Source organism: Asterias amurensis, chromosome 13, assembly GCF_032118995.1.
Source record: "Asterias amurensis chromosome 13, ASM3211899v1".
NCBI lineage: Eukaryota > Metazoa > Echinodermata > Asteroidea > Forcipulatida > Asteriidae > Asterias > Asterias amurensis.
In genome coordinates, this window is record NC_092660.1 from 5,929,855 (window position 1) to 5,981,477 (window position 51,623).

Genomic DNA, 51,623 nt, shown 5'->3' on the forward strand with positions numbered 1-51,623 from the left:
CTTTTTCTCTTTATCAACTCTTTCAATTTATTCATCAACTCTTCCAAGTTATTTATCAACTCGTCCAAGTAGTTTTATCAGCTCTTCAAAGTCTTTTTCTCTTTATCAACTCTTCCAATTTATTCATCAACTCTTCCAAGTTATTTATCAACTCGTCCAAGTTGTTTATCACTTCTTTTGAGTTTTCCTTCAAACCTAACAAGTCTTCCCAGTTTTGTTATCAGCTCTTCAAAGTTGTTTTCCCTACCTCAACTCTTCAAAGTTCTGAATCAACTCTTTTTGAAGTTATTTACCAGTTCTTCCATGCATTTTTATGAGCTCTTCAAAGTCTTTTTCTCTTCATCAATTTTTCCAATTTAATCATTAACTCTTCCAAGTTATTTATCACTTCTTTGGAGTTTCCTTCAAACTTATCAAGTCTTCCCAGTTTTGTTATCAGCGTTTTAAAATTATTTTCCCTACCTTCCAAGTTCTTTATCAGCTCTTAAAAGATGTTTTCTCAAATCTGTCAACTCTTCAGTGTTTTTGTTATTAAGCTCTCCCAAGTTGTTTTCCCTACCTCAGCTATTTAAAGTCTTTTTCTCTTCATCAACTTTTCCAATTTATTCATTAACTCTTCCAAGTTATTTTTTCTTTATCAACTCTTCGAAGTTGTTTATCACTTCTTTGGAGTTTCCTTCAAATCTATCAAGTCTTCCCAGTTTTATTATCGACATTTCAAAATTGTTTTCCCTACCTTCCAAGTTATTTATCAACTCTTCTGATTTTTTTGTCTCAACTCTCCCAAGTTCTTTTCTTTATTCTTCCAAGTAATATAGGTCAACTCTTTGAGTTTTTTCCTTCAAATCTATTAACTCTAACAAATATTTGTTATCAGCTATTCAAAGTCTTTATCAACTTTATCAACTATTCCAAGTAATTAATCAACTCCTCCAAAGTTATTCATCAGCTCTTTGGGGTTTCCTTCAAATCTATCAACTCTTCAAAGTTTTTGTTATAAGGTCTCCCAAGTCGTTTCTCTACCTCAGCTGTTCAAAGCCTTTTTCTCTTCATCAACTCTTCCAAGTTATTCATCAACTCTTTGGGGTTTCCTTCAAATCTATCAACTCTTCCAAGTTCTTGTTATAAGCTCTTCAAAGTTGTTTTCCCTACCTCAACTCTTTCTACCTCAAAGTCTGTTTCTCTTCATCAACTCTTCCAAGTTTATTGATCAACTCTTTTGGGTTTTCCTTCAAATCTATCACTATCAGCTCTTCAAAGTTATTTTTTCTCAAAGTTGTTCTCTCATCTCTTCCCAGTTACTCTTTTCCAAGTTGTTCGAAGCTATGAACTTGCTAATTATTTACTTATTTTTTTCGAAATGCTAATTAGTTTCCTTTGTCTTTTCGATAAGCTAATAAGTTTCAGTAGTCTCTTTCGATATGCAACTAAGTTTCCATTGTTTGTTCCGTTTTGCGTATTAGTTTCCTTTGTCTTTTCGATATGTTAATTAGTTTCCTTTGTTCGTTCCGCTATGCTTACTAGTTTCAATTGTTTGTTCCGATATGCTAATTAGTTTCCGTTGTCTTTTTCGCTATGCTAGTTAGTTTCCTTTGTCTTTTTCGCTATGCTAATTAGTTTCCTTTGTTTGTTCCGATATATTTATCAATTTCCTTTGTCTTTTTCGATATGCTAATTAGTTGCATTAGTCTTTTTTGATATGCAAATTAGTTTCCTTTGTCTGTTTCGATATGCCAATTAGTTCCCATTGTTTATTCCGATGTACTAATTAGTTTCATTTGTCTTTTCGATATGCTAGTTAGTTTCAATTGTTTGTTCCGATATACTTATTAGTTTCCTTTGTCTTTTCGATAAGCTAATTTAGTTTCCTTTGTCTTTTTCGATATGCTTTGTTTGTTCCGATATGCTAATAAGTTTCAGTAGTCTCTTTCGATATGCAACTTAGTTTCCTTTGTCTTTTCGATATGCTAATTAGTTTCCTTTGTTCGTTCCGCTATGCTTACTAGTTTCCATTGTTTGTTCCGATATGCTAATTAGTTTCTGTTGTCTTTTCGATATGCTAATTTAGTTTCCTTTGTCTTTTTCGCTATGCTAGTTAGTTTCCTTTGTTTGTTCCGATATATTTATCAATTTCCTTTGTCTTTTCGATATGCTAATTAGTTTCAATTGTTCGTTCCGATATGCTTATTAGTTTCCTTTGTTTTTTTCGATATGCAAATTAGTTGCATTTGTTTGTTCGATATGCTGATTAGTTCAATTAGTCTTTTTCGATATGCTTACTAGTTTCCTTCCGTATGCAAATTAGTTTCCTTTGTCGTTTTCGATATTCTACTTAGTTTCCTTTGTCGTTTTCGATATGCTAATTAGTTTCCTTTGTCGTTTTCGATATGCAAATTAGTTTCCTGTGTTGTTTTTGATATTCTTATTAGTTTCCTTTGTCTTTCGATGTGCAAATTAGTTTCCTTTGTCGTTTTCTATATGCTAATTAGTTTTCTTTGTCGTTTTCGTTATGCAAATTAGTTTCCTTTGTCGTTTTCGATATGCTTATCAGTTGCCTTTGTCTTATTCGCTATGCAAATTAGTTTCCTTTGTCTTTTTCGATATGCAAATTAGTTTCTTTTGTCGTTTTCGATATGCAAATTAGTTTCTTTTGTCTATTTCGATATGCAAATTAGTTTCTTTTGTCTATTTCGATATGCTAATTAGTTTCTTTTGTCGTTTTCGATATTCTAATTAGTTTCCTTTGTCGTTTTCGATATGCAAATTAGTTTCTTTTGTCTATTTCGATATGCAAATTAGTTCTTTTTTCCGTTTTCGATATGCTTATAAGTTTCCTTTGTCTATTTCGATATGCAAATTAGTTTTCTTTGTCGTTTTCAATATGCACATTAGTTTCTTTTGTGTATTTCGATATGCAAATTAGTTCTTTTTTCCGTTTTCGATATGCTTATAAGTTTCCTTTGTCGTTTTTGATATGCTAATAAGTTGCCTTTGTCTTTTTCGCTATGCAAATTAGTTTCTTTTGTCTATTTCGATATGCAAATAAGTTTCTTTTGTCGTTTTTGATATGCAAATTAGTTTCCTTTGTCGTTTTCGATATGCTTATAAGTTTCCTTTGTCGTTTTCGATATTCTAATTAGTTTCCTTTGTCTTTTTCGATATGCAAATTAGTTTCTTTTGTCGTTTTCGATGTTCTAATTAGTTTCCTTTGTCGTTTTCGATATGCAAATGAGTTTCTTTTGTCGTTTTCGATATGCAAATTAGTTTCCTTTGTCGTTTTCGATATGCAAATTAGTTTCTTTTGTCTATTTCGATATGCAAATTAGTTTCCTTTGTCGTTTTCGATATGCAAATTAGTTTCCTTTGTCGTTTTCGATATGCAAATTAGTTTCCTTTGTCGTTTTCGATATGCAAATTAGTTTCTTTTGTCGTTTTCGATTTTCTAATTAGTTTCCTTTGTCTTTTTCGATATGCAAATTAGTTTCCTTTGTCGTTTTCGATATGCAAATTAGTTTCCTTTGTCGTTTTCGATATGCAAATGAGTTTCCTTTGTCGTTTTCGATATGCAAATTAGTTTCCTTTGTCGTTTTCGATATGCAAATTAGTTTCTTTTGTCTATTTAATTAGAAAATCGAAAACGACAAAGGAAACTAATTTGCATATCGAAAACGACAAAGGAAACTAATTTGCATATCGAAAAAGACAAAGGAAACTAATTTGCATATCGAAAAAGACAAAGGCAACTCATTAGCGTATAAAAAACGACAAAATAAATTAATTTGCATATCGTTTTCGATATGCAAATTAGTTTCCTTTGTCGTTTTCGATATGCTTATAAGTTTCCTTTGTCGTTTTCTATATTCTAATTAGTTTCCTTTGTCTTTTTCGATATGCAAATTAGATTCCTTTGTCGTTTTCGATATGGTAATTAGTTTCCTTTGTCGTTTTCGATTTTCTAATTAGTTTCCTTTGTCTTTTTCGATATGCAAATTAGTTTCCTTTGTCGTTTTCGATATGCTAATTAGTTTCCTTTGTCGTTTTCGATATGCAAATTAGTTTCTTTTGTATATTTTAGTATGCAAATCAGCTTCTTTTGTCTTTTTTCGTATGCACATTAGCTTCTTTTGTCTCTATTCTTTGCTAATTAGCGTTTTCTGACTATTCAATTACCTTCTTTTGTCTCTATTCTTTGCTAATTCGCTTTTGCATACCGAAAAAAGACAAAGGAAACTTTTTTGCATACCGAAAAAGACAAGGGAAACTAATCAGTATATCGAAAAGACAATGGAAACTAATTTGCATATCGGAATAAACAATGGAAACTAATAAGCATATCGGGACAAACAATGGAAACTAATTTGCATATCGGAATAAACAATGGAAACTAATAAGCATATCGGAACAAACAATGGAAATTAATTAGCATATAAAAAAGACAAAGGAATCTAATTTGCATATCGGAAACTAATAAGCATATCGGGACAAACAATGGAAACTAATTTGCATATCGGGACAAACAATGGAAACTAATTTGCATATCGGAATAAACAATGGAAACTAATTTGCTTATCGAAACAAACAATGGAAACTAATTCGGGAGAAACAATGGAAACTAATTTGCGTATCAAAAAGACAAAGGAAACTAATAAGCATATCGGAATAAACAAAAGAAACTAATTTGCATATCGGAACAAACAATGGAAATTAATTAGCATATAAAAAAGACAAAGGAATCTAATTAGCATATTGGAACAGACAAAAGAAACTAATTTGCATACCGAAAAAGACAAAGGAAACTAATTAGTATATCGAAAAGACAAAGGAAACTAATAAGCATATCGGGACAAACAATGGAAACTAATTTGCATATCGGAATAAACAATGGAAACTAATAAGCATATCGGGACAAACAATGGAAACTAATTTGCATATCGGAATAAACAATGGAAACTAATAAGCATATCGGAACAAACAATGGAAATTAATTAGCATATAAAAAAGACAAAGGAATCTAATTTGCATATCGGAAACTAATAAGCATATCGGGACAAACAATGGAAACTAATTTGCATATCGGAATAAACAATGGAAACTAATTTGCATATCGGGACAAACAATGGAAACTAATTTGCATATCGGAATAAACAATGGAAACTAATTTGCATATCGAAACAAACAATGGAAACTAATTTGCATATCAAAAAGACAAAGGAAACTAATAAGCATATCGGAATAAACAATGGAAACTAATTTGCATATCGGAAGAAACAATGGAAACTAGTTTGCATACCGAAGAAAGACAAAGGAAACTAATTAGTATATCGAAAAGACAAGGGGATCTAATAAGCATATCGGGACAAACAATGGAAACTAATTTGCATATCGGAACAAACAATGGAAATTAATTAGCATATAAAAAAGACAAAGGAATCTAATTAGCATATTGGAACAGACAAAAGAAACTAATTTGCATACCGAAAAAGACAAAGGAAACTAATTAGTATATCGAAAAGACAAAGGAAACTAATTTGCATATCGGGACAAACAATGAAAACTAATTTGCATATCGGAAGAAACAATGGGAACTAATTTGCATATCGGAATAAACAATGGAAACTAATTTGCATATCGGAATAAACAATGGGAACTAATTTGCATACCAAAAAAGACAAAGGAAACTAATTTACATATCGAAAAAGACAAAGGAAACTACTTAGCATATCGGAACAAACAATGGAAACTAATTAGCATGTCGAAAAGACAAAGGAATCTAATTAGCATATTGGAACAGACAAAGGAAACTAATTAGTATTTCAAAAAGACAAAGGAAAGTAATAAGCATATCGGGACAAACAATGGAAACTAATTTGCATATCAAAAAGACAAAGGAAACTAATAAGCATATCGGAATAAACAAAAGAAACTAATTTGCATATCGGAACAAACAATGGAAACTAATTAGCATATCAAAAAGACAAAGGAATCTAATTAGCATATTGGAACAGACAAAAGAAACTAATTTGCATATCAAAAAGACAAAGGAAACTAATAAGCATATCGGAAGAAACAAAGGAAAGTAATAAGCATATCGGGACAAACAATGGAAACTAATTTGCATATCGAAAAGACAAAGGAATCTAATTAGCATATTGGAACAGACAAAGGAAACTAATTTGCATACCGAAAAAGACAAAGGAAACTAATTTGCTAATCGGAATAAACAATGGAAACTAATTTGCATATCAAAAAAGACAAAGGAAACTTATAAGCATATCGGAATAAACAAAGGAAAGTAATAAGCATATCGGGACAAACAATGGAAACTAATTTGCATATCGAAAAGACAAAGGAATCTAATTAGCATATTGGAACAGACAAAGGAAACTAATTTGCATACCGAAAAAGACAAAGGAAACTAATTTGCATATCGGAATAAACAATGGGAACTAATTTGCATATCAAAAAAGATAAAGGAAACTAATTTACATATCGAAAAAGACAAAGGAAACTACTTAGCATATCGGAACAAACAATGGAAACTAATTAGCATGTCGAAAAGACAAAGGAATCTAATTAGCATATTGGAACAGACAAAGGAAACTAATTAGTATTTCAAAAAGACAAAGGAAAGTAATAAGCATATCGGGACAAACAATGGAAACTAATTTGCATATCAAAAAGACAAAGGAAACTAATAAGCATATCGGAATAAACAAAAGAAACTAATTTGCATATCTAAACAAACAATGGAAACTAATTAGCATATCAAAAAGACAAAGAAATCTAATTAGCATATTGGAACAGACAAAAGAAACTAATTTGCATATCAAAAAGACAAAGGAAACTAATAAGCATATCGGAAGAAACAATGGAAACTAATTTGCTAATCGGAATAAACAATGGAAACTAATTTGCATATCAAAAAAGACAAAGGAAACTTATAAGCATATCGGAATAAACAAAGGAAAGTAATAAGCATATCGGGACAAACAATGGAAACTAATTTGCATATCGAAAAGACAAAGGAATCTAATTAGCATATTGGAACAGACAAAGGAAACTAATTTGCATACCGAAAAAGACAAAGGAAACTAATTAGTATATCGAAAAGACAAAGGAAACTAATACGCATAACGGGACAAACAATGGAAACTAATTTGCATATCAAAAAGACAAAGGAAACTAATAAGCATATCGGAATAAACAAGGGAAACTAATTTGCTTATCGGAAGAAACAATGGAAACTAATTTGCATATCAAAAAAGACAAAGGAAACTTATAAGCATATCGGAATAAACAAAGGAAAGTAATAAGCATATCGGGACAAACAATGGAAACTAATTTGCATATCGAAAAGACAAAGGAATCTAATTAGCATATTGGAACAGACAAAGGAAACTTATTTGCATACCGAAAAAGACAAAGGAAACTAATTAGTATATCGAAAAGACAAAGGAAAGTAATAAGCATATCGGGACAAACAATGGAAACTAATTTGCATATCAAAAAGACAAAGGAAAGTAATAAGCATATCGGGACAAACAATGGAAACTAATTTGCATATCGGAATAAACAATGGAAACTAATTTGCATATCGGGACAAACAATGGAAACTAATTTGCATATCGGAAGAAACAATGGAAACTAATTTGCATATCAAAAAAGACAAAAGAAACTAATTTGCATATCGAAAAGACAAAAGAAACTAGTTTGCACATCAAAAAGTCAAAGGAAACTTATTAGCATATCGGAACAAACAATGGAAACTAATTTGCATATCTAAAAAGACAAAGGAACCTAATTAGCATATCGGAATAAACAAAAGAAACAAATTAGTATATCGGAACAAACAATAGAAACCTATTTGCATATCGAAACAAAAACTGGGAAGAGTTGAGAAAACAACTTCGAAGAGTTGATGAAGAGAAAAAAATAAGTTTGAAGAGCTGATAAATATTTCTTGGAAGAGTTGATAGATTTGAAGGAAAAAATCAAAGAGTTGATGAAGAGAAAAAGACTTTGAAAAGCTTGAAGAGTTGAGCTAGGGAAAACAACTTGGAAGAGCTTATAACAAAAACTTGGAAGAGTTGAAAGATTTGAAGGAAAACCCCAAAGAATTGATGAATAACTTGGAAGAGAACAAAACTTTGAAGAACTGATAAATAATACTTGGAAGAGTTGAGAAGCCAAAAACTTAGACGTGCTGATAAATAACTTGGGAGAGTTGAGAAAACATCGTTTAAGAGCTGATAACAAAAACTTGGAAGACTTGATAGATTTGAAGGAAACCCCCAGAGAAGTGATAAATAACTTAGAAGAGTTGATGAATAAATTGGAAGTAGAGTTGATAAAGAGAAAATTAAAGACCTTTAAGAGCTGATAAAAATACTTGGAAAAGTTGATAAATAACTTTTAAGAGTTGATTAAGAACTTGGAAGGGTTGATGAAGAGAAAAAGATTTGAAGAGCTGATAAAAATAAGAGTTGATTAAGAATTTGGAAGAGCTTATAACAAAAACTTGGAAGAGTTGATAGATTTTAAGAAAAAAACACTCAAACCAAGAGAACAGTTTGGAGATACTATTGGAAACACTTGCTAGATACTTACCGGGGCGATTTATTGGGGGAGACATTGTCAGGAGTTTTGGGGGCAAGAAATAAGACAGTTAAAGGATAGCTCTGATAAAGGTTTGCACTCAGGACCGTCGGCCTGGGGCCGCATATGCTCCGTTCCATGTTGTGCGTGTGGCGTGATTTTTCAAAAAAGTTTTTTCATACTCACATGTCCAAATGTAGCTGCAGCTGAAGTTTACTCTGAAGTGTCGTTGTTCAATGATGTGGCGAAGTTAGTAAATAAATTTGTTAATACTCACAGGTTCAATGTAGCTATGAATGAAGTTCCATCTGAAGTGTCCTCAGCCAGTTCGATTTAGTAAACCCAACACCAGCTTAACTAATCATTTGGAATGAGTCAGGTTGTTTAATATTAACTATTTCTCAAAGATGACGGGTACCAGAACCAATTTGTAACAAATCAACAATTTGAAAGAGTTTTAAAAAAAAAATTGGGAAAAAAACCGAGGTGAAGAAAAACGAGGCGGAAAAAACAAACACTTTAAAGAGTTGAAGGATAATTTGGCTTACAAACTTAGGTGGACATCTACGAACGGTTTAAAATGACAACTACTCAGATTGCATATTTTAAAGTACGATACCAATAAATATGGCCATGGGGGTTAATAAAGGCTGGGATGCCCTAATGAGACAAAGGAAAACTTAAAAGAACATCCAGGATTGTCTGATTGCCACATTTGGAAAAATACTTGGCAAATGATTTTTGGTAAAATTTAGTAACATCTTAGTTTTTGAGGGTCGACACAACACGAGTTTGGAGATTTTTGTTTTGCAACCAACTGGGTGACCAATCCAAACAAAGTCAAGCCAAAAAGGAAAGGGTCTGTATACAATTTGGTTTGAGAAAATTTAAGCAGCTCATGAACAGTGTGATGACAAATTTTGAGGAACTGGCAGAATGTGCTTTTGGAAAATTGAAGGGTTGCATAAGTATACTTTTAAAACGATTTCCTTTCGGGCAGTGCGACGCATCCAACCAGTGTTCTCATGATGGTTGGAGGCGGTTGTCTAGACGGGGACTCAAGACTTCGTGTTCATCACTGCTGTTCACAATAGACTGTTTCTAGTCAATCTCCACCCTCTTGAAAGCAAGGTGGTCTGCTTGGAGTGTTCTGACCCTCTTCAAGAGCCTCCTCGATCTGGCATGTCTGGAGTAAATGAAAAATAATAAAATCAAGGGTTTATAAAGCGTCCTCAAATTATTTACTGAGAGCAGAAATGTTTACGACGGGTATGCTTAGTTTCTGAAACACAAGACCCATATATACAATATCATTTGCCTGACATGCCAGAAACACCAGGGCAAACCCTTTTCTCCATGCTAAATAAAACTAAGAAGTATTGCAGCTTTTGATAGTATAATTCATTTTTGAGACAGTTTGAAGAAGTATGATCATGTAAACAGATATAATTTTCTTTCTCATGAAATTTGAATATGAGAAGCATTACTGCAGAAACACTTCTTTGTGTATTCCTGTATAGATTTGCTCTGGAGTTTCAGCGATATCTCAAAAGTGTGACCACCTTTTAAAGAAGGAAAGGTTCACAGCTTTTGCATATAACTAAATCTATAAAGGATTAAAACATTCAACAATTTCCAAAAAGCGCACATTGCTTTTAAGCTTCAAAACCTTTATACAGAATCAGCTGTGGCTCTTCAATATGTCAGGACGAGGCCTCAGAAATTATGGGCACAGAAAAATTTGTAGTTGATTTGACTTCGAGAGGGAACACAATAATAAGTAGTAACACTAGCATAATGATCTCCAACTCAGTAGGTAGATCATATTGCCTTCGGGTATAAATGACCATAGGTCCGACCAGTGACTGTTGTATTGCTTGGGACAATGGGTTGGCTCTCCAATCAGTGAATAATCTGAAGAAGAAAAAAGACAAACAACATTAAGTAATTAACCGATAATAACAGCCATACAATGTCAACATGAAATGGTATCATGAAATTGTACAAGGTCGCTAAATGACTTGAGCAGTTCAAGAGATGCCACAAAACTAAACAACAAAGGAAGTAATTTAGCAAGACATTGTGTCGCTGTAATTAAACAATAATTACAGCCATACAATGCCATCATGAAATGGTATCATGAGATTGAGAAGGTAGCTTTGAAAATAAATTGAGCAGTTCAACATGACTCAGGTATGGTTTAAAGATATGCCACAAAACTGGACAGCAGGAGTTTTGACGAAAATATCAAAGGCATCACAACATCAAGTGAGAATACAAATTTCAGAGTACCAAGTTTGCGTAGTTTTTGAAAGGCTGGCAACCCATTGATATTTTCAAAAGATTGCACAATCATTGGGTCATGAACTTGTAGTGAGTTGGAAATTTATTCAGCGTAGCAAGTTTTGCCTTTCAGAGATGGCACAGCTGTGGATTGGGAACAAAAAAAATGTAATAAAATCACAAGGTTCATAAAATGTGCATATACCTTCAATGATGTCACGCCAATCTATTTTGTAGACCCTTCACTGGTGTTCTTTTGTTCGAGGTTGACATGTTTTTATCATCTGTGCTAGCAGCAGCCAACCCAATCTAAGGAAGCCTGCATGGCAACCTGTATGAAATCAAAGCATACATGACAATATAAATCCCATAATAAAAAACAAAAGAATGCCACATTTTGAAAAATATATGATAAATGATTTTCGGTAAATTTGAAGACAGCCAAAGATCTTAGTTTATGAGGAACAACACAACATGAGCTTGGAGCTTTCTATGGGTGCGTTCGTTTAGCTTCCCTGGGTCGACCCCGGTGTGTGACGTTTATTTTTTTCCAGGACGAGCGTGTGCAGATATTAACCCATGTTCATCCTAGAAGAAAAAAACAACCACACACCGGGGTCGACCCAGGGCAGCTAAACGAACGCACCCTGTTTCACGACCAACTGGGTGGCCAATCCAAACAAAGTCAAGACAAAATATAAAGGGTCTGTGTACCTTTGGTTTGAGATAATTTAAGCAGCTCATGAACAGTCTGATGTTTGAAATTCAGTAGGATGAAAATATCTGAGGATAGACAGAATGTGCTTTTGAAAAATTGATCAAGGGTAAACAAAAAGTATACTTAACGAATTCCTTGTGGGCCTATTAAGCATCCAACCAGTGTTCTCATGATGGTTCGAGGCAGTTGTCGTGATGGGGACTCTAGACATTGTGTTCATCACTGCTGTTCTCATTAGACAGTTTCTTTCCAATCTCAACCATCTTGGAAGCAAGGTGGTCCGCTTGGAGTGTTCTCTGACCCTCTTCAAGAGCCCTCTCGATCTGAAGTAGTTGGAAAAAAAATCAAGCATTGATAATGTGTCATCTGTTAAGTTGCTGAGAGCCAAAAGGTTTAAGACAGTTCTGCTAAATTTTTGAAATACAATTAGACTCAAATATTCAACATCATTTGCCTTACATGCCAGAAACACCAGGGCGAACCCTTTTCTCCATGATAAATAAAACTAAGAAGTATTGCAGCTGTTTATAGTACGATCCATTTTGGAGAAACATTGCATTTTGAAGAAGTATGATTATGTAAAATAGATTCAATTTTCATTCTCATGAAATTTTGAATATGAGAAGCATTACTGCAGTTACACTTCTTTGATTGTGTACTCCTGTATAAATTTGCTCTGGAGTTTCAGCGATATCTCAAAACTGTGACCATTAAGATTGAGTGATTTCTGGTTCTGAAAAGAACTTGTAAGCTCAATGTTTCTCTGTCCGTCAGATGACTGCTAGACTCCAACTCATGCTTATACTGGAGAGTGGTAGCTGAAGATGCGTTTTGGAGCAGAAAAGGCGTGGTGAGAGGTCTTTGGTCCTAAATGAATTGACTTTGGGTATAGAAGACCCTAAGTCTGGGGGATACTGGTGATGAAGAGACTAGGTTCCTAATCAAATTGACTTTGGGTATAAATGACCCTAGGTCCGAGGGGGACTGGTGTATTGCTGGGGACAATGATTTGGTTCTTCAATCAGTGAATAATCTGAAGAAGAAAAAAAGACACACAATATTACATCAACAGTGATTTAGCTACACATTGTATGGCTGTAATTAAACAATAATAACAGCCATACAATGCCATCAAGAAATGTTATTGAGAGATTGTACAAAGTAGCCTTGAAAATGACTTGAGCAGTTCAACATGAACTAGGTATGGTTTCAAGAGATGCCACTTAACTGGACAACAGGAGTTTTTACGAAATATACGATCTTTGACCACAACATCAAGTGAGAATACAAATTTCAGAGTACTGAAAGTGGACACACATTAAGAATTACAAGAGATTGCACAATCATTGGGTCGTGAACTTGTAGGGAGTTAAAAGTTTATTCAGCTTAGCAAGTTTTGAGGGACTCAACATTCTGCTTATCAGAGATGTCTGGAGCTTTCCACATCACATAACCAGCTGGGTGACCAACCCAAACAAAAATTTAAACACAAACGCAGTTTATGAACATTTTAATGTTTGAAAATCAGTTGGCTGAAAAGTTTTGAGGTACTGGACAGAATGTGCTTTAAGAAATTTGAAGGTTTGGTACGAAAAGTATACTTTAAACGATATGAATTTTGACGGCAGTGCGAAGAATCCAACCAGTGTTCTCATGATGGTTTGATGCAGTTGTCTTGATGGGGACTCACTGCTGTTCTTGTTAGACAGTTTCTGATCAATCTCTACCATCGCGAGAGCAAGGTGGTCTGCTTGGAGTTTTCTGCACTCTTAAAGAGCCTCCTCCAAAAAAAACAAAAAAGACTTGAATTTTTGTGGTACAAAGACAAGATCTAAGATTAAAGTCACCTGGATGTGGTATTTTTTCAAAATAAAGCTTTTGTCACTAATATATGTGTTTTGATGAGTGGAATGTGAATAAACAGTTAACTAAGGTTTTAAAAAATCAGTTCTTATGTTATTTACAAATTTAAGAGTAGTCCCCGACCCGAGAGGGCGCTGTTCATGACGTCAATCGAGGCAGACTTTGCCTGTAATGCGTAGAGTAAACACAATTGCTAAGTACATGTACGGACCAAGTCGTGAGTTTGTACGTTTCAAAAAAAAAAAAAATGTTTTTTTCCGGCAATGCCGACCAGGTGTATTGCTGCTGAATGCAGAAAAACACTTTTTGAAATGTACTAACTCACGACTTGGACGTATGTACATGTACTTGCACGTGTGTTTATTATACGCATTGCAAGCAAAGTCTGTCTTGAATGACGTCACAAAAGGGGTAGGCGGAGTCAGCCCCCCAAACAACTTTATATATTTTTTAAACATATAAATCATGACAAACAATTACTAAAAAAATTGTTTTATTGTTCGTAAGCATATACTCTTATGTTTGAAAGAAAAAAAAATTCTATTTCCAGGTGACTTTAAGAAGTAGAGAGTTCCAGATGCATGGTGCAGCTGAAGCAAAAGACCTGTCACCCTAGGAGTGTAGAGACTTGGGAATTTTGAGGTCACAATTTGCAACAAATAATTCAAACCATTTAAGTTGTGCTTAACTCCTGCGAAACATTCACGGTAAAACTGGCCCTGTGACGTCAAAATTCTTATCGCATTTGCAAGTATGAACAATAAACAGAGTTGATTCTTACTTGTGGAGAACAGGAATGTAGGCGAGCATACAGTGTTGCCTTGGTAGGAATATGATGATCTTTGGTTAGAGCGTTGTCTTTGCTCCTTTCTTTGCAAACTGTGGTGTCGCTGTTGTTTGCAGCACCTCGAATCAGACCAAGGATAAGCATGTCCTACTCCTCTGCAAGTATACATGAATGAATAATTATTAGTAATAATAATATCGAAGTCTTACATAGCACACAAATCTACCAAACAAGGTACTCAAGGCACCGAGTATATATACAAACTTTCAGAATGAACATAATTTGACAAATATAATTTGTTTTGGTTCCATGTGTAGTTAATAACAACATTATCGTCAGTATAAACGGGATCACAACAAATGTAAAAGTGACTTTTCAACAACTTAGTTTCCCTTTGAAATTGTTATCGCATCATCTATTAGAAAGTTAACCTGACGCGTCACCCCCTCACAGTAAATGCAAATATCCACAATTTTCGAGGTGTGAGAAAGTAAATGGGGCTAGACTGTACAGGGTCGAATGGATAGTGAACCTGCTGAGCAAAGTCAAAGGAGCTGCATTGTCATCTGTCTTCTCCTTTGAAACAGTACTGACTTGTATAACATAAGGAAAATGAAACAAAACAAACAATTCGTGTACGGCCTACCTCTTGTGAGTTCTGCCGTTTCAAAGCAAGATGAAAGCAACTCTTCCACTGAATATAGCGTTGAGCAAGGGGCACCGTTAGAAAGCTTTCAGTTGCAGAGGAAATCCCCACCTTCACTCGCTTGGTGTCAGGATCAGGCATTACCACCAGCATTGGCAACATCTTCAGGTAAATCAACACAATCATTGTATGTCGTTGTTGTCGATCGTTGTACGTCGTCCGAATTGTCACCATCTTTGAAAATAAAGATCCTAAAAAAGTGTTAAAACAAAATTTAAACGACCCCCCCCCTTCCGTCCATTACACGCTAATGCATTGCGCGACATCCAACTCATTTTCACAGAGTGGGTCATTAATGACACAAATCAGCCTGGGAACAATTTATATGTGACAAATATAATGATTTAAGTTGCAAGTGTTCGAGAATTGGATCAGGTAAAACCAGTGGAGAGGGATATGGCCTCAGTTTTAGGGAAATGTTATGTTTTAGGAGACAAATTAAAATTCAACTTAGAGGCAGTGGACACTATTGGTAAATACTCAAAATAATTATTGCAATAAAACCTTACTTGGTGACAAGTAATGGGGAGAGGTTGATGGTATAAAACATTGTGAGAAACAGCTCCCTCTAAAGTGACACAGTTTTCGAGAAAGAAGTAATTTTCCACTCATTTGATTTTGAGACCTCAGATTTAGAATTTGAGGTCTCGAAATCAACCATCTAAACGCACACAACTTCGTGTGACAAGGGTGTTTTTTCTTTCATTTTTATCTCGCAACTTCGACGACCAATATTGAGCAAAAATTATACAGGTTTGTTATTTTATGCATATGTTGAGATAAACCAAGTGAGAAGTCTGGTCTTTGACAATTACCAAAAGTGTCCAGTGTCTTTAAGCAGATACAGGTTATAACTTCGACTTGCCCATTGAAGAAAATAGTTGTGAGTTCCAGACAGCACAACCTGTGCTGTCACATGGATAGCCTGCAGTGGTTGTAGTGTTGCAGTGAGTCCCACATGGATAGCCTGCCGTGGTTGGAGTGTAGCAGTGAGTTTTATAACACCCCTTGCAAGTATTCTGCCTGCTCATTGGTTTAGAGCGCGTCACATGACATGTCTTAGTTTTGCTAGACGACGGCCGTCGGTTTGCCATGCGCAAGTCCGAAGACTAGCACATGGCGCCGTGTGCTAGTCCGACGGACTAGCACACGGCGTGCAGTACCCAGACGTTCATTGCGTGTACGAGTATGATAAATTAATAGTCTGTAACCATTTCGGATAGCACAACACTACATGCAACACATTAAGTAAAAGTGTTTGCAATCTGTATTCGCGTCGTCCGTGGATTGTAGCATTCAGGTCTGTAACCTAATAACAATAGTACAGTATTTAGAAATGTTTGGGGTGTTATAAAACAAATATTGACTGCTTTTACTCGTGCAATGGTTAAAAACTATGACTCGTAGTCATAGTTTTAATAACCATAGCACTCGAAGCAGTCAATATTTGTATAATAGTCAGCCTGTGCTGTCACATGGATAGCCTGCAGTGGTTGGAGTGTAGCAGTGAGTTATAGTCAGCCTGTGCTGTCACATGGATAGCCTGCAGTGGTTGGAGTGTAGCAGTGAGTTATAAACAGCCTGTGCTGTCACATGGATAGCCTGCAGTGGTTGGAGTGTAGCAGTGAGTTATAGTCAGCCTGTGCTGTCACATGGGTAGCCTGCAGTGGTTGGAGTGTAGCCGTGAGTTATAGTCAGCCTGTGCTGTCACATGGGTAGCCTGCAGTGGTTGGAGTGTAGCAGTGAGTTCTAGACAGCCTGTGCTGTCACATGGATAGCCTGCAGTGGTTGTAGTGAATTATGAAGCAGTGAGTTCTAGACAGCACAGCCTGTGCTGTCACATGGATAGCCTGCAGTGGTTGTAGTGTAGCAATGAAGTGAGTCCCTAGACAGTGCTGTCACATGGATAGCCTGCAGTGGTTGGAGTGTATCAGTGAGTTCTAGACAGCACAGCCTGTGATGTCACATGGATAGCCTGCAGTGGTTGGAGTGTAGCGGTGAGTTCTAGACAGCACAGCCTGTGCTGTCACATGGATAGCCTGCAGTGGTTGTAGTGTAGCAATGAAGTGAGTCCCTAGACAGTGCTGTCACATGGATAGCCTGCAGTGGTTGGAGTGAAGCAGTGAGTTCTAGACAGCACAGCCTGTGATGTCACATGGATAGCCTGCAGTGGTTGGAGTGTAGCAGTGAGTTCTAGACAGCGCAGCCTGTGCCGTCACCATGGATGACCTGCAGTGGTTTGAGTGAAGCAGTGAGTTCTAGACAGCACAGCCTGTGCTGTCACATAGATGACCTGCCGTGGTTGAAGTGTAGCAGTGAGTTCTAGACAGCACAGCCTGTGATGTCACATGGATAGCCTGCAGTGGTTGGAGTGTAGCAGTGAGTTCTAGACAGCGCAGCCTGTGCCGTCACCATGCATGACCTGCAGTGGTTTGAGTGAAGCAGTGAGCTCTAGACAGCACAGCCTGTGCTGTCAGGCTGTGCACATGGATAGCCTGCAGTGGTTGTAGTGTGGCAATGAGGTGAGTCTCTAGACAGTGCTGTCACATGGATGGCCTGCAGTGGTTGGAGTGAAGCAGAGAGTTAACAAATCAGCAAAATATTTCTATATAGATCTGCTTACAACTGATAAAAGATCCAGCAAAATATCAGATAGCACAACCAGTACAGTCACATGGATAGCCTGCAGTGAATTTCTAGACATGTTCCAAGTTGTAAGGCTTGCATCATATTCTGTGCAGGCAGCAGCCAACTCTGTCAAAGAAACAGCCAGCATGTCAACAGAGACAGAATCAAGACATTCATGACATTAAGATTTTTAAAGACAGTCAAGGTACAAGTTTTTGAAGATTAAAAGACGTAAACTTAACATTGGTTTCGATGTGCACTGGCTCTGGGATACTATTTGCGAGTTGAAAACAAAATCATTGGGTTGTCTTTGAGGAATAAGCCAACATGAAATTTTTGAATAAATCTTGTTTAAAGAAATTAAGACTTATCACGTAATAGTGTTTGTCCTTTCAATTTCAGAATTATTCGGTCATGAAGCTGATATTTTGATATTTTAAACAAGCTAATTAATTAATTAATGTAAAAATCATAATTCACACAAGTGTTTGCAGCCAATCAAAATATCAAGAGTTAGTTACCATAATAATAATTGTTTGCTTAAACTGACTAGTTATGGTAATTGACCCTTTTCTAAGTATCTGCAAAGTTTTTATTATAAGTTGATTGATTTTTGTTAATAATAAACTTTGAATAATAACACGTACATTACAACTTAAAACCTAGAGCACAGAATAAAGCGCGCTCTAAACGATCTTGGAAAAAAAACAAAAAAAAAACGTTTGTATGGAAAAATTAATTCCGGGAGGTTTTATAAATATGGAGAAGAAAACAAATTAAAATAGATTTGAGATTTAATAAGAAAGAATACGAACCAGGTATTGAACTTGGCCTAGGCTACAAAAGCAATTGTTGCTTATAACTTTTACGCTATCATTGAGCGGATTTTCTTTTTCAAACTGCAGTTTATTTATACACCCCAGAGATGCAGACACTGAATTCAGAAAAAATGGAGCGGCAGCGAACGAACGAACGACGTGCTTGGAGTGCAGGCTGAAACAAATCATTGCAGTGGATGTTTGCCGCTACAGCGCACATACGTGATGACTTCCAAAAAGCTACGGAACCAATTTCTTCAAGGAAACTGTAGACTGTATGCGGTATAAGGTGCCTTGCCGTGACGTCATATGGGCGTACCGTAGAGATGAGATTGGTACTTAAGTCCTAAGGGTACGAAAATGCGTGTAAATTCGCCGCTTCATGCTGACTTCCGATGACGATCGATGGCGACCACGGACCGGTGTACTTTTTGTATGCCTTTTTTGACGCTGTGAGTGTGCGTTGCGATAAATGATTTTGATTAGGGAAAAAAAAAAAAAAAACAGTTTTTCTCCCAAACAAAAAAAACAAAAAACAAAAAAAATACATTTTTTTAAACAGCGATCGATAGTGTATCGGTGAAATAAAAGAGTGGGGACATTTTTAGCGGGTCGATCGGCCTGACACACTATTTAATATGCCCGGCTAGAATGCTAAGACTTTGAACAGATTGCAGTGTACAATTGTTTCAGAAAAAACAACAACATTTGTTTGGGATTAATATTTAATGATTAAACAACAATTTGTCATGAAGTTTTGAAGGACCGGCAACATAGTTTTGGAAAACGAAATAGATGTTATAACATTGCCATTTGGGATACAGAACGGGAGTTTAACAAAACCAATTATGTTGGCAAGTCTTGAGAAGTGGGGCAACATGCAATGGGAAAATTGATAATTACATTATCCTGCCTCTGAACTATTTGAGAGCTAATATCAGGACATTGGAAATTTTGAGAAACAGACATCTTGAGCCTCACAAAACACACCAAAAAGGTAGCACCACAACATCGGAAATAAATTGAACATTCATAAGTTTTAGAGGCAGGTCTGTGAGTGACCGGATATAAAATGAGCGAACAATCAATTAAAGACAGTTGACACTATTTGTAATTGTCAAAGACCAGTCTTCTCATTTGCTGTATCTCAACATATGCATAAAATAACAAACCTGTGAAAAATTGAGCTCAATTGGTCGTCGAAGTTGCGAGATAATAATGAAAGAAAAACACCCTTGTCACACGGAGTTGTGTGCTTTCAGATGCTTGATTTCGAGACCTCAAGTTCTAAATCTGAGGTCTCGAAATCAAATTCGTGGAAAATTACTTCTTTCTCGAAAACTACTCCACTTCAGAGGGAGCCGTTTCTCACAATGTTGTATACTACCAACCTTTCCCCATTACTCGTTACCAAGTAAGGCGTTGTGCTGATAATTGCTTTGAGTAATTACCAATATTGTCCACTGCCTTTAAAAAAAAATTTTAAAAAATAGTAAAATAACAATAATAACAATAAATTAAAAGGTTGCAAACTGTTTGTTTATAATGAATGTGACAGAGTCAATTCCATTCGTTACAACATTGGCTTCACGGAACAACTAATCAGTTATATTTAAAACTCTTCAGGGATGGAAATTCTGAGGTACTGAACGAATTGCGTAGCATTAGCCCAGAGACAGTTAACTGAAAAAGCACAAAATCCATTTTAAGACCAATTCAGAGTTTGAAAACATTAGGCCTAACTCCGAGTCAGCAGGTTTTGACAGATTGGGCAACATGTTTTGGTGAAATGTAAACATTGGCTTTTGAGAGCTGGGCCGGCACTATTGGATGCAGTCCGACAGTTGAAAAAAAAATCATAAAAGGTTGGCAAGTCTTTGATGAGGGATGGTACAGCAAGCGTGGGAAAAATAAATATTACAATATCCACTTGTGAACCTTGAGAGCTGAAATATCGGCACATTGGCAACATTTAGAGAAATAGACAGAGCCTCGAAAAAACATCAACTAAATACAGCACAACGTCGATAATAATTTGACCATTGGGAAATTTTTAGATTTGCAGGCTTGTAAGTGATGACAGGATAAAAATTGGCACAGAAATCAACTCTGTACAACAACATGGGTCTTTAATTTCACCGGGTATGGATGGTGCTTCTGGAAGGGTTGGTCCATATGAATGGTGTATGTGAGGGTGCATGCGAACAATGCCGTTTGCCCGCAGAACCTCCACAGACAATTTAGGTTTTTGGATAATGGCCTCCACGGCTCTATAATGCAACTCGGAAACATAGATTTCTATAAATGCAACTCGGAAACATAGACTTCACTTAATGCAACTCGGAAACATAGATTTCACTTAAACAATAATGTGCTCTGTTCAAAAATGCTCTTCACGATTTGTGGAAATGATAAACTGTACGTAACTTACCAATGTGATGTTGGGGTGCATCTCTTTTGTATGCAGCAACACTGGCACTGAAGATAACACTAGAAAACATGACATTGCCTCAAGAAATTGCCACAAGAAATTGCCACAAGAAGGCTGCTATTAGCACCATAAACAGTTGCCGGTGAAGAAAGTGTAGAAGCACGATGCTTGACGCTGCAAATACTTGGTAAAATCACGCCGAACTCGTTCAGAAAATGTGGTCTCGGTGCAATACGTGGTTATTCAAACTCGTTCAAATCGCGTGATGCCTCGCTTTCTCCGTCACCGAGTTGAAGCTAGCCGCGTTTCTGGCCTTAATTCTGGCCCGAAAATTAGGGGAAATAGAACCCATGCAGTTAAGGGCGGTGTTATTTTGTCTCCAGTCCTTTCTAATTTTAGCGACTTTTTTTATTGTATGTAGTAATAAGGAGTACTTTTTTTTCACAATAATTTGTTTTGCATTATTAACCAGTAATTAGCCGCCGCAGTTAAGACCTCATCGTCCAGACATAACACAACCCCAAAGTAAATGTACCTTTTTTGCTGCATTAAAGATGAACATTTATTACATATTCTGATCGACCATACCACTGGGCAGACTGTAGTTTGGAGAAAGCTCATTCGGTCCTAACCAGCCGCTTGAATACACACCGAGCTGAAACACGGGACATGGGAAATGGCTGAACATCGTTGGTGCCAGTGGAATGGCCATGCAGCATGCACAATGGCGCTATAATAGGACTCTTCCTCTGCTGTGCTGTGATGTATAGCACGGCCATAATAGAGCTATATAATATACAAGCTTTGAGCACAGCACACAGGTGATGAGTACCGCCCGGAGCACAGCACACGGGTGATGAGTACCGCCCGGTTGGCCCACTACATACAGGGCAAAAGTGTAGGGCCGCGAGGGCTACATGCGAACGTGTATCCGTGCGTGTAAGAGACTGCACTGTGGGTATATGCTCCAGTGGGTGAACCATTACCATTAGGCTTTATTTCAGGCAGGTTGTGACACACTGTCTGGCATTTCGACATTTTCATTCAACACTCGCCTGGCATTTCAACATTTGTCCAGAGATAAAAAATTAATACAAAAAGGCATAACATAAAGTCACGTTGGCTATGAGGTGCCAATAGTCATACTCATGTGACCCGAGGTTAAAATGAATACAAAAAGGCCTACCATAAGTACAGTGTATTGGCTGACTTAATTTTGCAGGAAGCTAAATCAGTCCACTAATTAATACCTAATAGTAATTAATCGCTTGAATACACGTCATTGTTACCACTACGCGGCGCTATATGATTTTTGGTTGTCAGTAATTTGTGTGATTTTCCATAATGTTTATACCTTTAAAATACATCAAATGACAAGGATCTATATGTCAGTTATAAAAAACAAATATTGAGTGGCTTTAAAGGCAGTGGACACTATTGGTAAATACTCAAAATAATTATCAGCATAAAACCTTTCTTGGTGACGAGAAATGGGGAGAGGTTGATGGTAAAAATCATTGTGAGAAACGGCTCCCTCTTAAGTGCCATAGTTTTCGAGACAGAAGTAATTTTCCACGAATTTGATTTCGAGACCTCAGATTTAGAACTTTAGAATCTAAACGCACACAACTTCGTGTGACAAGGGTGTTTTTTTCTTTCATTACTATCTCGCAAGTTCGATGACCGATTGACCTCAAATTTTCACAGGTTTGTTATTTTATGCATATGTTGAGATACACCAACTGTGAGGCTAGTCTTTGACAATTACCAATAGTGTCCACTGCCTTTAATTCGTGGAATGGAAGGAATATTATCGCTCGGTAAAATTTGACTGTTCCTCGTGAAATGGAACAGTCCAAATTTTACCTTGCAATAACATTCCTCCAATTCCACTCTGAGCCACTCAATATTTGTATACTATCAATCTCTCCCCATTACTTGTTACCTAAAAAGTTGTTACGCTAAAAACTATTTTGAGTTATAACCAACAGTGTGAGTGTCCACTGCCTTTAATTAAAATAAGTTTTATCTCCACCTATATCTGCCTAGCGTAGTAGTAGTACTTAGTAACTGGGGCGCTGTAGTCCTTTTGTAACTGGGGCGCTGTAGTCCTTTTTTTCGAAATTTTGGCATTCTCTGTCGTACTAGTTCGACCGAGAATGTCAAAATTTCGAAAAAAATGAGTAAAACAGCGCCCCGGTACTGGGGTATGGTCTAGTACTACAGTACCAAGTTACCTCCCTTAATTTAAAAAAAGGTTACCCACACGCCGAGTCAAGTTGTCGACATTAATATAAATCATGTATTGTTAATAATAATATAATTGAGAACGAGATTTCTGACCTACCCACAAAACCACCACTATGACTAAAACAACACTCCATTCGCCCAGCGTTCTGCCTGTCCTACGACTACACTGTCACTTCTTGGTAAAACAAAACAAAAAAGTATTCGTTCAGGAGACTCGTTAACTCACTTCTGCATCTGTGTGTGCGTATTCAGCAGCAATGTCGCCAACTCAGCGTTAGAGAGACGCCCTAGCTGCATTGCCTTTAATCTCCACAGCTGAAACACTGACACCGGAAGTTTCATGTTGCAAGTAAGCAGTTTTTGGCGCTCTAGGTATCTGATATTTGCCTCTTTTTTTGATCGTTTTCGTTCATCTTCTGTCAGTAATGGCCTCCCAAGTCTCCGCTTAAGCTCCCTATCAACCGTTGACTCCATTATTAGGTCTATTTGACACAACGTCAATGAAAACAACACTTTGATTGATTATTATCGCGAGCACATCACGTACATACACCACCAACAACAACAAAAACACACGTGCGTAATGAACGAACATAGAGGGCGCTGTGACTAAAATAAAACATCCGAGAATTGCGCAGGATTTCTATTCAGTTTCAGGGTTGAAGAACAAGACGAGACAAAAACTAATTCAGTCACGAATCTATTGTACCCTCGCCTACCATGGCACTCCCTACAGTGGGTCATTACTGAACCGAAATACCTGGAGCAGCAACGTAACAAGAACTACGCTCCTAAACGTTATCTCTGGTTTAGATAATGTATAGTGCGCAAAATTTCAAGAAAAATTAATGTTTGCGGTAAGCAAATTTGTTTGTGCTTTTAATAGTTACTTTGGTTGCCCCTACCGAACTTCCTCGACTGATATGTTTAATGAATTGAACTGGTTAGCTTTTGCCGAGAGAATTTGTTTGAAAAAATCGTTATCATGTACTAGCGGGATGCCGCGCTTCCGCGCGGCACCCCGCAAGATGAGGAGGATTCTAGTATACAAATGTTGTAAAAGGTAATGTGGGGCGGGCAAGGGCGGTATTCTTACAGGTAATAATAATTCAGTTACACTTGGCAAAATGTACATCCTGAGTCCCGCCCAAACTGCTTTCATTATAGTTACGAACTTTGTGAAACATTTGCCTTGTTATTTTGAGGGTCTGTACGTCCAGTTTGGTTAATTTATATGGAGATGGGCCAATCGGACAATGTATAACACGCTGAATTCGGAATCAGCAGTGGTATTTGGTTCCCTTAGCAACAAATCCATAGTCACCGATAGCCACGGATTTTAGTGGTCTAAGTCTGGTCTCCCCCTCATCAATTATCACCGCTGCTAATAGCAGAGGAGAAATCCGACTAAAAAGGCTTGTATGAAAGTGGTACCCTCTTTTAAAACAAACTCATAATCACAGCCATTAATAGCCGCGGAGTTTATCTGACTGAAAAGGAAGCTGCGAAGAAGTTCTGGTATACAGCTGATTAAAAAAAAACGCGCCAGTTGGTATGGACTTTAACGACAAAGTAAATTTCTGCAAAATTGTATTGAAAATAAATATATTTAATGATTGGTTGCTATAACTGTTGAATGATTTTTGCTTTGTTTCCAATGACGTGTACACGATTTTAGAATCTAAGGCGTACGTCCAACGACGCATACAAAGTTGTCTGAGCACCAAATAAAGCGAGTTTTCGGAACATGCTGTGCAACATCTTATCTACTGTTTTTACCACCGCTTTTGGGAGTAACAGAGAGTCGGCCTCATTAATTTTTAGTTTATTCTCATATCAATTAATTCTCATGTAAACTTTCTGGTCAACATCCGCCGGGGCGCGCGCCCCGCGTGACGAAGTCCCCTGATAAAACATCCAATTTTATATGTTATCATAATTATCTGTGGAACCCTATACAAACTAAAATAATAGAAACGGTAATTTTATTGGTCTTTAATAACTACTCCTACATTCTCGCACTTAATTTACTTTCAGAAAACATTTGCCTAGTTATTTTGAGGGTTTGTATGCCAGCTACCCCTACATCCTCTCACTTAATTCACTTTCAGAAAATATTTGCCTTGTTGTTTTAAAGTCACCTGGAAATAGAATTTTTATTTTTTCAAACATAAAAGTAGATGTTTAGTAACAATAAAACAATTTGTTAGTAATTGTTTGTCACGATTTATATGTTTAAAAAATAGTTAAAGTTGTTTGGGGGTTGACTCCGCCTACCCCTTTTGTGACGTCAATCGAGGCAGACTTTGCCTTGATGCGTAGAGTAAACACACGTGCAAATAACATGCAAGTGCAAGTCAATGAGTTCGTACGTTTTGAAAAAGTTGTTTTCTTGCATTTGTATTGCTGCTGGATGCAGCAAAACAACTACAGATGGGGTCAGTCTGCATGGTTGGTCAGACTCACAAGAGCAATAGTGCCTAGTGGTTCGGTCCGACGTCTTTTTCAGCACTGTGCAGCATTTTCTCTTCAATAACGCGCCTCGATTGACGTCACGAACAGCGCCCTCTCGGGTCGGGGCCTACTCTTGAATTTTTAAATAAGATAAGAACTAATTTTTTAGAACCTTAGTTAACTGTTTATTCACAATCCACTCATCAAAACACATATATTAGTGACAAAAGCTTTATTCCGACAAAATACCACTTCCAGGTGACTTTAGGGTTTGTAGGCCAGGTTGGTTATAATATTGTATGGAGAAATTCGTAAAAAGTACCCGATTCAGCTGCACATGAGGGCTCTTTCGATAACAAAACCTGACGGCCGATTGCTTAATACAAAACGGATTTGGCAAAATCTACATCCTGAGTCCAGACCAAACTGCGTTCTAACAATTTTGTTGCTTCAGAACTTTGAACGGAATGTTCGTTTACAGCTTCAAAACAGCCGTTGATGTTTCACCAAGTTCGTAACTATGAAAGCATACTATTCTTAAACGGTGATTTCATGTACTCTTTTGTAGGTTTAACTGGCAAAACCTGTACAATGTATATGAAAAGAATCAGTAATGTATTTACTTTCTTTTTGAAAATGTTTCAACTTTAGGCGTCTATACGTTCTGTGTGTGGGGGATGACATATGGACTGTACGACTAATGGTGAAGAGTTAAATGGAACAAATAAAGTTTCACAACAATGGGTTGCTGTTTGATGCGTTTAAAAAATGCTGGAAAGTTGGGTAGGCCTACATGAGTGACTTAATTGTAATAAACACATATGTAACAGATGCATGTATTAAAGCCTAATGTTTTTAATTTAACACGCGAAATTAAACCCCCCTGTACAAAATGGTATATTTTTTTATATACACAATGCCATTTACCCCTCTGCGAAACATCAATGAGTCACTCTGGAATGTTAATGGGAGTCCGAGGTTGCCACCCACTTCAAACCTAAAGAGGTGGCTCTGTGTGTAGCCTACAGCTCCCCCCCCCCTTAGACCAACAGGTGGCCCATATCAAAACCAGACAACCACAGAGGTGACTCTGTGTGCAGCCTACGGCTTCCCCCTTCGACCAACAGGTGGCCCATATCAAAACCAGACAACCACACATGTTAGGAGATATCGCTCGTGACTCCAGCCAATCAGACAACTCGTAAGAGGGAGTTCGGTTCAGGGTTTTGTAGACTTGCAACCCGACGTCTGTAACGACACAACCGTGTTGGATTCCACAAGGATGCCATGCCACTGGACCTTCTAATTTTCAATCCAAGATGGCGCGGGTTACGCTTTTAGTAGTATAGATAAATAACCCTTGTCACGCAAAGTTGTGTTCGTTAAGATGGTTGATTTCGAGACCTCAAGTTCTAAATCTGAGTTCTCGAAATCAAATTCGTGGATATTACTTCTTTCTCGAAAACTACTCCACTTCAGAGGGAGCCGTTTCTCACAATGTTTTATGCCATCAACCTCTACCCATTACTCGTCACCAAGAAAGGTTTATGCCAGAAATTATTTTTAGTAATTACCAATAGTGTCCACTGCCTTTAAATCTGTGGTTCTCTCAGGTGTGAAGGTATGTTGACTGCGCATGCGTTATGTAGCATGTAACCTTGAACGCACTCAGGCGTAAAACAAAGGCCCTCTTCGAAACCACGGCTTCTGCCTACTAGGAATCGGGTTCAGGCTCCGTCCTCATCGTGTTAACCCCTGAGCGCGTACAAAACAACTTCGGGCAAAGCTAGATGTCTTAGGGTTGATGACCATTTTACAAAATCGAAGTCTTGTCTTATATAGCGCAAGTATCTACTAAACAAGGCGCTTTTATACTTTATACAGAAAGATTGGTTATTGAAGTTATGAATTCTGAGACCAAATTATTACGTGGCACCTTTAAAGGCACTGGACACTATTGGTATATTGTCAAAGACTAGCCTTCACAGTTGGTGTATCTCAACATATGCATAAAATAACAAACCTGTGAAAATTTAAGCTCATTCGGTCATCGAACTTGCGAGATAATAATGAATGAAAAAAAAACACCCTTGTCACACGAAGTTGTGTGCGTTTAGATGGTTGATTTCGAGACCTCAAGTTCTAAACTTGAGGTCTCGAAATCAAATACCTTGAAAACTACTTCTTTCTCGAAAACCATGGCACTTTAGAGGGCGCCGTTTCCCACAATGTTTTATACCATCAACCTCTCCCCATTACTCGTCACTAAGAAAGGTTTTATGCCAATAATTATTTTGAGTAATTACCAATAGTGTCCACTGCCTTTAAATGGTGCTACGGCGCATATAACACCCACAGCCAGGAACACCGGGACGAACCCCTTCTCTTTTCGATATACACTGGGTTCTTCTACATGCGTTATCACAACACATGGGACCAACGGTTTTACGTCCCACCCGAAGTGATGCGGTTGGCACCCTCTGTCACCCCGCTGAACGATGGTTTCAACGTTCGAGTAAAACACCTCAACAGTTTATTGTTGTTTTCTCAGCAAGTAGATACTCTATGTTGCTTTTTCCTTCTCCTTACCAGTCCAGTATTCTACTGAAGCGAGCAGAGCATACTGATCGAAACGTTGAGTTGTTAACCATCAGATTTTTTTCAGAATTACTACTCAAAAGTGATATTCACATGGTTTTACCGCAAACCTGTCCTAATTATACTATACCACCATGCAAACTTTCAAATCCTACTTACACAATCGAGTTATACATTTCTCAAAAGCCTACAAAACTTGTCTATGTTTTTGTTTGTTTAAATTTGAATAAACATTCGCTGACGTCTATTTTTGTTTCGGTATCTGGGAATGCGCCATATGCCGTATTGATTGGCACGCACTGTTTACTGCTCGCAAATTGATGACGTCAGTACAAAGCTTTTTATCTAACATTTATTCTAAACATAGTCGCAAGCTTTATCTAAAAAATGTCAATTCTTCGAACTTATGCTTGGAAAATAATATTGTTCTGTCGATCATTGCTGGGATTCACTGTTTCCGTTAATCCCTAGTTGTAATGAACCATTTTTTTTTAAACAAATTTTATTTGAAAAATTCTACAAGACAAACTAAATAGTAGAAAGAGTGTTGCTGGTGAGATCTTGTGTTTTTATTCGATAATTTGAGCAACATTAATACATTTTTTTAATAAATAAAAAATAAATTCATTCAATCCAAACAACTTTAGAGACGACATGACTCTACTGCAAAAGAATGAAATTAAGTTCAACAATTTTGTTATACGAAGTTCTTATGTTAAAGGGACACAATGCCTTCGGGTTTGGCGCGTTGGGCAATAAAAAACGTTTGTTATTAAATAATTATGGTTGAACAGATTTTATTTAGTTGAATTGTTTCTTTTTAACCACATGGGGATACTTGTGTGGAAAAGGTTTTACTTTTTAAATTCACCTTTCTGATCATTTTTTTTGTATTTCCCAAAGCGCCCAATTTGAAGACGATGTGTCAATTTAACAACGGCTTGAAGATAATTTGATCAGACACGGTCATTTTGAAAATAATTTTGCTTTTAGTGTATAAAATCATCACAACGAAATAAAGTCAGTTTTATTTGCAAGTTAATATGGAACTCACAACGAGTCAATGGTGCAGTGGCTAGAACCAAAATCAAAGACGTTAAGATAACCGCATCTAGCGAAGTGGTTGTTGCTGGAGTAAGGTTTGCTTCCTCCAGCGGACCCCGAACAAGACCCTTGCATGATGTCACTCTCCCACCCTTCTCCATTCTTCAGGTACGCTTTCAACTCAAACCACCCTCCCTCAGTCTTGTCGCAGTCCATATTCACGTCCACCATCCAGTAATGGTCGCCCCATCGGTTCAGTGGAGTGTACCCATACCCGTTGCCGTCAACGTTTGCTCCGTTGCCAGAGTTGCTTGTCGTCCAGACAAGTGGGGTCCCGTCAGGTGTGCTTCCCTCGTAGCTCTTCTGGTCACTCTCTGGACCGTACCAATCAAGGAAATCGTCTCCAGTCTTCCAGGAGTTGAACTTGGTGTTGGTTCCCCCGATGTTGTGGTAAATTGGCATTGCGCAGGCACTGGTGTCGGCATTAGACGTACAACTGCTTCTCTTGGCGTGGTCGATGCCGCCGCGGATAAACAAGTCTTGGCCGTAGTTTGTTTGCTTCTTGATGAAGACTACTGTGCGTTGTGTACCGGTCGGAGCAGTCGGGTCCTTTACAGGGGTGTTGTTATCACCACCGTTATCAATAGGTACATTGCCGTTAGACTCACCAACCTTAGCATCGACGTGGATAGCTGCCACTGGATCTTCACCAGAATCCACACTGAAGTAAGCATTACCCGAACCATCGACGTTGATTGTAGGACCACTGCATGACCCGGTAGACCCATCGAAGTCACCCAAGATGATGTTGCAGTATTCTCCAGATGGCATGCCGGTGTATAGCGTCTCAGAGAGGGTGTAGCCATCGTTGTTGATTGCAATGAAAGCTTTGTCTCCACGACCAAAGGCAATCTGTTGGTTGCCATTGCTCCACCAGTTAGAGAGAGGCTGTCCAGCTGCGACATTACGGAAACCAACCATGTTCTTGATCTGTCTCCATCGGTGCTCACACACCCAGCCGTTCCCGCAGGTACCATCACCGTTGATGGTAGGCGACATTGTGTTGCCGCTGCCATCTGCTGGTGGACCGGCATCGGTGTCGTGGTTGAAATAGAAGCTGCTCATCAGGCGAGTGAAGCCGTAAGGGTAAGCCAACATGAAGGCATTCGCCATCTTGTAAAGACGAGGATCCTCGAAAGTGATGATACTACCACCTCCACCGTGTCCACGTTGGTTATCATGGTTGTCAACGAAAACCACGGCTGACGTGTCGGCAAGCAGTCCCCAAGCCTCCCCGAAGTTACTAAAGTAGCTGAGTTTGCTCGAACCCTTCATTGCCTCACCCACTCTCAACCCATACTTGAACTCTGTCACCCTGCCGTAAGGAGTGTACTCCCCCGCTGTTATCGGCTCCCCTCCTTGGTCTATCACCTCCTGGAACACAAATGGCCTAGACCCAGATGGGAAGTATGCAGTGTTGAGGTTGTTCAGAGAGCCGAGGATCGCGCCCAGATCCCCGGGCCACATATGCTTGCAAGCGTCGACTCGGAAGCCGGCCACCCCGATGTCGATAAGCTCGTTCATGAAACCCGCAATGGCAGACCTGACGTACGACGTAGAGGTGTCGAGATCTGGAAGGCCCACCAGGTTGCAATTACGAACCTGGTTGGTGTTCTGGTAGCTCTCGATATTGCCGCTGCTGGAGGAGCATTTACCGCTTGGGACGTTGAAGTCCCACCTACTAAACGGTACACCCGGAAAGCTAAATGAACCAACGTCGTAAGAGCTGCCTGCTGTGCCAGTCCCCGTATCTGAATAATATGGCAAGAGATCAAGAAACAAAAACAATGATCACAGACGAACACAGTGGAATAGGATGCTATAAGCAAACATTGTAAAGATGATACAAAAGAATGAGAGATAAGCATAGCAAGACTTAGGGAACTTTGACAAAGTGAAAAGTTTAAATTCCTAGATTTAGTTCATATGAAATGATCTTAACATCGTAGTAGCTGGCTAGCTACTTTAAGACTTGTAATGGTCAGCTATTGAACAAGGCTAGCAGATTGGATTTCACTAAAAAATCTGTTAACATTGTATTGAAAAAATACCTCTCAACAGCTTTGAGGTTATGCACAACATTTATACAGATTGAAAATATGCTCACATATTATTATTAACTGATATGGTAGAAAGATGGTCATAGTAAAACACTCCCCTTAAAACAACTTTGTTTGAAATGCTTCCGTTTCCCCTTTTTGTTAAGAAATGTCAGTAGTTTAAATCTCGAAAGTCTTAAAGGCATGGTGGCTTCATTTCAAACGTTTGGATGAATACATTTGCGTTAATATTTAACAATGTGTGCTCCAAATCGCAAATATTCGCATATATTTACGACAGTCGCTTTGGCCGTGTCGTTTACGTATATATACTCATGACTTGTGCCCTCATCGCAAATATTTGCAGCACTACGGATTGAAAAGTATTGCCGCCACATGAGTAACAACAATCTTTCTTCGTGTACGTTCAAACGTACACGATAAGTTTAGAGGTCCTCGAAAGTTTACACGATAATCCAAAACGTATCTTGTATGTACACGATAAGTTTTCCATGCACGTACACGATAAATTAGGATTGACCCTGTGCGTACACGATAAGTCCAAATTTGTTGTGTACGTTCACTTAGCCTTGCTCAAGGCAGTCGAATTATTCACTCCGAAAAAAGACCGCCGTTGTACAAAAACCAACCCGTATTCACTGTGCGTAACATCGCACGACACGATGCCCCCGTACACTATCCGCATGCGGAGGCCGTCAGGCCGACGGCCTCCGCATGCGGTTAGTGGTACGAGAGTGCGGATGGCTTGTGTGCACAGTAGTCGTACGATGTGACAGGTATACGGGATGGGTCATGCGGTGTGATCGCACGCACCACGCACAGGGTATACGGGTGGGTTTACAGCGGCGTCTTCTCGGAGCGAATAATGCGACTGCCTTGAGCAAGGCTAACGTTCACTGTATTAGAGATCATTTTTTTTCTTCATATGGCGTCATACGCTTCTGTACCTAATCGAGTTAAGTTAAATTATTCAATGTTCAGGCTTTGGTAGTTAAGTATATATCAATTATAATCTGAAAGTTTCATGTAATGACAATACCTCCAGCACCCATGTGGTTGACCACAGCATCAACGTAGATTCTTACACCAACGTTGTTGCATCTTTGAACCATATCCCTGAGTTCGGAGTCCGTGCCTGAGCGGCTCGTGAGCTTGTAGCTAACGGGTTGATAACGCTCCCACCACGGCCGCCACGGGCTCCATACTGTACGGTGCTCGTTGGGTGGCGAGATCTGAACACCTCCAAATCCGTTTGGTGCAAGATAGCTGGGAAGAAAATGTAAGCTACTTTGTTATTTCACCGTCATGGTAAACTGATTTTAATTACAAATCATTTCCATACTCGCATAAAAACATCTGCACTGTTGAAAATTAAAAAAAAAAAATTGTATCTAAAAGATGTTAAATTTGCGTCGGGAATAAAGAACATACATTTTTGGTTATTACCCATACACCGATGTGTGTTAGCAACTGTATACTCAGTACTTTCCCGAGTCCTGTCAAAAAATACCACAAATTTGTATCCTCTAGTCCGTTTTTAAAAACACCAAACTTTGAACTCTTCATCAAGATTGAATGTTACATTTTGAGTGAAAAAAACGAATAGTTATGTTTTGCGCTCGACGAAAAGGCCGATCATTTCACCTAATACTTTTGTACTCACTAGAATTATAGGGAAGTTACACGTTTGGTTATCACTTCTAAAAATAGTTGCAATAAAAACATACTTGGTTAGAAGAACATAAACTTTCAGAACATAAACGGTTTGCGAGTCACCCATTTCACTTTACTGATGTAGTTATGTAAAAAGATCAGTTTTTATCCCCCTCATATTTGAATCTGAGAAGCGTTACTGACAGCAGCGTCTCTCGGATTGTGTAGTTCAAATTGTGAATTTTCACAGGCTATTTTTATAGAGGATTAAAACAATAAATCACAACATATCCCTACAATAACACATCTGTGAAAACTTTGACTCAATTGGTTATCGAAATTGCAAGAGAATACTGAAAGAAAAACGCTCTTGTTGCCCAAATCGGTGTGCTTTCAGAGGCCTAATAAAAGGCTTCAGGTCTACTTCAGAGGAACCGTTTCTCAACATGTTTTATAACAACAGCTTGCTCGTTACCAAGTAGGTTGTTTATGCTAGCTCAAATATATTTTGAGTAATTACCTACAGTGTCCAGTGCCTTTAAGTTTAGCTTTTGTTTTCTGTTTTTGTTACGCAATAAAACTGAACAGACAGAGATACCAACCTTTCACATTCGTTTGCGATGTCCGACCATTTCCATTCAAACAAATGGACAATAGCTTGCCTGCCGTACGCAGTGTTTGGCTCCCATTGGGCAACAGCTGAGCCAATGAAAACGGCGAGAAGACAAGCGCACAGTGACGTCATCTGAAAGGATCAAACATTCATTATTAGCAAAACATGAAACAAACGTATGCACTTTTCTGGACTACAGTTTGTTAAATTTTGAAGGTGCCAGCATGTGGGAATTGAACCAGCGACTAATAATTAATAACAATAATATAACTGGCTTCTTGTAACTATAGGCCCAGCGCTTATATCCGTCACTCAGTCGCTCTCTTTGCGCTTCTTAAACATTCAGTATTTTTCTGCAAGGTATTGTGGAGCTAAGATTTGAAGTATGAGACCAATTCCACGTAATGGTTTACCATTAAAAGAGGTTAAATTAAGTACATACACAATTTTAGATTTCTGTGTAATATAATAGGAAATAAAATTGTACTCTTTAAATAAGCAAGGTCTGGGAGGGCACATCTTTTTTGATTGCATTTTCTTTTACTTTTGCCTTTCCCTGGACGACCTGTGGTTGTTATAACTAAACTGTATTTTCCAACGAATTAAAATATAAATATAATATAATGTTGCTTGTATTCCGTTTTCCGTTTGATCTTATCCCACTACCCACCTGTTCTTTTCAGAACATTTTCTAAAAATGTTTGTACTTTTTTATGCTTCTGAAAAAGGTCCGGTTTGGATCGAAAGCTAAGGACATCAATCCTACTCATTTTATATAAGTAAATACAATTATATATACCTTTTCCCAATAAATACTAGCAAAATGAAAAGGAAAAAAATGATTAAGTTAAGTATAAAATTAAAACATTAAAGAGACGTGAACTCACCTTAATGCTATCCGTGACAGAGTGGACTGATGAGGCGCGGTATCCAGAAGATGCTCTTTTAAGGGACATCCAATATTAAGGGGTCGCTCACCTTTTGTTTTCATTATTACGTAACCAATATCAATTACTGTACATCCGATGATGTAAATAACTTTGAAACAATCAAAATGTGCACCCCCTGTAATCTTCTTTAACTAAGAGCATTAGTCTTAGTTGGATTTGAGTATATTTCACGCCACATGGTTTTAAGACTAAATTTCACACTGTTACATAAGGGATTTAAGAATAATATTGGCAAGAGCAAGAACGTATAGCTATTTGGCAATTTTTTATTTTTTATTTAGATTGAGTAAATTCACAAAAGTTGTCTGTTAGTGACGCCTACTCGATTGGTGATGTGTTTAGCTTCTTGTAACTCGACCCTTGGTCGCTATGGGAATTTTATTTTAAAACAAGAATAAGTCGTCAACAATCGGAGCTGCCGAGGGAAAAATTGCATGCTGGATCCATGCGCTGGGCGCCATCAGGACCTGGTCGCCATGGGATTTTTGTAAAAGAATGAACTGTTAATGAACGAATGACTTCAAGTAACTAAGTAGTGGTTAAATTTGGTGATCTCTCCTACTCAAGTTCATTCAAGAAAAACTGTCAAAATATCACAACAACTTTTGAGTGAAAAGGAACGAAATACGAATTTGTGCACGTTTGTGTAAGCCTATGGCGTGACAAGCTCAATTAATTGCTGCAACTCAAGTACGAAATGGTTATTTTCGGGTCTTTAACAATTGACATTGATTCAACTTCAAGGCACTAAATTGTCAAAGATCCCAACACATGCCTCAAATATTTTTTCTTGTCATCCTCCTTCCCATAAGGAGTACCTAAACCATTCAAAGCAAAAACTAGTCTTCGTAACAATCTGAGTAATATGTTACTCTGAACACGTATTCCACTGCACTCGATTTGTTACAAAACAACCCCGCAGTTCAGTTCAAACCAACTTTTACTTTTCAGAGAAGAAACAAACAGATAAACGAACTTAATACCTTATCAACATATTAATATTGGTTTTTAAAACTTATCAGACAATATAGGAGGAAAAAGGCTTAAACAAACGAACAATCTCCATAGAGATAAGCTACACGAAACAGGAGGGAAAAACCTCGTACGATAACAAATTAATGTCATTACAAACAAAATGTCTGCAGTTTCGCCCCAAACAAGACTAAAAGACAATCTTGGTATGTGGCTTACGAAGATACATTATTGAAAGTGGAAAGAACTTCAGGGGAGCTGAAGAGAGGAATTGATATTCCTCTTAAAACAGTCTAGACTGAAGGATGGATGGAGACATACACAAGGCAAAGAGTTACAAAGAGACGCAGTACGGGGAATAAAGCTGTTAGAGTGACCTTAGACCGCTGAGTAAACCCGGTATTGATCAGAACTTCCTGCTATTTGTTACTGTCATCGAGTAGGTTGGGTTAGGGTTATGAATGTATGAACCAGTCTTTTAGCCTACCTGGTTTGTTCTTTCTTGTGGTTTCCTCCGGCCCATGAGCACAGCTGGAAGCATGTCTGTAGGCTGAGGAGGGGAAGGGAGTAACCCCACCATTTCTTTTCGTGACTCAATTCAGTGGACGAACAAACTCAGCTGGCGATTAAAACAAAAATAAAAACATTAAAAACTTATCACTGTATTAAACCATTGGACACTTTCGGTACAGAATTTTTTTTAAAGGCTCACAGATTTAAATAACTTACAGGGTTTACAGAAGGTAATAATGAAAGACTTCTCTTGAAATATTATTCCATGAAATGCTTTACTTTTTGAGAAAACATTAAAACAATATCATTTCTCGATATCGAGAATTACGGATTTATTTTAAACACATGTCATGACACGGCGAAACGCGCGGAAACAAGGGTGGGTTTTCCCGTTATTTTCTCCCGACTCCGATGGCCTATTGAGCCTAAATTTTCACAGGTTTGTTATTTTATATATAATTTGTGATACACCAAGTGTGGGCCTTGGACAATACTGTTCACCAAAGGTGTCCATTGGCTTTAAATAATGAAAGATAGTTATAAACTACGCATTTAAAACCGGTCTATGAAGTACATCAGTGTTATTATTTTGTAACCGATTCCAACTTTTGTAAAAAGGAACCCTGCACAATTTTCAAACCATCGTTCTGGCCTGAAATCATCATCTTTCCGAAGTAATACAAACAACCACCAGACCCATTCAATAGACCTTTATCACGGTGCAGCCATCTTGAATTTCTCCCATTGGTATCAATGTTACCAAACCGAGGCTGGAAGAACAATAGTCTGGTTCCTATTGCAAAATGATTATAAGCATTGATCATTATTGTTCTTCGATTCGAGGAACATGACCAAGATGGAAGCAGCATGATAAAAGTTTTTTATTGACTTGCTACCACCATTAGGCCTACGTCATCAGAATCACATTCTATAATATTCACAAAATGTTATCTTATAAATTTAATCAACACGTCAATATCTTTTCAAACAGGCTAGCTGACAGTCATGTTAAAAAAAAAATAGGGAACATTAATTTGAACCACTTCATCCCACCGCTTTCAAATAATGATGGGTTTATCAGGAGACGGCTAAGAACAGAGAATGTGGTTATTGCTTTTAATGAGAGACTGCCTTAAAGGGTATTTTTTATTATGTACTTTTTTCTAACAAAAAACACAATATCCACAGATTTACATTAAACTCACACAGTTTGAAGATTATGATAGTGGAAAGCTTCCCTTGAACTTTTATTTACTAGGGTGCTGTAGTTTTTGAGAAATGAGTAAAAGTATTAATTTTCGTCTCAGTTTTAGCATGTAAAAACGTATTAACCAGTTATGCTATGGTTTTAGTATAATATCATAACTGGTTAGGGGGATTTTACATTCTAAAATATCGTTGGTCTCATGAGACCAAAATTATTTTATGACTTGTTTTACTAATTTCTCAAAAACTACAAAACCTTAAGCAATATTTGAAAGGAAGCTTTCCACTATCATTATTTTCAAACTCTGTAAATTTAATGTAAATCTTTGGAAATGTTGAAAAAGTACCCGAATCCTAAAACACCACAAGTTAGTCCAGACGGCCATTCAAGGTGGACACTACTCAAATCAACTGCCATCGGGGGAACGTTGTCTACTTCTGGGCTGAAAGAGGGTTACCCCCTACACAGTCCGTATCCCAATACGATATGCATGTGTATCATCCACTAGGAACCTTGCTGGTGGAGCAGAATGCACTACCTTCCCTGTTTACGAAGCAGTAAGTGCCTTACTCATTGGCCTTACTCAAGTGTAAAAACTTGCTGAGTAAATGTGCTGGGTACGAAAGTTGAGTACCTTCTTACGCAATGTTGGGCAACGAGGCGATTTGGCTTGTGCCCTCGAGAAGGTAACTTGTACCTTTTTAAGTTGCATAAAAAAAATAGTCAGTGAAATAAACTTATGTGTACAAAAACACATTTTCCTCGCCACAGGGTCAAGTTTACATTGCGACGTACTAAAAAATGCTCTTTTTGAGGTAAAATGTTGCACGTAATTGGGTAAACTGCTCCTCGTGGAAACCATTTTACCCATAATGCAAAGTGCACATTACACACACACGGACGTATCGTACAAGTCGCATGGCACAAGTCATAATCAAAGATGGATGGGGTGGACGTAATTCTGATGTTGCAGGTCGTTGATGTCTGATGTTCATTTAACCACGGTTGTAAAGAGATAATTTTGGCTTTATGGTAGTTAGTCTGTTTGAGGAACAACAGTCTGTTGAAGGGAGAAATGCATCACCAGGAAAGACGCGGATAGTAGCTTCAACAATTTCGTCAATAACAGGTCTGGCAAAACCAACAGGCTCTTTTCAGAGCCAAAACCGCTTCTAAAAAGAGATTGTTACATGTAGTCTGCTCGCAAGACTTTTGTGTTCGTGTTTCACCCCCTGAACGTACACAAACTCTCCAGTCGTTTTATGCAAGGTTATTTTTAGGTTGTGATCACCATAGATTAATCGGAAATTATACTGTCCAGTCCAATTCAATGTATATGGCTTTTTTTTAAATGTTTTTTTAGTGTCCGTGTTTGCTGCAAAAATGCATTACTTCTTTTTTACTTAACACTAGGGGTTATGGTGCTCAACTACTGAGTAAATGGGTAGTCGATTGTTGGGTACATTTTGACTCAACAAAGTTGGGTAAGAAATTTGACGCATAGTTGGGTAGCCGTTTTACACAGAAATTGAGTAAATTACGACGCAACCCCTGTTGCGTAGCGTTTTACCCTCCAAACGACCATGTTCCCTCTTGAACACCACAAAGAGTAAAATTTTACGCAACATTGGGTATTTTTTTCTTAGAGTGCACGAGTGTCATGGCCGGGTTTTAAATACACACTATGCTGCCTGACCAATCTCGGTCAAAATGCTATGTCAAAATGACCCATGGTTCTAACTGGCAAAGAATCCTAGTAAATATCTCAGTTTGAAGAGTTATCGGGTCAGCTTGACCCCAAAAAGGGGTCATGCCCCCGGGAACCCAGAATGAGGGTCAAACCATTAATATCATCGGCCGTGCGAGTTTTTGGTGGGATTTTTCATGTGAAGTATTTTGTTTATTGTGTTGATTTTGTTAAGAGTCTGTTTGTTTAGAGTTTTATTTTAGGATACCTGTAGTTTTTTTATGATGTGAGATCAATACTTCCTGAGTTCCTTTGATTTTTTGTTATTATTGGATAAGTAAACATTCCTATTCTAATTATATTGTTGTGTTGGCTGGTAACCGGTTTCTCCTGAAAGCTGTTATTTGTCTGTGATTAGCAAATTTTGTGCTTACAGGCTTCATGAAAAGATTAATCTTGAGTCTTTCATTTTGGATGGAGTGACTTTTCATGGAGTGACTTTTGTCATCGCGAGGTATCAAAACATAATGCCAATCAATGATAGTGGGTCTATTTCAAGAAATGTTGACATGCTAGCCGAGTAATAAAAACCTTTGTGAGAGCTACACGGCAGCAGTTGATTGTTTGAAGCCGTAGAACCAGATCACATTGCAAGGTAAGTAACTTTTGTTTGCGTTTTGTTGAATTTAGGGGGAAATTGAGACATATAGTTTTGGTTTTACACCGCTCTGAAAACTCATCGAGTGCCGTTTGTTAATTATTGTCTTTCCTTATTAGTATTTCCAATATGCAAAGTATACATTGTGTAAAAACAGAGGTAAGTACATAAATATATTGACCTCGGAGACCTGGTAATTAAAAAAAAAAAATTAATGCCTAACAATTAGTTATGTTTTCACCTCCTATATCAATCCCCATGTCAAGAAACAGGTCCTGGAGGATAGTGCATCAATAATATACTTACCTCTGGGACCTGGCAATTAAAAAAAAAACGTTCATGCCTAACAAGTTCTGTCTTAAAATTCCTTTATACATCCCCATGGCAAGAAACAGGTCCTGAAGGTTAGTAAATAAACATACTAACCTCTGAGACCTGGTAATAATTAAACAAACAAAAACTTCCATGCCAAAAACAAGTTCTGTTTTCAAATTCCCATATCCATCCCCATGTCAAGAAACAGGTTCTAGAGATTGGTACATACCTCTAAGACCTACTAATTAAAGGCAGTGGACACTATTGGTACCCAACATAATTATTAGCATAAAACCTTTCTTGGTAGCAAGTAATGGGCAGAGGTTGATAGTATTAAACGGCTCCCTCTGACGTAGTTTTCGAGAAAGAAGCAATTTTCCACGAGTTTGATTTCGAGACCTCAGATTTGAATTAATTTTGAGGTCTCGAAATCAAACATCTGCAAGCGCACAACTTCGCGTGACAAGGGTGTTTTTTTCTTTAATTATTATCTCGCAAATTCGACGACCGATTGAGCCCAAATTTTCACAGGTTGGTAATTTTATGCATGTGTTGAGATACACTAACTGTGAAGACTAGTCTTTGACAATTACCAATAGTGTCCAGTGTCTTTAAACAAAAAACTCATGCAAAAGACAAGATCTGTTTTCGAATTTCTATATCCATCACCATGTCAAGAAACAGGTCCAGGAGGTTAGTACACTACTATCTAAGACCTGGTAATTAAAGGAACTATCTTCCTTGACTGTTACCTTCTTTCTAGATGTACGTCTTGTGGCTGATTTCAACCCTATTCTTGGGGTTGGCCGTAGCTCAATGGGATCCGTACACGATGCACAATCGTCAAGTATTGGTCCATCTCTTCGAGTGGAGGTGGGTCGACATAGCTGCAGAGTGCGAAAGGTAAATAATAATTATTATTATTGTATCCATTAATTGTTAAGGTATGTGGAGCTACATTTTGAAGTATACCAATTCCTTTTATAATATCATGTACAGTGAAATTGATTACATCTTGGTCGGTGACTTCTTCTGCTTAGTAAATTTTCTTTTGAGCTTTGCAAAAAGTGTGCTTGCAGACTTGACCAAAATTTGCCCATCTAGCGTCTTTGGCTGCCCTCTCTGTTTTGCTTTTAGCTGATCCTTTTGAGATTAAAGGTTCTTAATATTGTATAATCTTTCTAAGCAGATGTTTCATGCTTATTGAGCGTCCAGTTGTAGCAAGTCAAGCTTCTCGCATATTTATGAAATAATGTACGTACGCGAAGTCAGCTGTGTTGGCCCTACGACCTTCAACAAGGTTACGGTACCAAGTACGTACAAGTACAAGATAGAGACGCCTTGTGCTTACTAAGCACAATCGTGTTCTCCGCAGCAGCTATAGTAAGCAGTAAGCAGTAAGCAGTAAGCGGTAAGGAGTAAGCAGTAAGCAGTAAGCAGTAAGCACATAATATTGCGCCCTGTGAAAGGCTTTATAAACTTGGTTCTTGTTTAATACAGGGGACCTGATATTATGGAGCTGATAATAAACATACGCAACTTCTTTTTGGTGTTTAGGTGGCTTGGACCACATGGGTTCGCCGGTGTACAAGTATCGCCCCCAAACCAGCACCTAGAACTCCCACCAGAACGTCCTTGGTTCGAGCGCTACCAACCAATAGGCTACGCCCTCCATAGTCGCAGTGGTAGTCCGGCTGAATTCAAAGACATGGTATCCAGATGCTATAAGGCTGGTGTTCGTATCTATGTTGATGCTGTCATTAACCACATGGCCGCGAGTAACCCCGGTGGAAAAGATGGTAAGAGACTCAGCAAGTCTTGTGTATTTTTTAATATTGAGACTCGTTTCGCATTTTTGTTTCATCCATCTTAAAATGATAAGTTCCCGGCATCAAATACATACGGTCATGACTTGCACCGTTTACAGCACTAATAATACCGATTGGCTAATAGACCTACATGTTTACCCAATTGCTTCTGTCGACTTGGCAATATCTAACCTTGTTTTGAGACTAATAATGAGTTCAGCTGCTTTATTAAAAAATCAGATGCTGTTAACAATAATATGTAATCAGTAAAGTAGCTTTCTCCTTTTATTATTTTTGTAAATGTAGCATGGGATTTTGGCTTGGTCCCCTATTCAGCGTTAGATTTCAACTGGCCCCAAGGAAGATGTCCAACCTCTGGTGATATTGACTACAGTAACATAGACTCCATTCGCAACTGCGATCTCGTAGGCCTGAAAGATCTGAACGTAGAGAAGAGCTACGTCCAAGACAAACTAGCAGAGTATCTGAATGTGTTGGTTGATGCTGGGGTTGCTGGTTTCAGGATTGATGCTGCTAAGCACATGTGGCCCGGAGACCTGGACGCTGTCTTGAAGAAGGTCAAGAATTTGAACACGGCTTTCGGATTCCCGCCAAACGCTCGGCCGTTCATCTTCCAGGAGGTGATCAACCAAGGCGGGGAGGTAATCTCGTCCTGGGAGTACCGTCATCTCGGCCGTGTGACGGAGTTTAAGTACGGCACGGAGGTCAGCCTGGGCTTCCGCGGGGACAAGGTACTGAGCCACTTCGACAGCTTCGGTGAGGCCTGGGGCTTCCTTCCAGAGACCGCTGCCGTGGTGTTCATCGATAACCATGATAACCAGAGGGGACATGGAGGTGGTGGGAACATCATCTCACACAAGGCAGGAAGGCTCTATAAGATGGCGAACGCCTTCATGCTAGCTCATCCGTACGGCATCGTACGGGTGATGAGCAGTTTCTCGTTCAATGACCCCGACAGCAGTCCACCTCGAGACCCCCAGGGGAACACTCTGTCCCCCGTCATCAACCCGGACGACACGTGTGGGAACGGATGGGTCTGCGAACATCGCTGGAGACAGATCAAGAACATGGTGGACTTCCGTAACGTGGTGGTTGGGCAACCACTCACCAACTGGTGGGACAATGGGAACCACATGATCGCATTCGGGAGAGGCGACAAAGGATTCATCGTCATCAACAACGAACATGGGAATCTCTACGAGACGCTTCAAACAGGCCTTCCTCAGGGTACTTACTGTAATATCTATCTCGGTGACTTTGTTCACGGTATGTGCACCGGACCATCAGTCTTCGTTGACTACCAGGGGTTTGCAACTTTTAATATTCAAGGCGGGGGAAATGAGGACCCCGTTGTGGCCCTTCACATCAGGTCCAAATATTGATTTATTTTGAGCTCATTTATCTCGTTTGGGAGGAGATTGAGTTGACAGAAAATGCTGAGCGTACGATCGATCACTGAATGCATCTATCGAGTACCGGTAGGCCTACTTTAATAATTTACGGTATTTTTATCGCATGGGGGCGCTTTTCATTGGCGAGTTTTCGTCAAACGCTTATTATGCCCTTTTCAAAACCACGGCTTCGGCCCCAAATTTGGTTCAAGCTATAGCTTGCGCACGTGCTCAGCAGGGCTTCAGACGCGAGGACGGAGCCTGAAGCTGAATCAAAAGCCGAAGCCGTGGTTTCGAAAAGGGTCTCAGTATAGTTTTCCCAGCAGTTCTCCACTCACATGATGAGGACCCTTTGAAAATTAGTATATCAAAAAATTGAATTTCCTTTCCTCTTGTATGACCACACTAAATGAACTAGCATTAAACTAATTATAGATTATTTCAGTGGTGAAACTATACATTTTCATTTTGGAAACTGTCAACGGGGGAGGGGGGGGGGGTTATAGTTTGGGCTTCTTGGTGCATTAAAAATTCGTTGGAACATTTTTTTCTCTCCATTTTTGTGGTGTGTGCGGGAGGCCGTTCTTATGGGGAGCGGTCTATACGAGCATCACATGTAATTGAATTTAAAATAGCAAATCAAGGTCAACTTTTAAGCAATCAAGTTTCTGGACATAAATAAAACAGTCAACGGACACACTTTCTTTCTTTCTTTGTTTTCTTTCGTTTATTTCGTATTACCACAAAATTTTCAAGGCCTTTCGGAAATACATTTATTACAGTTTGTAAAAAAAAAAAGGGTGACGTTTACTATTTCTTAGTTAATTTCCTCAAATAATCTGTTCTAAAAATGTTACCCTCTTCCAAACAAGATAGAATCACCCGTTTCCGAAATGGCTGTATTGGCTATGGCTACAGCTAGATCGATGCTTCATCGTGCATTAACGTTTATAACATCCGTAGCAATTCCCCTCGCAATGTTCATAGCTAGCCGCAGACAACCAAACAAAACCGACAATGGTGAAGTTATTAAAGGAACACGTTGCCTTGGATCGGACGAGTTGGTCTATTAAAAGCGTTTGAAACCGTGTGTTATGAAATGCATATGGTTAGACAGATGTTTTAAAAGTAGAATATAATGATCCACACAGGTATCACTCGAAACTGCACGGTTTTCCTTTTACGTCGCGAACTATCACGGTCGGCCATTTATGGGAGTCAAAATTTTGACTCCCATAATGACCGACCGTGTAAGTCGACAAGGTAAAAAGAAAACCACGCTATTTCGAGCAATATTTGTGTAGACCATTGTATTCTACTTTCACAATATCTTTCTAAGTATATTCATTTTACAACAAACGGTTAAAGAACGATTTTCAAAGACCAACTCGACCGATCCAAGGCAACGTGTTCCTTTAAAGGCATTGGACACTTTGGGTAGTTACTCAAACTATTATTAGCATACAAATGTTTTAGTAACGAGCATAATATGGAGAGTTGTCCATCTGGAGTAATGTAGTTCTTGAGAAAGAGGTAATTTCCCCCTAAAATATTTGAATCTAAAAAATACTGCAGCCCTGTTATTTCAGGCATCTGAAAGCACATCAACTTGAGCAACAACTGTCTTTTTTGTAATTTTTTTCTTGCAACTTCGATGACCAATTGAGCCAAAATGTTCACAGATTTGTTATTCTATAAGCATATGCTGAGATACACTGGTCTTAGACAATAACCAAACGTTACAGGTTATTGTACAATAATTGGTTATTAGGCAATAACTAAACGTGTCCAGTGCCTTTATAGTCTTTAAGTGACAGGGGAGATGATAACATATTCATCTATTCGGATCAATTAAGAAAACATCAACAGACGTTCACCTGTACGGAATGTTTTTTAAACACGTCTTTTTTATGTTAGAGAACAATAAAGCAACATACGTTAGTCTTTTCAGCTCATTTTGACAAGCTGACGCCATCTTGGTCGTGTTTACTTTGCATACATTAACAATACCAGGTATAAAAGTTTCTTATGAAACTACACAGAGACCAGACTATACGTCTTAGCACTGACGTGAAACTGAAAACCTACAGATATTGTAAAATAATTCCAATCGATTTTGAACTTAGAGTAACCCTTATACAAGGCCTAATTTTCCATAATGGAGTTTTACCCCCAGTGTGTTGAATGTAGAGACATCAGCAATGCAACACGTTAACACAACATACATTTTTTGATTGAGGCAAGTCAGAAAATGAATCAAAGACAAGAACATAGAGTAAGCCATGAACCCCCCAGACAACCAGTCCAATTTCCGACCACTATGTTTGTTGACATGCATCACTTGATATCCTGAAACTAATAGCCTTTAGCCAAGACAAAAACAAGAATCTGATCATATTTCTCCATACTTTCCGCACCACACATCAGATGGCAATATTTAAACAAACGCCTCGATACAAGACTACGAGGCGTGTTCTAGGTGTAGGAACTGGGTCAAACTATGTAAACGGCACAATCAAATATTGGTTTGAAGGAGAGTTGCAGCATCGTATGCGAATGGGAACATTATATCACACCTCTAGTATTGAATATAATTATCATATATCAAGCAATGGAAAAGAAGCTTATTTTGGATTTGTGATTACCATTTTCTTAAAAAGCACAAATATTTTGTGTAGGTCCATATCCAACATAATAACACTGCTCTACAAAAATTGCAAGGGTCGTGGGCTCGGATCACCGAGTAACATGCCTGTCATGTTAATTTTGGTTTTTACCCATACACCGATGTGTGTTAGCACTGTATACTCGGTACTTTCCCGAGTCCTGTGAAAAAAATATCACAGACATGTTACTCGGGTGGGATTCGAACCCACGGCCCTTGCAATACTAGAGCAGTGTCTTACTACCGAGGTTGCCCGGCAGCTAGAGGCAGTTACGGTTACCGAAACAATATAATAGATTATGCCTGTGATATATTTTTATAATCACAGGACTCGGGAAAGTACAGCGTGTATAGTGCTCACACATTGGTGTATGGGTAAAAACCAAATAATATTCTTTATCCCCGATGCAAATCAAATAACACCCCTTACACAGATTCTGCCCTGTGATTGGCTTACAGTGAGTCACTTTTTTCTTTGTTTTTTAAGTAGAAAGCAGCCAATGCCACGTGCTGCACCAATATCAATCAATTCGCCAATCCCGTAAAAGCCAATGAACTCTCATAGCAACTAATGCCTCACACCCACAGCAAACGAGTGTACTGTGCTACAGCGTCTTGGTACCTAGACGTCTACATACAGTACATGTACAGTGTTATGACATTCAGTGGAAGGGGTAATATATGGTTAAAACTACAACTCCCTATGTGATCCGTGTGCTTTTCTTTTGTTCTGCTGTTTAGAATTGCCATCCTCCCAAACTATTGAGATTTTTTCCAAGGATGACGTTTTTTAAACGGTTTAGAAGAACACAACTTCCCATTGAAAAGCACTACGACAATGGCAACTTCGTAGTGCAGAAATTGTTTAAATCCGCGCTACGTTCCGTATAGGGCTTCGCTTCGCTCATCGCCCGGGCCTGGTAAAGTAGTTTCAACATGTTTCAACATAGCACTCAAAGCAGTCAATATTAATTTGCCAGTGGTTTGAGGGAATTTCTCCGCATTTCTTATTATTTACACTCAGCCGAAAAAGTAAGAACATGATAACGGTTTGCTTTAATTCATCCTTATCTTAGTTTAAAAAAAAAAGCTGTCATTTTACGCATGCAGTAGTATCCAATGTAGTGTCCACTGTCTGTAAACCTTTCAAACCCTTTGCTAAGCTCTAAAACATCTAGTTGGTATAGCAGTGCTCTGAGTCCCACAAAACTCATGCCTGTGATTTGTTCACAGAGCTCAGGAGGGTGCTCAGTGGGCCTATACAGAAACGTACATCGGTGTTTTGGGGTCAAACCAAAATTAACAGTCTAAACATATCGTAAGCAATTATTAACTGCAGTATTTTGTAATCGAAGTGCTAGAAACTTACTGTGGAAAGAGTGCTCCAGAGACAACAGTGGAACGGGCCGTGAAAGACCCAAACATCTCGAATAACTTGAAATCGTGATCCATTTAGATTCCGGAATACACTTGACACATAAACAGCAATGACTTGTTTGGTTTTTACCACTTGGTCTGTATCCCGACTGTACGGTGTACTATTCTTGTTGGGCTGCACAAAGTGGCGAGGTAAGTACTGGGACATGTTGCAATTCAAAAAGTCTTACAACAGTTAACAAAGCAAATTGAACAATGGACATAAAACGAGCACCCAAGGAATGCAACACATACAATGGGAAGTGTGTCAAACTGTACCACCAGTTTTACAATACCTTACCGATTGAAGGTAAGTTTTTCAGCAAATGCCTCCATGGCATGTGCGGCGGACAGCAGCGTCAGCGCCGAGTTAGTTTAATGATCAATCATATTATGCATTCATCAAAAGTCTTGAGAAAAATTTAAGGGCAACTGGACAGAAAAAGAAACGGAGTACTAAAGACGGACTGGTGACAAAATGAGGACCGAAGAAAGAAATCTAGAGTGCGGGAGACCATAACATCAGAGAAGTCAATTTAGACCGGGAAGGTATTTAAAAGGGCAGGTCGTTTCCCCAACTCCCACCCCTCCGATTCATCAATCACCAAACGAACACGCCCTATACTTGCACCAGTCTATTCTGATTTGTGTTCATGTTACGCTCAGTGAGACCTTGGTGCTTTCACCCACAACTTGAAACAGACGGTGCGTTCGTTTAGCTTCCCCGGGTCGACCCCGGTGTGCGGCGTTTTTTTTCCCCAGGACGAACGTGTGCAGATAATTACCCACATTTGTCCTGGAAAAAAACCGTCACACACCGGGGTCGACCCAGGGAAGCTAACCGAACGCACACATTGTGCCTTATTTACACCCCTTCAGCTCCAGTTCTTTTATTTACTAAACCCAAATGTTAAAGTCTGGCTCTATTTTACTACAATGAGAAAATCGTGATTATTGTACACAGTGAACATGACCAAAGATGGCGGCAGGGTGATAAAGTCACGTGGTTCTCTCTTTATCAACTTCCATTGTTAGCTACATTTTTAACTACTCCAATAAACGCAATAGCAAAAACTTCATGAAAAAGTGATAATATTTGTTCTGAGTTTAATGATACGTAATCAAAAATAAAGCAGTGAACCCAAAATGAATATTGCATTATAACCCAAGAACATGGAATGTAATAACCCTGTTTGATTTTGACCTTTTTCTTGAAACATACCGAAGGGAGGTGATATTCTATCTCAAATTAACCATTATGGTATACGTTGGTTTGGGTTAGTGCATGGTAGCCTATACATTGTTGTATGCAACCGTAATTTATCAGAAAATTAATTACCAGATTATTTTTCACCGGGCCCGTTGTTATGGTTCTATAAGAACCGTAATATTTGTCTTCCAAGCGACTAGCCTGCTCTGTCCCTACCGCCCGATATTTGTCATCATCGTCCAATATTTGTTTTACATACGTCTATTTTAATGAAGTACCAACGCACTAACGAACGTTTGTTTTAGTCGTTAACCTTGTTAAAACTGTAGACATTTCCAATAAACTTGACTCAAAGGACTGATGCATAAAATTGAACAGCCCTCGTTCAATGACGTATTGATTTCATATAACTGGTGTACCGTTTCATAGAGCTGTTCAGCACTACGTGTAGAGCAGGGACCATCTCAGACGAAAAGGCTTGATCATTCATTGTCCTTGAGATCACATCGATCGAAACAATGAGTCCTTAACCACGGTTTTCAGAACCAATGCTACTCACTTTCATGGTTATACTTCCACCATGCCAATAATTATTGCAAAAAAACTACTTATCTTCCACGGCGATTTCGCCGGTGTTCTGGGCCTAGTTTCATTAAAGGTTCTGAGCAGAACATGCTGCTTTGAGCAAATTTCTTTCCTATGCAACGATTGAGGGTGTCATCAGTTGCAACAGTAAAAACTGTATGGAATGCTTGCTGGAATGCTAGCAAAAATAAGAACAACGCACAAGCTACACTGTCACGTGTACAGTTTGATTGGTATCATTATGAGAACATAAATTTGAAACAAAACCAGACAGTTGTCACCTGGTGTGCTGAAGCTTTGACGTGCTTTGTATGGTGTCTTGAAAACTAACTATTGTCAGTGTATACGGTCTAAAATTTATAGTGAACTAGCATTACATTGGTGTACCCTAACATTACTATGATGATACTCAAGTGATATCCACGAACAAAAGTAATTACAGTCTTCTTGTCGATTCAAGTTTTAAGGCCATCTTGGTCTGGTTCCTTAAGAGCATGATGAAAACCTCAATAAAGCAACCCATCACTTCATAGAGACACCAGTCTATTATTCGTTTTGCGTGCCTATTTCAAGTTGTGCAGTTCCCTTTTCCTATGACGTCATAAATGACTACATTAGTTAGAATCTACAACGGAAGTTTTTTTTATAAAGGTAACAACAAATTACGTTAAATTACACTACGCTGAGAACAATGAAAGATCACAAATTGAAATGAAGTTTGAGCAGCTTTTAACAAATGTCTTTTAAACTTTGCTCAGTTTCGTGTTTAACTGTCGAAAGAACTACAAGAACTCTATCCAGTCACAATCTTTGCAAATTTGCAGCATCTTTACGTTTTTTTGTTTTTTTTGCATTTCACATAAATCCATACTGTATATACAAGGCAAGTCATCAGAAATAGTAGTAAAATAGTTGTATTTTTACATTGTGAAAGTCTCGGCACGTTAAGGTACACACTGTGTACATAAAATATTTCTCACTTTTGTTCACACTCTTTCTCACTCACTTCTCTTTGTTTTTTGTGTATTTACAAAATAGTAGAATAGAATAACTTAATTTCGACGATAGTTTTTTATAGGAATTCCAAGCTACATTGCACCTTTGTCTATTGCACCTTAAGCCAAATATACAGGAAACTGTAGTATTGTTATCTCGTATACTGGATAAAGTTTCATTTCTTAAAAGCAGAAACAGGCAAACTGCCTATGCACGTCCCCATATAAGACTAGTGCTAGGATTGTTTGCTGTTACGATTTCAGCAAACATCTTAAATCAAATGTTGCGTAACAACCCAGAGTTGTTTGTTGTTTAAAGACACTGGACACTATTGGTGTAAAAAAAAACCAGTCTTCTCACTTGGTGTATCTCAACACATGCACAAAACAACAAACGTGTGAAAATTTGAGCTAAATTGGTCATCGAAGTTGCGAGATAACAATAAAAGTCAAAACACACTGATTTAATACACGAAGTTGTGTGCTTTCAGATGCTTGATTCCGATACCTCAAATTCTAAACTTGAGGTCTCGAAATCAAATTCGTGGAAAATTACTTCTTTCTCGAAAACTATACGTTACTTCAGAGGGAGCCGTTACTTACAATGTTTTATATTATCAACCTCTCCCCATAACTCATCAAGTAAGATTTTATGCTAATAATTATTTTGAGTAATTACCAAAAGTGTCCACTGCCTTTAACATGCATCCACCTTTCCGCATGATGTTGTGTTGTTTTGGTGGTTTGAAACCTTGATTACCTTTTTTTTAATTAAAGGCATCAAATTTCAATTGAAAAAATAAAGATTGTTTTCACCCTTAATTGACAAAGGTAAATGTTAATTTCTGATTAGATTTTGTTTGGTGCTTTCATAGCAAGCGTTGGCGCTAGTTTGGTAAACAAAATTAATATAGATTGTACATTGTTGGTCATTTTCATTTACTCCAACTACCCGTTATTTAACACAAGCATCGGACATTTCCGTAGTAGTTCGGGAAAATCTTCGTTTTTTGAAATGATATTGTCCAGTATACGACATATCCGTACGACAACTTCCTGATCGTATTTCTAACGTAAAAAAAAATGTTTCTATTACTATTATTTCTTTTATTATTATTGTAATTACACACGTAGATTGATTATTTTTCACTAATAAACCTACATTCTTTAAAAAAGCTGCCGTAAAGTGATTTACAAGATGCAAGTGCAAAGTACATGTAACAAGATCATTACAAAATCGAGATGTGAAAATTTTAATTTACAAAATGAATATCTACAGTTCACTTGCAGAGCAATAAGGTGTTCACCCCAAAATGTGACACTTATTTGACTTTAGATTTTTAATTTAAAAGTCAAGTTAAGTTTAGTTGAATTATCTTTGAACAAAAATGCAGAAGATAGTTTTTTTCTTATATCTGTGTGACAACTTCGCTAGGGAACGCATGTTCAACTTTGACACATAGTTTTTTTTTTTTTTTTAAATATAGATTTTAACAAAAAATATGTTTGTACGTGCTTTTTTCACGTATCGGTGTCTCTGATACATAAAATTATGGTCAAAATGGGAATTGAATTAACCATCTCTTTCGATACTGATACCATTTCAAAAAAAAATATTTACAAAATGGCAAGGAATTGTATGGCGAATATCAATATTTTTTTATACATA

General features: G+C 38.1%; 2 protein-coding genes across 2 annotated transcripts; one reads left to right on the plus strand and one right to left on the minus strand.

Annotated features, from left to right (window-relative positions):
- Positions 1–28,690: 28,690 nt before the first annotated feature.
- LOC139946013 (alpha-amylase-like) lies at positions 28,691–34,460 on the minus strand. The gene is made up of 4 exons (XM_071943597.1): positions 34,449–34,460; positions 33,551–33,693; positions 32,335–32,561; positions 28,691–30,986 (listed from the first exon to the last, which is right to left on the minus strand). Exons 2-4 carry the CDS (start codon positions 33,691–33,693, stop codon positions 29,182–29,184), a joined length of 2,175 nt encoding a protein of 724 aa, XP_071799698.1. The 5' UTR covers positions 34,449–34,460; the 3' UTR covers positions 28,691–29,181.
- A 5,058-nt stretch (positions 34,461–39,518) lies between these two features.
- LOC139946058 (alpha-amylase 1-like) lies at positions 39,519–43,713 on the plus strand. Its single transcript, XM_071943654.1, has 4 exons — positions 39,519–39,545; positions 40,627–40,766; positions 41,421–41,662; positions 41,978–43,713. Exons 2-4 carry the CDS (start codon positions 40,627–40,629, stop codon positions 43,072–43,074), a joined length of 1,479 nt encoding a protein of 492 aa, XP_071799755.1. The 5' UTR covers positions 39,519–39,545; the 3' UTR covers positions 43,075–43,713.
- Positions 43,714–51,623: the final 7,910 nt, after the last annotated feature.

Coding starts and splice junctions, on each gene's coding strand:
- LOC139946013 (XM_071943597.1), bottom strand. CDS start 33,693: ATGACGTCACTGTGCGCTTGTCTTCTCGCCGTTTTCATTGGCTCAGCT. Junction 32,562..33,550: donor ATCGCAAACGAATGTGAAAG/GTTGGTATCTCT, acceptor TTTTCTTCCCAG/CTATCTTGCACCAAACGGAT. Junction 30,987..32,334: donor CAACCACATGGGTGCTGGAG/GTATTGTCATTA, acceptor CATATTATTCAG/ATACGGGGACTGGCACAGCA.
- LOC139946058 (XM_071943654.1), top strand. CDS start 40,627: ATGTACGTCTTGTGGCTGATTTCAACCCTATTCTTGGGGTTGGCCGTA. Junction 40,767..41,420: donor ATAGCTGCAGAGTGCGAAAG/GTAAATAATAAT, acceptor TTTGGTGTTTAG/GTGGCTTGGACCACATGGGT. Junction 41,663..41,977: donor TAACCCCGGTGGAAAAGATG/GTAAGAGACTCA, acceptor TTGTAAATGTAG/CATGGGATTTTGGCTTGGTC.